Below are 61,057 nucleotides of genomic sequence, written 5' to 3'. Positions count from 1 at the left end.
TTCTATTTTTTTTTATTTTCCCCATTTTAAATATTTTCTCTGTACATTTCATATATTATTCTTGTAATTAATAAATGAAAATAAATAAACCATTTCAAACTACCTTTTTTTTCATCTTATATATTAGAATGTCCTAACTGCATTTTTAATCCACCATCTTTTATCTTCATTTCTAAATTGAATTTCATTTTTTTTCCAAATAATTGTCACAATTTAAAATTCATTATAAATCTAATATATAAATTATATATTCAAATATATTATGAATTTCAATTACAATATAATGATATATTAAAATTACTTACTTATAATTTTAATTTTAATTATATAAAAGTAAATGTTTATCATATATATAATGCAAAAACTAAAGCACTGATTTATAAATATAAATAGTACCCCTACAACTAAAATTTTTTTTATAGGTCACTGCCGGCAACTGTTATATATCTTAGGAAACAGTCTAAGCTATTTGCAGCATAAGGCAATATACAAAATTCTATTCCCAAAATTCACATTTCTGTCAGAATATGTTGATTCACACAAAAATTAGTTGTACAGAGCATGGATGGGAATTACACAAAGCAACACCCCTATGATACATGGACCCCCAAGAAAGATTTTCTGATTTATATATCTCACCATCACAGAAAAAGAGAAAAGAAACCCTTGTCCTCTTGATTTAAAAATATAAAATGAAAAAAAAAAAAAAAACAATAACCTAGGGACAATGAGTAAAAAAAATTTGTAAAAAATAATGAGAAAAATAGCCACACGGACATCCATGACCTTGATTTTGTACCCTACGGGCTCAATTTACAACAGGTGGGTGGGAACCCATACTGCAACTTCTAGCTTTTGTCAAAGTGAACCAACTTAGCAGTGGCTACCAACTTTGCTTTGCTTCTCGGACTTGGATCTTCTACAGGCCAGATGATCGAGTGATGAGAACCAGGACAAATGAAAGCTTGGTCCTTCAAGCTTTCTGCGGGTATTATATCACGAACTTGAATACCCCGTAAACGACATCATGTCATATTCGTAACACCGGAAATTCAGGCGATAGCACAAGCCGTCAAGGCATAAACAATAAGGCCATTCTTACTAATAAATAACTATATCCAAGCAAGAGAACCTCGGTCATTTGTTACTTGAGGACGGCCTCTAGTTGGTGTTGGTGGTCTGTTAGCATTCAACTCCTATATACGGTTTTTACCCAAAACAAGAAAATGTATGAATACCAAAAAAGTAAAGTGCAAAAATATAGCTCTAGTCCCATAATACTGTAAAATGATCAGCTCAAAATTCATTTTAGATGCGAACATATTCATTTAATAGGCGCAATATTACACAGCACTAAGAAATACCTGCATCCATGTATCCTCAATATGACGTTCTGGTGACGTATCTGGTGAAGAAATTGCAGGCGGTAATGGATGAATCAATTTAGGAACCACAACGAGATCTCTACCCAAAACTAATATTGCCCCAGCATTATTTGCCGTACCTATTGACACAATAAAGTGCCAAAATTTAGAAGGGAGAATTATCTGTGGAGGTGCAATGTAGAAGCTAGTAACAAATACCACAGTAGTTTGTAGCAGAGAAAAGTGTGATCAAATGTCCCTGGGCAAAACGCTCAAAGCCATCCATCACACATTCATGTGCACGAACAATCAGCTGAAGATCATTGTTGTTGCAAAATTCCATTACACGATCAGGCTGCAACAGTAAGACCGATTAAAGATGAGCATAATAGTACATATGCAAGTTTAACATATTAAAGTAACACTAGGACAAGCCTAAAAATTAAGAAAGCACAGACAACATCCAAGGCAAGTGCCTATAAGAGTAAAAATAACAGCCATCATAAAAAGTAATTCTTCAAATTAGATGAAATATCAAATGTTGGCATTAACAATAACGTAAGCAAATGGGAAGGGAATAAATGAGATTTGAGATGTGCAGTACAGCAAATCGAAATGATGGCACTAACAAAATGAAGTAATGAGTTTTGGAGTTTTTTCAACTTATTAAAGCATAGCTTCAAAAATAATTGTCTTAACAGATGCATGTTACAATTACAAAAGTTTCAGGGCATAAACACTGCACAATCGATTTGAAAAGTTACAAATAATGCTTCAAAATTCAGAGTCACTAATACATCAATATGAATTTCTCGAATAATAAAACAATTAATACATGAGCATTAAAAATTATCTAATTCAATCACATAAACCTGTATTGATCGAATTTAATATCATTATCCAAGAAACTAAAAAAATAATAAACAAAACAAAAAACCTGTATTGATCAGTATTAATACACAGATTGAATTAAAATGTCCTGATTTTGTAAAGATTTTATTCACTATCATCCAATCATACATTGTCATGTATGGTAAGATTGTTGACTTCATAATAATTACTTTAAAAGTCATATTTAGGATAAATTTTGATTGGATAACAACGTAAAATATTTAAAATGACAGCATATAAAAATTAAGCACTTGATATATTTATTGTCAAATTTAGAAATATCAAATCTTGAATCTATTTATATCATTCTCCAGGAAGCTAACAAACAAAATAATTACCAATTTACAAAATACCAAATAAAAATCACTCACCCCAAAAGTGACTAATCCTGGACCCCTAGCATTTGGTCGCAGTCCTTCAACACTGTCATTCTCTGTAGGATCAGACCTAGAGAAACATTTCATGCTGTCATTCTTCCAAAAGGACATGAAATAAATTGTCACAAACATGTTTGAGTATACAAATGCACAAACCATAATAGATCCATAAGCACAATTGATCCTGCTTCCATCGTAATTGGACGCTGAATATTCTCAATTTGTTCCACATGATTTATTGAACGACCAATACCCCCATGCATGCAAATAATTTTTTTCTCAATTAGGGCTGCTAGAGGAAGCCAATTAAACAGACGGTTTATACGGTGCCATGTCCAAATTCCGTCTCTCTCACCCTATCAGCAAATTACAAAGGTTGCCTGAGTGCCAAATAAGAATAGAAAATCTTGTCCACTATGAAATATGAAATTCCTTACCATCCTCTCAATGCACTCAATTCGGAAACCAAAAAGGGCATTAATATCTGCAGCTTCATGGTTTCCACGTATTAAATGTACATTGTTTGGATACTCAACCTGCAAAATCCAAATAACCCCATGCATAAACCTGATGCCATCAAACTTGACAATCAAAACAAAAAGATAACCTATTCATCCACATTACCTTCAGAGCAAGCAGAAGGCTAATAGTTTCCAGGCTGTGTTGGCCCCTATCAACATAATCTCCGAGGAATAGATAGTCGATATATCTGATAGTCATGTATACAAAATTAGCATCAAAGGAAATTAAATGCCTAACTCACTTGCAATAAAATACTAAAAATAGTCCATACAAAATATTGTGCTAGCCAGTCATGAGGGAGAGGAGAAAAAAACCTATTAATCATTTATTCTCTTGTTTGTAATCAGAAACTCTCCGATCAATATAAATAAATATAACAATTCATTTGCTTATATTGACTAAATCTAAGAACCAAACTAGTAATTAGTGGTATGCCCAGGGCCAGGACAAATCCCATTTAGAGAATAGAAAAATAATCTACAAAAACAATGGTACATCATACTATTTTGCAAAGGGAATACATGTATCATATAAATTGGTGCAAGCTAGCCAACTAGGTAGGTTACAATGCAAAGATATAAAAAATTGAAAATAGCATGAGATCACTATAAAATGCTGAGTTGGATAATCAATCACAAGAACTTGCACTCAAAGATAAAAGATCATAACAAGTGTATGAAAACTAATGAATTTAACTTCATAGTTACTAAAACTGGACCAGACCAGTAACTTTGACTGGATGAATAGAGAATCAGTCAGATCATTGGTTTGGACAGCCCCAAAAAACTGGTGCAGCAGAAAACTGGCCAAAAAACCAACCAAAGTGGTAAAAGGTGGGTAAGAACTGACACAGAAACTTATTTGAACAGGTCTTCTCAGAAAAAATAAATTGTTTATATTGTTTAAATAAATAAAGGCTCATATGATATCTACACATTTTGCTATTATTTAACAATTTATCAATAATTTTTCATCCTGTAGAACATGTAATATGATCCTTTTCTGCTAATTTAAAATTTCACTTATTATTTTTATAATTTTATACTAGTGCATAATATACAATATTAACAATATATATTTTATTATTACCACCAAGTAGACCCTCTACTTCAACCACAATGAACCAATGAACTGCAAATCAGCGCCTTTGGTCCAATGGTTGGTCTGATTTTAAAAACAACACATTGTACAGCTAGACTCCACAGATGTTCAAACCACATTATGAAAGCAAACCCACTGGCAATAAAATTAAAAGCAGGTTCTGTTTTTGACATCTTAATATATTATCAATCATGCTTAGACACATGCTTAGACACGCGCTGAGCCGCTGATAAATAACTATTGACCCAGAGGATATAGCTAGTGGCACACAGTAACTTCTTCATTCACATTTACATATAAAACAATCTGTGGTAACTAAGGAACTTACGCTATGTCACCAGCAGTTGATGGTGCACCATACTCTTCAAAGAGGCGCATGAGATCTCCAAATTGCCCATGCAAATCACCAAATATTTTAATTGGAGCCCTAAGCTGTAAGACACTCGGTTCACTTGAAAATATGCGTTCTGCACTATCACAAAGATCTGCAATTTCATTGCAGTCTAAGAAAAACTGTCGGCGAACGGGCGGTTTCCAGCCACGAGGCTTTAAAAGGTGAGCTACAACCTACAAAAAAAGGTCCGGAAACTCCTTAAGAAACAAGTTGAACATAGCTTAAAGACAACATGGTGGATGATTCAACATAACAGTTATGGAAAAACCAACATGGAGACATAAAAGAAAATCAGGATTCAACACAAGGGTGTGAAAGAGTAGGTAATGCCAACAAAGGAAGGTTAATGAACAAGGCTTATCAAATGTTCTGCACCTGACCCTACTCATGGCTCCCAGATTTGATAGGTCAAGCGGACAATTTTTAATAGTTCATTTTAAGTTAAACCAATTAGATATAGAGATATAGTGCACCTGATCCACTACCATTGCCTAATTATTAGATAAAATATGTATTACTTTTAATAAAATTTAATTTTGATCCACTAGTACTAGTAGTGTTAAAAGTTTCCACACTATCATCCAATCATGTGTTCAGTTTTCACTTCATTAAAAAGAGTTTGACCATGATAACCACTATTAGACAGGTCAAACTCTTTCAACAATGTGGCAACAACTATTGATAGTGGAAGAACATTAAGCATTTTCCTGATTGTACGAATATTCTACTCAATTACAACTAATTATAGAGACAAGTCACTACCTTCTTTGGGACACTATTGATAGACATCTGCCGGTCTAATAATTTTCTAGCAGCTGTTGCACTTTCAGGAGTCCCATAACTGACCCGCCTGCCTTCATTCTCAAACTGATCAATTGAAAGCTGTCTAACCATGCCACCTAATGCTCCACCAGTCTCTGCAGCAACAACCACCTGCAGAAAATTCCAGAAAATTGATATGGGGCTTGAACATTACTGATAGCATAAATTTTCCTTGGAAATAGAAAATGTATTACTCACAGCTCTGTGATGCAGCCTCACTCCACCAGGAGGAATGCTATTTGACCCAGCAGAATCAGGCTTAATCAAGGAAGATATCTGTTTCCCGCTAGGTGTTGCCTCAGCCCCACGGTCTCGGTCAGGCAATTCCACTTCGCCGTTCACTTGCCGTGCCTTAGCAGCAGCCAGTGTGGCACTGATAGCTTCAGCTTCCGCAGCTGATGCTTCAACTAGATACTCAACTCCTTTGCTCGTTCGCCTGTTCAAAATTCTTCAAATGAATGACAAAGCCAAAGTAACAAGAGAAGTGTTAACAACACACTCTCTAACAAACTTCCCCTAACACACCCTCTCCCATTGGTTGAAACTTGTTGAAAACCACAATTAGGAGAGTCATTAAATGAGAGATGAGACCCACAAAAATTTGCAATTTTCAATAAATTTCAATCAATAATAGTGTGTGTTGCTAGCATTTCTCAAGTAACAATTTAATACTTCACCCAAATAGATGATCAGATGATAAAAACCGCCATACCTAGTTCCCGGGAGCAAGGCATTTTCAGTGCTGATATCAGTATACATATCGCCATTTACAGGGGGGGCAACTGGATTTCCCAAAACTACTGAACCATCAGAAGCTGCTTCGGGCATGGTTTGCCTTGTCCTATCATCAATAAATCCATACCGTCCAGGTAGCCGTCCAGCTTGTACATTAGACGCAGCTGCTGCTGCTGCAGCATGTGAAGCAGCAGTTGTTGTTTCAGCAGCAGCAAGATCTTCAGCAACAAGTAGGTCATCCAGCAAGACACCTGCAGCAAACACGTAATACACCATGGTCAGTCATACACGTCAAGAAAAAAATTAGAACTCGTCACAATATAAAATACCAAAGCAAGCACAAGACCACATCTCAGCTTGCAAGATCAACAGGAATTGACTGGCCATCCATTCACACACACACACACATATATTTAAAGAAAAAAAGAATTCAGCAACTGTCTTAGTTGGAATTATCTCTTGTAACTGTTCACTCATAGCATGAGCCAATAGTAAACCTAGTTGAATAGTAATACACTAATACCCCAATGTTTCTCTTAAAACAGTCTAGATGTGCTCTTCTTCTCAACTCAAGTTTTTTTCTCAGAGCACCTAGCTAAACATGCATCTGATCAAAAGAATTGAAGCTAAGGTGATCATGTGATTTGAGCAATAATTCATAAGTTTCTATCTCCCAACTCTTATCCTAGCACCATTTAACAATTCATACTCTAATAGAAGACATTAGCACTCTATACCATCTGCTTTGAGTCCGAACAAAAATAAAGAAAAGTAACAAATTCAACAAAAATGAAACATGTAAATCAAATACAATGAAGTAACTAAATCGTCAACAGAAAGCAGCCTGACCTAGTGAACTACATTGATCAAACAATCATGCATCGTGAAGCAAAAAAAGAAGAAAAAAAAAACTCCATTTAGATGAATACAAGGAACATCAATTTTAAGACTTACCGCCACGTAAACCACCATAAATAAAAATTAAGTCGCCAATAGCAGCAGCCGCATGCCTACAACGCCGTGTCAACTCAACTGCAGCATCTCCACCTGCTGCATCAGCGCTGTATCTACCCGTTCTTGGACTGGTAACAACAGATTTGGTATCACACCAAACACCAGCAGCAGTGTCCAACACTATACAAACAAGCAAAAACAACAACAAAAAACTTCTAAATGCAGCATTAATTGGCATAACAATAAATCTTGTTTTCACATACGAAAAAAATGACCACTGGAAAAAAATAACTAAAAATTAGAGTGGCAACTAGGCACCAGCAAGCTACCCTATAAACAGTAGCTACAAGTACAACAGTAATGAAACTTCCAAAAGTATTTGTTATTGCTTATAACAGATCCAGATTTCCACAAGAATATTCTCTTTCTTGATTTCACCATAAGAAAAGTCATCCTTCTGTCAAAATGAAAATATATGTACAGGAGAGTAGAGGAAGAGTGACCAAGGTCATAAAGACCAATAAATAGTTTGTATGATTTAGCTTCTCAAAAGTGACAAATACACTTTAGAGGATAATAAAGTACAAAGTCTTAATAGTTGATGTAAAAATTAAAGGAATATATTTTAACAACTTCATTGTTTGTTTTACATGTGCATGTATTTTATTACAATCTAAGCCATTTCTCTTTCAGTCAACAGTTATACCTCTTCACCTTACCCAAGATCAAGCATGGCAAAGTTATACCTCTGCACTTTACCCAAGATCAAACACGGCAAAAATGAACCAGCCAAAATGCAAATTTTAAGCAACACTATAATCAAGCACCTGCAACACTCGATGAATCTTCAACCATCCGTCCTCCTCCAAGGGCCCCACCAGACACATGGAGCCTTGCATTAACAAATACCTGAAATCATTAAACAAGTATATTACAAATTTACAATCCTTGGAACATATGACCAACTAAGAAAAAAAAAATAAAACAAAATCATACCGCTGCATGCTGATATCTTGGAGATGGCGAGACACCAGGGGCAATGGCCCATTCCCAACGACCATCTCTATGCTTAGCAAGTCCATATGCACTTGACAATGGCTATAATACAAAGTTTGGGGAAAGGTTAGAAGTAAGCAATTCAATAGGATCACATAAAAGTATTTAACAGAAATTAAACAGAATCACATGAATCCATCAATTACTGTTTGTTGATAAGTATTGAAGATCAGAATATAATGTTCTGATTCTATTAATAATAGTGGTTAATAGGAACATAATGTTTGATTTAGAGGAAAAAAATATCCTCTACGTATGTGTAATGAACCAAGAAATATAAAGTTGACTTGGTGGTAAAGGGTGACGGGAAGGAGGGATGTGTTGTGGGTTCGAATGCCCCAGTTAACAAAAACTAACAAACTAACAACTAACATTTGCCCATCCAAAAAAAATGTGTAATTGACCTATATAAACACACATCTGCAGTGTATTCTGACACACAGCTTTCAGTCCATTATATCTTTTTTTTTCCTATTTTAACAATAAGAAGAATAACTATCAATAGATGAGGTCAAACATAAAATAGCCGTAACTATCAAGGACATCTGATAGGAGAGTTGCCAATATTGACTAGCAGGTGATAGCCTGCCTAAGCAATTAGAGATTTCGTAGAGTTGTTGAATTTTTCAATGGGCTACCACCAAAAGTATTATCTAGCTTGTCTATTTCAACTTAAACATCAATAAGAAAATATTCAATTATTTATCAGCAGATTTCATACCAATTCTATACATGGGTAAGTAAGATTTTCAAATTAAATGCACGAGTACCGAGATTAATTAAAAAAAATGTGTACCAAATGGAGAGGTAAAAATGGTGGAGAAAATGAAGATACAGACTTTGCTTGGTCAGGGGAGTGTGATCTACAGAGTGATTATCTTGCTACTTGTTGGATTTTGTGCTTTATTTTGAAAAAATGGTGGTAATGTGGTCATCGACTTTTCCTTCAAAGACATACCTCTATAAGGAAGCAAGTTGAAGCAATCACTTATCAAGAGTAAGTACAGTTTAAATCAGAATGGATGGAGATGTCAATCCGGTGATTACTTCTACTTGCGCTAATCCATGGATGTTTATATCTCTTATATTTCTTTCAAACCACTGATCACTCTTAATCTATGTGATGGCACCCATATAAAGTTTTATGATGATGCCTAGAAGGAAACTGTATCTGTCCCTTGATAATAGCCAACAAATAATCTCTATTCTAATCAAGCTGCTCCTTATATATTGGGATTTTAAAGGAGAAAAAACTTCAGTAATATGGGTAGGCAAGGTAAGTACTCATCATTTTTTTAATTCAGTTGAATCTACTTGCTTCTGTGCATTGATACAAGGGTTTGGACTCTGCACGTTTCTGGATTATTCTCTTTTTTATCCACCACCAATTTCTCACTTATTCCCCTAACTGTCTAAAATTTCTCCTAGACAAAACTTGCTGGAAGTCCAAAGTTCCCTCTATACTAAATTCTTTTGCTCAACAGCAGTTTCAATAGGATTTAGATATTATTTTCCACAGTTTTGCCAGCCTCACATTGCTCTCTCCCTTGATATGCATCACATTCAAGCCAAGCCCATAAACAGTGCATCACTTATTTATAAAATATTGAAAGGAAGCCACCATTCTTTGGATCAACCCAATTTGCACAAGAAATTGACTTTCCTGTAACCTGTTATGCTCCTAGTATCTCTGTTTTTTTTTCAACTCTTGACCATACCTCGTTTTCACCCCTAGTTTACTTGTCTTCTCTATCATAATATTTACTTATATAGCAACCAGGCAGACACGGACCTAATTATCATGATAGGTTGGAAAACAATCTTAAGCTACAGATGTAGGTTAAGAAAAAGGGATATTTAACTATTCTCATCACCATAGATAACTCTGGAATCTGGATAGGCCACCATACAGGCAAGCCACAAGGGCATAAAGAGGAAGAAGAGTAATTTCAATGACAAACTAAGGTAAACTTGTACTAGGAAACTCCTAGGCAAATCACATGATAGAATAAAAAGGTGAAAATTTCTGAATAGATAACTCACAACACTATTGGCATCCCTCCCTCCACAAAGCAGAAGAAGCCCATCAGAGCGTGCACTGGCAGTTGCATACCTACTCAAAAGTAAATGACAAAACAGCAACTCAACCCCAAATTATATGAAAATCTAAGTACAAAATGACAGACAACTTAAATAAAGACAAGGAAAGTTTGAGTTATTTGATAACATTATCGAGGTTCTTAAAAGTACACTCTTGAGCTCAGAAAAAACAGTAAAACACAGCAATAGTGAACCTATTTCATTTAAAAAATAGAATATTAATGCTAAGAAAGACTTTAGCAAAAAGTTTCATGATTGATAAAGTAAATTACAGAAGGAAAAAGCTCCTCTAGCTAGTTAGCCTCCAACTGAGCAACAAAGGGCATATTCATCCTTGCATCATTTAGTGGGTTAAGGCTTAAGATTACAATGTAATTTATTAAATTGAAGGTGGATACACCTTTATTATTTGCTAACTTAAATACAAACTCACTTTATAGGAGCCTTTTCCATTACACAATAATGAAGCATTTAACATTTCGTGCTTCTTCCAGAAATAAAGGTATGCAAAATTGAGGAATGGATCAAAATTGCGGATTTTAAAAAATGTTTGGACTAAAATCGCGGGAAAATAATTTGGGGGACTAAAATCACAGATCAGGAATTAAAGGGGGACTAAAATTGCCATTTGGCCAAATAAATTTAACCCCAAAGCATATCAGTCTAAGGAACCAACATATCTACATCAATTCACAAGCATATCAATCTAACAAACCAACATGTCTACATAAATTCACAAAGTGGAAACAGAGGACTTAAATCTATTCAACTCAATTACAATCACTTAGAGGTAGCCACCAGAACCTAGTTCATGACATCAAAGGCTACGGAACAGGAGAGGTACAATACACACACACACACACACAAAAGTCAAGAAAGGTAAATTTCATGGAGACAGTACATGCATGGAGGTGGACCCTCTCCTTCTGGCTCCAACTTGCGCCATTCATAAGGCTTGGCGGCTGTGTCCAAGGCCCATACATCAGCCAAAGGTCTCTTTCCTGGAAAGCAGGGATAAAACAAGTTAACATCCAATAAATTTACATTCAAAGCAAACATGAAAAATGTAAATGGGAGCATTCAGGTAGTTACCATCATTGCCTCCGATTGCCATGAGATACCTCTGCCCCACCAAAGCCATAACATGTCCATAGCGTGGTCCCGGTCCAGGGCCAGGAACACCAACTCTAAAGACATTAAAAACCCACTGGATCAGATAAGCGGCATTCAAGAGGAAAAGAAAACATAGGTTACTGTTCTAACCTATGCCATCGTGGCCGTTGCTGTGTGAGATCAAGAACATGAAGGTCCTCTGCAGACAAACCAGCAGGGCCAATGCCACCCTGTTTTACGGTGCAAATACTCCACTAAGAATTAAGGTATTCTTTTAAAGGGAAAAAATTAACCGATACTAAGATAACTTGAGAAATAACCTCTCCACACTACCTGAATAACTACCATGGTACCCACAGCAGTTGCCACATGTGCAGCCCTTGGGGTTGGAGGCTCGCCAATGGGAGTTATCCTGCATTACATTTCCTTATAAGCAATGAAGCAAAGTACACAAGGTTATACAAGCATAATTTAAACCTTAACAAAGGCTGGAAAGAGCCTAGTTCTGAGCTTACCTAGACCATTTATTACTTATGACATCATAACAGTGGACATCAGCAGTGGCACCAGCTAAACCTGCAGAGCAAATGAAATATACCAATCATGACAAATTTCTACCATAAATACTAACGAATCCAATCAATATCAGTTCTTATACATGGGGGGGAGGGGGTGTACAAAATCTAAACAAAAGATTGTTCATCTTGAAGCATCCCTCACATGATAGCAGATGATGCAAAACCCCATTCAATTAGAAATGATTGCACCTAATCCAGTTTTCACTACAGTGTTTAGTTTCTGACATGGGCATGCACCAGAAATAATGAACATGAGCATCATCCTACTTGAACTTCAAACATTACACAATCATTGTATGGAGCTTCAAATGACATTCAAAAGTAGACAGTAAATTATGATATAGAGCAAGGCATGTCCACCATGAGGAAATGTGAACTATATTGCTTGAATAAAACAATAGTACTTGGGCCTAGATGAGAAATCAAACATTCTTAATCTGCTTGTTTTTTATTTTTCTTCTTTGATCAGTAGTATACCAAATAACAGATATTTTCAAAGAAAAAATAATCACACGACAAACAGCAACAACCAACCATCAACCATGTGAAACCAACCATGTATGGCCCATAATTTAGGTCAATTTACTATTGATAATACTTTAAGCTGCAATTTATGAGAAACCAGATATTCAGGAAATAAGAAAGCCAAATATGCAAACAACCATCTCTTGACAGATACGACAGGTTCTTTTTTTGAATCCCAAGTTTTCATGGACTCAAAGGAATGTTTTCATGATACATCACAATCAGCATCTCAAACAAAAAAACTTACCAATATATATATGCGAGTCATACAACAGCAAAGAAAGCAATAGGAAGAAAGGAAATAAAAAAGTTCAGACAAACGAAGCCTAGATACTAAATGCAACACAGACACAATATGACATGGATAAAGGAATACATAAATTTTGTAAAAATTCAAGATATAATAAATGGGTAAGATATGTTAACATGAATTAAAAAAACAATACTTCACATAAATGCAGAATATTTGTATAGAGATGTTGATCTTTTCTCATTAATACATGACTATATCTCATTAATACATGACTATATCAGTGGATGATGATCTTAATTTACAATAAAAAATACTTGTGATCATTACCAAAAAAAATTATAGTTACATATCTTCCCCTTGAACATATCTCTCCCTTCACAAGAATTTACATATTTTTCCTTAACCTGTTGGAGTGTGACAGAAAGCATCATTTATCCTATTCAAAAGTAGTCTTAGCTATATATAATTGCCTATAGCTTTACAGATACAGAGGCATATCCCAAGCATATATCAGTCAACAAAATTTAAAAATAAAAAATAAATAATAAATAAAAGAAAATTGAAGGTTGCTCCTTGGATACAAAACTAGGATATTCGTATTGCATATGTGTATTATTACACCAATAACTTTACCCTTTTTGAAGTATCTGAGCTTCAAAGCTTCAGACAAACACAATATTCCATAATCCAAAGCAAAGGAATGGGGTTCATTGGCCCAACCCAGCCTATGGGTGAGGCATAGGTGATAATGGAAATAGAATTCTGGCACACAAATGAACATAGAGGCAGTGATGAAGTAAATATATTGAAACAGAATGGATCAGAATAAGAAGTGAATGAAAATAACAGAAAGAACTACTAAATCCACTGATCAGACGCAAAGACAGCCAATTCAATGAAAAGTTTCCTAGTACTGTTTTTTCCCTCAACTTCCTGCCCCTAAAATGGGGGGGCAGAAAGCCATGCAAATGGAAATGTTTTAAATTAAACTCTATACAAACCATAAAAAAGGGAAACATTGTTACAAAACAGCAAGATTGGTAAAAATTCCACATATTCTCAACCCGTAGGGTTGCATTGTGTTCCCAGGACGAAGTATCCAACAAAACAAGGTTTTAGAGAACCAAAGTTTCTAGGACCAAAGACCAAAAAAATCATCCTAAAAAAACAACGCAATAGAAGCCTTTGTATTTGAACATCTAAAATAACTACACAAATATATAGTTGCGCAGCTAAATTTAATTCAGCTCTAAATTTCGAGATTCTAATCAAGCTACACTCAGCAAAAACACGAAAAGGAAAGTAAAATACATACGTATGCCAGCATTTCCGGCGGATGAAGGAGTCCCTGAGGCCGCGGAATTCCCTTCAAGGGCAGTGGCACCGCCGAACAAAATCAGCCTCGGACCAATGTACCCCGACGTCCCCTCCTCTCCGACCGCCGCCACCGCCGTCAACGTGTGGCCGCACCGCGGCCCGGGCCCGTCCTCCTTCTTCTCCAAAATCGCATTTACCACTGAGTATGTCGGCGCGAGCCTCGGACCAACCAGAGAATTGGGCTGGTGCACCTGAGCCGCCGTGGCCGGCGGCGGCTGTTGCTGCTGCTGCTGCTGTTGTTGAGGCGGCGACTGAGCCAGAGATCCGCCCCCCTCCGACAACGACGGCGACGGTGAGTCTCCTAGCTGGTCTCTCTCGGCATGGTTCTGCACCGGCGGATCGTGATCGGGCTCCGGCACCATCGAGGAATCAACGTCCATTTCTTAACCCTAAGATTCGAGCAATTCCCCTGAGATCGAAGCTAAAATTGCCTCGAAACCGCGTCCCGAACCAGCATTCCGATTCGGTTCAAAAAATTGCGATTGGAAACCCTAACTCGGATCCTCCGCTCCTCAAATTCAAATTAATATTTTCACAGCACGCAAACAAAAAAAAAGAGGGAAATTCGATTAGGTTTCTCGTTTCTCTCTTTCTGTGCAAAAATCAAAGAAATGAAAGAAAGAAAGAAAGAAGCGGTGAACGAAACGGGACGGAGGACACAATCCGAATTGAGTGAATTTTCTCACACACAGAATCACAACCCAAAGCAGAAAAATAAAATTAATAAAAAATTGGAAATAAAAAATAAAAAGAATTTATTTTCTTTCTTTCTCTGAGACAAAGGGATAGCGTCTGTCTTTCTCTCTCTACTTTTTTTTTCTGGCTTTCTAATCTTTTTTTAAAAAAAAAAAGGTAATTATATTATATAGTATTATTCTGAAGGGTATTTGTTTATTGATATTCAATATTCAATTATTATTCGTAATGAAGAGGAGGGTACAGTTAGTGACCGGAAAGTGCCGGTAGGGGTGCGCGTACGGAAGAAAATGGAAGCGGTGACAGAGCGGAGAACGGAGAAGGGTAACTGGTACAACCGGGGATTGGTTTAAGTATTAACGATGTTCACCGGCTCCTAGTTGTAAGGAAAGAAGGTTTGTATAAAAAAAAACAACTCAGCTAAGATCGTTATGTTTTTTTCAATCCTTTTTCATTTTTGCATTACTGTACCAATCAACATGGAAGGTAACACCACGCGCTGTATTTGGAAATAAATCAATATATAATTATTTGGGGATTTTTATTTTGGTTAAACATGTAAAATGGAAAATAAATAAATAAACAAATACATTACACTAACCTAGGTTTCATAAAATTATATAAATTCTTCGTGTTTTTTTAATATTTAGGGGGGCATTGATACAAGAAAAATTGTAAGCTTTACGGGATCTAATATTGGGAATTTTTGTTTTTCATGCGTGGTTTGTTTTTAAAGAATAACATTCTTAGAAAATAATGATTTCCGAAAGAAAAATTGACCATGTTGCCCACAAAAATAATATCTTCATGAGGAGGTGAGAATTTATTTTTTTAAAATTAAAAAATATGTTTTACTGTGATAAAAATATCACATTATTATTATTAAGTTATTTAATATGATAAACAATTAAATATTATGGTTAAAATATTATATTACTTTATTCCAAAAAAACTTATATGTGAATAGGTATGATTAATCAAATAAATTTAATTATTTATTGGAATTATGATTCACACCATTCATGATTACGAAGAATAATGATTCGTGGACATAAAAAAAATCATGTACAGTTAAAACTGATCAGTTTCCTATGAAAGATGTTTTCAATAGGGATGAAACTGGGTTGTTTTATAGGCTACAAGCTAATCATTCACTGGCAACAAAACAACTTGAAGGAAGAAAACAAGATAAAGAAAGGCTGACGGTAGTTATTTGTTGCAATGAAGATGACTCTGAAAAAATCCCTCTATGGATTATTGGGAAATATGCAAAGCCTCGTTGCTTCAAGAATGTCAACATGAATAACTTGGATTGTCAATATCGAGCTAACAAAAAAGCATGGATGACTAGTGTCTTTTTTGATTAATATGTTCGTTCATTTGACCAAATGATGCATGGTAGAAGAGTTCTACTTGTGGTGGATAATTGTCCAGCACATCCAAGAAATATTGAAGGGCTAAGAAACGTTGAGTTGTTCTTCTTGCCACCCAACATGACATCAAAGATTCAACCTTACGATGTTGGGATAATAAGAGCTTTCAAGATGTATTACCGTAAAAGGTTTTACCGCAAAATATTGGAAGGTTATGAGGTGGGACAATCTGATCCAGAGAAGATAAATGTCCTTGATGTTATCAATTTGGCAATCACAGCTTGGACGATAAATGTTCGAAAAGAAACAATAGCGAATTGCTTTCGACACTGTAAAATTCATTCAGCTAGTGACGTTGCAAGAAATTTGGATGAATCCACTTTTGATTAAGAAACTCAATACCTCGAGACTATGATCAATCGATGTGGCTATCGTAATAATTTGGATATCGACAATCTAATGAACTACCCAGATGAAAATGAAGCATGTTCAGAGGTTCAGAGTTTAGAAGATATTGTGGATACTATCATTGAGAACAATGCAGAGGATGACGGCGAAGATGATACGGTGTCTTTGGAGCCTGTTATGCGAAAGGAAGCACTTATGGCGTCAAACATTCTTCACAACTTTATGATACAATACAAAAATACAACACCGGAGCTATTGGATGCAATAAAAAAAGTTAGAGATGAGCTCCAAATAGACTTGATCTTTAAAGGAAAACAGCCAACTATTGAATCATATTTCAATAGAGTGTAATATATTTTTTCAGTTTATATAACTTATTAATTTATGATTTTCTTGAGATCGAAAATTATAAAGAGATCTCACGAAAAATTATTATCTTATTATTTTATCGAATTTTTTAATTTTTTATATTGGCCCAAGTCGAGACCGAATAAATTTATTATTTTAGAGTGTTTATTAATTTATCGAATATTAATTTAAAGAATTTCTACTCTACTATACAGTAATAACCTCTCTTTGATAAGAGAATCGGTGTGTAATGTATAAGGAGGCATTTGTATATGTTTATTCAAAATTTAAGAAGAGTTAGTATAGGTGTAGATTGTCTAAAAATTAAAAAGTATAGGAGTAGATAAAAGTTGAAAAAAAATGTGTAATTTGTAAAATCTCATGGAATAGTTATTGCAATTTATTTTAAAAAGAAAAAAATAATTTAATGATAAAATTAATTTGCATTCACTTTTCCCTATTATTATATATTATGAATTTTTTAATGTTTAAAAAATATTTATTTAGTTCTGCAAAAAATAGTATTTATAATTTATTTGCAAAGTAATCAAATTTTAACGTGTTTATTTACATTACCAGCTGAATTGCATCCTCGGGAATCATTATTTACGCATATATTGTAATAAAAGTATTTTATAGTGAAAAAATGTATAAATAGTACTTATTTACAAAATAATCAAAAAATTTTCTTTAAAAAACGTGCTCATAAACTACATTGACTAAATATGTAGAATTCAAATTTAAATATATAAGCATTGAAGTAGGATTGCTAGTAATAAATTACAAAGGTCTTTATAGTCATGAAGTATTTTTAAATAAAAAATATTTTAATTAGTTGGCATCTGTTAATTTCTTTATTTATATCTATAAGAATTAAAAATGATATTATAAATTTAATATAACTTATATATTTTGTTCAATCAATTAGCTTAAATCTTTTAGCTTATTTGTGAATTCTAATAATAGTATTCAACTATTTATTTTTGTTACAACATTATATTAGCGTTGACTTTTGTTTTAATGATTTTTTATTTTGCCTATAAATATTAATTTATTAATTTTATTAGAAATATTAATTTAAAAATTCAAACTTACAACTTATTCTCATTTCTTTTTTCATTCTTTTCCAACCATACTGAATCAACCGGTAACCTTATATCTCCTACTTTTGTTTTAATGATAAAAAAAAACATTAAAGGGAAAGTTTATCAGGTAGATGTTCAAAAAATAAAGTATTATCAGTTAGACAAAAAGAATGTAGAATAGTATGACATACTAATTAATTTTGGGGGACCGAAATCATCACTGATTCTTTTTTTTTTCATTCCATCGCATTGCTTGAAAAGGAAGATAAATGTTGAGTTCAAAATTTGACTGTACTTAAAAAAAATAAAAAGTAAAAATAACAACGACATGTGAACTCTTTTTTCTTTTCATACGAAACAAAAGGTATAAACATTTTATATCCCTTTATTGTACTTTCTGTTTGAGACCATATTGTGTGAAGTTTGAGGTGAATCACAACGAAAAAGGCAGAAAATTATTGGAAATGAAAATAATAAGAGAGAAAATATGGATGAATACGATAATGGTTAGACACTTAAACATAATTAAAAAAACCAATTTTATTAATATCGGTATTGAGATTTTCTTTCGCAAACCCGCTCAAAAACTCACGTATATCACCTAACGTATTATCTCATTATTAAAGCGGATAAGTTCTGAAAACAATTTCCTGCTTTTTTTTTTTTTTTTGCAAACTCGCTCAAAAATTCACGTAAATCATCTAACATATTAATATTATTATTAAAAAAATATGTATTGATTAGTGTCTCATTCATATTAAAAGAGCGTGTTAATAATGGATATATTATCGAAAATCTATGTAGTAAATGAGCCCCGAAGCACGCAACCCTTAACTGTATCATTAATTAAAAAGTAGTCAAATAGAACAAAAATAGAAAATATATATATACATATATTTGATAAATCACACTATTTTTAATCCTATAAATTTTATAATTTTCAACATGAAATGTTCTTATAAAATAAGTTTACATTAATATGAATTACTTAAATAATTCATTAAAGTATATATATAAATGTTTTTACCTTAATGTACATATAAATATGATTAATGTCATAATTAAGGTTTGTTTTAAATGATATAAAATTATTTTAAGTTACACCGTTTTATAATTATTCTGATAATAAGTTCATAAAAAATGTGTAAAGTTAAGAATCATTCTTAATAGATTTTTAATATAGCAAATTAGTAATCATTGTTTATTTAAAGTTATATTGCACATTTAATTCTTAATATTTGTCATTTGTAGATCTCAAGGGTAAAAGAAATGTACAGATATAGCAGGGAAATAAAATATATACAAATCCGTTGTCTTCAACTTTTAGGAGGAATTTGTTTTATGGATATGATTATATTCTAGGAATAACCAAGAATGTTATTCTCATTTTAAAGATGTTTGGTAAATACTTATAATTTCTAAAAATGTTTCTAAACTTATTTTAATTTAAAAATAAAATATCAAAGAAATAGATAAATGACATATAATAAATGAAAATGGGGAATTATTTAAAATATCACATGGGAATATAAGATCATCACCCCTCTGAGCCTAAATTTTACATTATTATTTTTCTAAGATTGTAGGTGAAGATAATGGTTACGTTGGGAAGAAAGAGAAACTTGTTCTAGATTTTAGAGTTCATTGCTCCAATGTTGTTAGTGGATAACAACAACAATTTCATCTTGAAATTTTATGTATTTGAGATAATTTCATGAAATGTTATAGTTTTTTAGTAATTTTAATTATGTATGTTTTTTTTATAATTTGGTATTTTTAATTTGAAAATTATAATCTTGTTAAATTAAGAGATTTTAGTGTTTTAAAACTTTTGAATTTGTATTTGAATCATTAAAATTTCTTTGGTTGATTTTTAATTTTTTAAATTTTATTATTTTATATTTTTTTATTATAATTTTTTTTTGAGTCAATCCATCAACCCATGGTGGGTCAAGCCAAGTTGATAATATGATTAGTTCAACTTCTGATGGGTCAATCTGTGTGGATGGCACCCCTCATTTTGACACCAAAAGATATGTAATATGAATTCTTGGGAATACATTATGTCTAGGAATATGTTTTTATTATCTTCCAACAAACATGAAATTACATATTTTTGAAAATCCAATAAGATTTTGTGAAACTTTGGTTTGTAGATCCTCAGGTTACTAAATCTGCAATCTTGCAAGAAGTGTATCTTTTTCATATAAAACTATTACTATATGATAAATACACATTTTTCCATTGGTTAAAATAACTATTCATAAATTAAAAGACCTTCTTCATCTATATGTTTTTGCTAGTTTTGATTACTAAAATTTCTCATTAATTGTTTTTAAGAAAAAAAAAACTTTTGATAATAAATATTGTAGTTAGCGTAAGTTAAAAACAAGTGATTCACAAATTTAATTAAAATGATCAGTAATTCAAAAGAATAATGGTCCATGTATCACATGAATAATCTGACCCGTTAAACATATAAAAGTATAATCTTTTTGATAAAATAAATTGTTTAACTATTCAAAATATTTACCAATTTTATAATTAATCTGAAATTTTTGATTGACCATCTTTAATTAGTTTTTCTTTCAATTATTAGTTTTACCTAAGAGATTAAACTCCAAACGTTAACAAATTCACACTCAATTTCACTCGGACTTGTTTATATATTTATTATATATATCATAAATATAAAAATAATTTATTTTTTTAATGAAAACAAGTATTTTTATTAAATAAAAAAAATGAAAGCGGATCACTCATGCTCCACAATGTGCCGTAACGTCAAGGCAAATTTATGTATGTTAATCCCTCACCATATGACAATGGCCAAATGGAATATTTACATGCATACTTTAATGACATGAAAGTCATGTCGAGTGAAAAGCTATCCTGTTCCTAAGGACATTAATGCTCTTAAATTGAATGACATGCTTAGGTGAGTACTCACATTCTTTCTCGTTATGGAAAAGCCCCTTTATTGATAATAATAAAAAAAGCCCTTTGTCAAATATACTACAATAGTATCACATTTCATGACTCAATCCTTTTGCTTAGCTCACTTCCCATGTCGTCATGTCAAATGCCAATTATTGACAGCTGGGTATAGAATCTCCTTGCATTTTGTGGCTGTGCATGTCGTTCTACACAAGGTTCATTCGTTAAACAATGTGGTATTATATATATATATATATATATATATATATATATATATATATATATATATATATATATATATATATATAATTGGTAGATTATTAAATTTCTTAAACATGTTGATAGTAGAGATTTGATTTTCTGGTTATATCTATGAAAAAGATTTTGTTTGAAATAGACAAAGTTTCCATCAATGATCTCTATACTTAAAATATTAGTCTTATGACTTCTAATTATAAAAAGGGTTTTAATGTATAATATATTTTATTAGGGGAGTCAGAAATTTAATACATGAATCAACGTCAACAATGATGTATAATTAAGATAAATACTAATCAATATCTCCTGAAAATATTGATTAAGAAAGAAAATTTAGAAGAAAAAAAATCAAATGAAAGCATAAAAACATGTACTTCTATTATTTTTAAATGTACTCTCGTATCTTTTAAAAAAAATATATAATATAATCTCTACTAAAACCTTTCCCTTTCCTAAACTGAAGTTACTGATTATCAACAACTTATAATTAAAATTAATATTTCTCATATAACTTAATTTATCTAGCAAATAAAAAATAATTTTAAACCTACCATATAATAAGAAAAGCTAAAGCAATTAACGTATTTGAAGTTGTATCAAAAAATTATATAACTAAAAGAAATTAAATATAATTATCCTGATTATAAGAGTAACAATTGTTACTTTGTGTTGACTTGGGAGAGCGGGGCACAAACATGTAGTGTTACAAGATGTTAAAGAGAATTTTGGAAATTGAGGGGGGAGGACAAATGTTGACTTGTTTTTGTAAAAAAAAATGTTGAATTTGTAAAAATGTTTTTTATAGAAGGAAGGAAATACGAGTACCTTTTTTAACACCTGATAACGTATATCTAAAACAAAATATAGTGTTTTTGTTAGAGGAACAAAATATAGTGTTAAAACTAGTTAGACAATAAATATCAATTATTACAAATAAGTAAATACAGTATATCATTAGAATAACTTGAAATTTTCAAATACACAATGTCAGTCCACTTTTACAATTCTATTCGCGTAAAAGTTTGATTTTGATTCTTAGAACTTGATGAAATGTTCGTCTGATAATCACAAGCTCAAATAAACTTAATAACTGTGGAATACCGGAGCGTGATTATTTTGTACGATTTGTTAGTTAATTATTCGAACTTTGAAATATGGTGGGGAATTTATGTTTGGCGCATTAAGCAAGAAGGTGAGCATGTATTATTTCAGCTCATCATTTTCATTGTTTTCATGTGAGGTGGAATCTCAGAGACAAGGCCACATGGACCAAAATGACTGCCAGATTGGTATTGTATCCTCTTCTTATTGTTTTAATTTAATCAATCACCACTTGTTTTTTTAATCTATAGGGTTTATGAATATGATCACGTAGAAGAAAAAGGTCAATCTACATTATGTGGCTGCGTGAATCATTAACTTATAATCAAAAGTAACACGTCAAAGAAGCTCTCAAACTTGTAATTTATTTTACACGATAAACTTTTTTTTTATAATTTTACATGGGGATAAAATTAGAAATTTATTCTTTTATAATATCACTTATCCACATCAGCAATTAAAAAAAAGTTAACGCAAAAAAGAAAAGATTAAATAATGTTCTCTTTTCTTTATCCAGTTACAAGCCAAATAAATCATATTATTTGTATTTAATAAAATATTAAATTGATAAAAAATATACAAAACTTCAAATTTTCATCATTTTACCTATTAGAAGCACATATAGTAAAATGAGTATTTGTATGAGAAGAGAAAATCTAGATCATCCAATTATATATGACGGAAAAGGAACTAATACCCCTTCCCCTAAAATGCTAACTACTATTTGCAATCTCACTTATTTATCATGCTTCAAACACCATTATCTTTTATTAAGATAGTTGACATAAAAAAAAAGATAAATAATCATTTTTATCCCTCGACGTATAATTCACTGACAAATGCGACCTTGAAATATGAAAATACAAAATCTAATTCCTGAAAGTGTAAAAAGTGCGACAAATATATCTGGTCATTAACTTATGTCCGTCATCGTTAATAAAATAGTGTACGTGACACGGAGGGACAAATTCGTCACTTGTCAACGTAAATTGCCAGCATAGAGACATGTTTGATATAATTTTTTTTTTACTTTTCGTCTTTCTATTTTGTTGACAAATGCATATGTGAAAGATGAAAATATAAAATTTAGTCCTTGAAAGTATAAAAAGTGTAACAAATATATTCGGACGTTAATAATAAATTATTATTATTATTATTATTATGTGTTTGCAATTTATTACTCTTATTCGTTTAGTACTTATGCAATATATTTTTTAAATTTCATTTTAATATTTTTTTTTTATTATTTTGATTTATTTATCAAACCTTAATCTTTGCTATTTAAAAAAACTTTATCTTATATCTTATAATTTTATTAAATTTCTCACTTTTAATCTTTAAAATTATTTCATATCTCAATTCCAACTTAAGTACTCTTATACTTAGATTGAAAATAGCATGCCCAGAGTCTTGAGTAGAAAAAACACAATCAGCCGTGTGACCAAATTTATTTATTTATTTGTTTTAAAAAAAGAATTTAATCAACTTTTTTTTTTTTAAAAAGTCTCACAAAATTTAAACTAGATAAAGGTAAAGTGGAATTATTACTCTTTTTTCTTAATCAATAAAATGTGTGTGTGTATATATATATATATATATATATATATATACTTCAAATATGAAAGAATCTCTTGGATAAATCTTATTTGATTCCATTCGAAACAACACTTATTATATATAATATATAATATGAATGAAATGAAAACATTTACTAACAAATAAGGAACTCAAATAAATTTAAATGAAAAATACAATAATTTTCAAACTAATACGGAGGTTAACTTCAAAGCAAAAAAAAAAAAAACTAATACAGAGATTTATTCTTTACCTTTGGGACATAGAGTTGTATCTCTCGCTAATTTAGTGGATGTAGCAACCTTGTATTCCATTTGACATACTTCGTCAAAGTACATAATAAATTTTAATAATTAATTGAAGAAACAAAAAATTTCAAGAAATAAAAGACTTTTATTTTTTCAAATGGCAACTCAAATTTTTTATATCATAAAACTAAAGAAATTTATTTTATTTTGGAAAATAAGTAGTTATATTGATTAATTAAAAAAATAATTAACAATTTGATAGATGAATAAATAGATAGATAATCAAAGTATAAGAGCTCAAATCTTAAACTGTATTTTACTTTTTTTTAATTCATTTTTTCCTAGTTTCTCTCCTATACAATTCATTATTAACGTTTGAATATATTTGTAGCATTTTTTTTTTCTTTCAAAGACTATATTTTGTATTTTCATCTTTCAAGGACGCATTTATCGACAATCCACGTTGACTATCATTTCAATGACAAATTTGTCTTTCAGTATTACAAACTATTTTATTAATGATAACAGACGAAAATTAACAATCGAATATATTTATTATATTTTTTACACTTTTAAAAACTAAATTTTATATTTTTATTTTTCAAAGATGCATTTTAAGCGAATTACACATTGAAAAACAAAAGTAATTATTTAAAAAAAAAGTTTTTGCATAGTTTATCTTATGCTTGATTCTTCTGCATATCACGCAACCTTCAATGTCGTCTCAATGATTGGCTGCACTACATTTAACACTTCTTTTAAAAATAAAATAAAAACTGTTTTCAGGTTTTCGCTTCTCTCTCTCAATTACAATCTGAGCAATTAATCATTACGACGTTTCATATGAAATACGACGTTTCCTCTCCATATACCAATTCCTGATGCGAATTGAAAGAATGAGTGAATAATTATATAACACTATATATATATATATATATATATATATATATATATATATATATATATATATATCTTGACTAATAATCCTAGTACCTAATTTTCCTGTCCTAAGACATCATTTTCAACCCATTCATAAGAACAATAACTCACCGTTGTGAATACAATATTTTCCCAAACATTTTTTTTCCTGTTACGGGGCGAGCTTCCGTAAAATTGCTCACATCATCTATTTCCGAAATGCCTCAAAAACTAAAATTATTTATCGTTAACCTCATATAAACAACGTACATATGGGTAACACATAAGCTGTTCTACAAAAACCAGAACGTATGGCCTTACCCAGCCTTCATAGGACCTGTATTTGCTGCTTTCTGAAAGAATCTTGCAACTGGCATCCCATCAGCATCCTCGTTTCCTGCTCTCCAAGAACGATTTTTTGTCCTCTGTGGCTTTTTATGGTGGTGCTTATGAGATGCCTTAGGCTTCTTAACAGTAGTAATATTCTTTGGAGCAAGTCCATTAGCCATGTCAAATGAATTGAGATCATCCAATACATGTTCAAGATTTGGTGCAAGTTCACTCTTGTCATCTGAAGACTCTTCAGTACCAGATGAATCTGATGCATCCAAGTCAACCAAGTCATGTCCCGCAGGTTCTTCCAAAGCTTGTTCCTCATCTGATGCTCCGGGAGGCTTTTGATAGTGAGGCAGCTTCCCATCAGTGTAATCTTTCAACATCAGACGGGCAGCCCTGGTTTCATCAGGGAGTCCACTAGAGGCAACATACCCTCGAGAAGTACAATATGCTCTCAAAAGTTCAGACGCTAAAGGAGGGCGCGATTGGGACTCATATGACTTAGGTTTAGGAAGCCTTATCTTATAAATCTCCTCGATGACATGTCTTGGGACTCTATCAGCTACAACTTGGACAGATTCTCTGTGTTCAGACAACCTATCAATAGGTAACACCCCACAAGCAATCATCTCATATCTTGAGCTTGAGAAGGATGGAAAAACTAATCCAGGACAATCACAGAGGATCAGCTCATCCGAGATAATTAATGTCTGAAAGTGCTTTGTTTTCCCTGGGGTAGAGGTGACACCAGTGCGTTTTTGACCAACCAGAGCATTAATAGTTGAACTTTTCCCCACGTTAGGATATCCAACAAATCCCACAATTACATTACTCGATGATGAACTACCAGCAGTATTTTCAGCAGGGGATTTAATATTAGATGGTCCTGCATCAGAGGAGCCTGAATTTCTTCTCCTGTCAACTATCTCTTCTGCCTCTGATTGCAAGCGGGCCAAAAGTTCATCCCTTCCATATATCTTTGTGTCTGGGCTATTAGTTCTCCCCATGTTATCATCCTCCCATGATGAACCAAGTTTTTTGCCTTCCAAGGCAGCAGTAGCAGCTTTAGCCGACCAGAAGATGAAGAGAATATCATGAGCACGAAAATATTCTGCCCATTTCTCTCTGCAGCAAAAGAGAAGAAAGACAGGACAAATAATAAGGCAAGATGCAACACCAAGGGCAATGATTTGATACAGTATAAAACTCATTGGAATAGGACATCCAAACCTGATAGAAACAGGTAAAAGATCTGCCTTATTAACCAAAAGCAATGTGCGTTTATGCTCATCAACCTCCCGTGCATAAGCCTATAGCAAAGTACAATTGGTGCAAAACAGATCACGCTTGGCACACAGAATTGTGATTCTTAAAAAAAAGGATAAGAAAGGTCCAAAAGCAGGCTACACAGATTATGGACAGTACAAAGTCTGGTCAAATCTGTCTTACTAATTCTTGTTACACTTTTTACTGAGATTAAAGTAAGTTACTATGTCTTAAAGAATAGAGGTAGAGACACTGAAAGGATGCTTTGACTGTTATAAGCTTCATGGCATTAAAGCTGCCACAAAAGAGTATCCAGTCCAAAGTCTTCCACTATATCCGATCCTTACAATCAGTTAGATTTGCCACAAACCTAGCCATCTTTAGTGTTGTTAAGTTAGCATTTTGCCACCAATTCCTTATGGAAGAAAGAAAGTCTCACCTCAAGGTCTGGACAACGATAGAACAACGGATCTCGTGAATCAACAACCATAACAAGCTGATAAAAAAAAGTGAGAGGATCATCAACTTTTAAGTTTTCATGCACTTAAGAAAAGAACACAGAAAAAATCAGATTAAAAAACTACATTATGAACATTTCTAAATACATATAAAACCACTAGAAATAAAAACAAAATATCAATTATCCAAATGTTTTCATAATATATAGGTCTTTCTAAATTACAGGAAATACTGATAGGAAGAAAAGAATGAATGTACATATGAGGAAGAATAAAAACCAGATTATTATCCAAGATCCCAAGTTCCCTACTAGAGCTTCTCTTTCTTCTTTTGGGGGGAAGTTGAAGAGTGAGATTGTTTTTAGTGTCACTTTTTAGTTTGAAGCTCATGATGCCCCAACCTGTTTAGCCTTTTTTCCGTTCTTTTTGTTTCAATAAGAAGCCAAATTAAAGAAAAGGGCAGCTAGAAATCTAATAAATGTAATCAATAAAGCTAACCAGGAAACAATAACAAAAGATCACACAGTACTGTGGAACTCCTGTATCTATTAACATGCTAATAACAACCATCTTAAATCGAACAAGGAAGCTACATTATATTTGAACATTACAAATACTGTATATTTTAGAGTTTAAATATTTTTTAATCTATTAGTAATGGCATCCTTTTAAATCAATCTCTCTTTTCCTATAATGACAACTACATTAGGGAAGTGGGATTGAACTCACCAGCAGAAAAAAGGACCATGAAAGAATAAAAGCGTATTTGCTTCAACAACACAAATGGTATACAGTCTATACCATACTGAGAAATATTGCATGGATAAGCAGATGCAGCTGTTTGGCATTGGCAATCTTATATTCATAAAAAGGGGAACCATACCCATCTTAACTGAGTTCAAACCTAATAACTAGGTCATTATCATACAGAGTAACATAACATAATCAGATTAACACAAAACGATTCCAAAACTAATAGCAATAACTTACCTCAAAAAAATCAAAATTCTTTATAAACCCATAAAACTTCAAAAAGATGATACCAACATACCAGATCACTGCGCTCAACAACCCGCCAGAGCTGTCTCCAGATGTCAAGATTCTTCTCAAACGGAGTAAGAACAAGCTTCTTATTCTCCTCGAGCCTGAAACATCACCACAGAACCAACATTAACAAAAAAAAAGCATCTACAAATCCGTTAATCCTATAAACATTCAATTAATCCTTCAATCAACATCAGCCACATTATAATTGACAAAAATTACATTCATTTTTTTTATCGGCAAATGTTAGTTTTGTTAGCAGAGGGGATGGAACCAGTGACCTTTCCCCCTTCCCTTCTCATTTAATCATCAAACCCACCTTATATTTCCACGAAAATTACATTCATAGTCCCCGAACATGAACTTAATCGTCTAACTAGAAGCTTCATTCACGGACCTTAACCCTAACCCTATTTTCCAATTTCCCATCATATAGTTCTCTAAATTAGATTTCAAGCCTACAATCCAAACAAACACGGATACTAACCTCGCCAAGCTGCGGCGCCAAGTCAAGAAAGCTTGTGTTTCGCTGGCGTTCAGCTCGTCGGCGGACATGTCGGGAGTCCATGGCGGGCGGCGAGGAACGCGGAGGCTGCTGGCGTGGAGCGCCTCCTCTTGCTTCTGCTGCTTCCTCGCTTCTTCCGGCGTCGTCGCTTCACCGGGCACAAAATCTGGATCGCTACTCTCAAATAACAACAACAAAAACAACAAATATTACAGAACAATTGCAGAAAGAAGAGCGCGGGCACGTGAATGCGAATAAGAGAAAGAAGGCTCACAGGCTGATTAGGGTGGTTGATGCGGCGGCGAGTTCGGGGATGGGTTCGAGGGATTGCTCGACGACGGCGTCGATGTCGGAGACTTCGGTGAAGGATTCGAGAAACTTCTTCTTGTAGAAGTGAGACTTGTCCTTGCTCTGTTGGATCATTTGGTTGTGCTGCCTCACCAGGGCTCGACCTAGCCCTGTTTTCTGACTCTCGTTCTGCTTCTTTCCCATTGCCTTCTGCACACAGTGTTCGTCCTCGTCGTTCCTGTTTCTGTTTTCCTTTGTTTTGCTTCTTCTCGTTTGTATCTGCCTGCTATGCTACCATACTTGGTTTCGTTTTTAGGGTTATGGACTGTTAGCTCATTACATGCCATTTCATTTTTTATGTTTATTGTTATTTTTTATTTCTTAATTACAAAACCGAAACCTTAAGATTGTTATGGGTAATTTTTAGTTTCGAGCTTCGAATTTTTTTTAAATAATAATTAATTTTTAGTTTTAGTTTTTTTAAGTTCTTATAATTTTTAAATTTATCTCTTTTAGTTCTTATAATTAATAAATGTTAAAGTTTACATTTTAATTTTCAAAATGTTCTTGCCGTTAAAATTATTTAATTAAAAGAGTTAAAAAAATTTAACGACATGAACTTTTTGAGAATTAAAATATAAATTTCAGGGACTAAAAAAATTATTTATTAAACTTGAGAGACTAAAAAATTTACTTATTAACATATGAACTAAAAGAGATAAGTTTAAAAATTATAAGGACTAAATAGGTAATTAAACTTTTTTTAAAAGAACAAAATGCATAAACACTCCCTCAAGTTTAGACATATATTACATGTGCATTCTCTCTACGCAAGCATCCATTATTTTGGGATTCCATTTACAATTGTATTCTTTCTCTAGTAATGGTGTTAATCTCATTTACCCGAAATAGTCATGTGTTAGTCACATGGTCCTTGAGAATTTTTATGACAAAAATACCTATGTCTTATCCTCACCAATAGTTTAAATCATACATTTTAGGAGTTTTTCATGCCTTTGTTGGTTTTTGTTTGGTTCATGTTGGCTAAATTAATTTTTTCATACCCTTGTTTGATTTCTTCATGCATTCGTCAATTATTGATTGTGGGTCATGGGTTTCATTTGCTTTTCATCATGCCTTAAAGGTTTCTATTGTGGGTTTTGGGTGTTGTTTTCTGATGTTGGGTGTTGCTATTGTTGTTCATTATTTCCCAAATTTAAAATGTTATATCATTGTGTTTTTGTTTAAGGTTTTCGTTTGTTGCGTGTAAGGTGTTCGACAAAATGTCTCATTCAAGGGTTGCATATTCTAACAGTGTTAATGGGGTATAAAATGTAGCAGAACCGTAGCCAATCTGAATCTTTATTTATATGTATAAGGCCATAGGTTTGATTGGATTGAAATTTTTTTGATGATTATGATAAGTTAAAGATGGAGATGGAATGCATGAAGACAAATATGGAAGGCGTGTAGATGAATGTGGAAGACGTGAAGATGAATGTGGAACACATGAAGATGGATATGGAACACATTAAACGAGAATTTGCACGAATGGAGACAAAATTGATAATTTTAGAAGGAAATTGTGAATGGTTGAAAGGAAATCTTGCAACATTCATTGTGTTAATTGTAATTGTTCTTGCTAATTTAGTTATGGTTAGTATCTTTAAGTAAGTATTTTTAGGTGGTTGCTTATTTAAAATGAATGGATATTGTATTGTTTATTTTAGGTTGTTACAAAGTTAGTTTTTATTAATGATGTTAGTTAGTGAGACCTAGTAATGTTTAAAATGAATTATTTCCATGTGAATGCAATTTTATATTTTATTTCTCTCATTCTTCATTCTTCATTCTCATTCCCAAAATTAAGGATTCAATAGGTACACGAATCATTCTTCATTCTTATTCTTCATGTTATATTCAAAATACTAAAAATCAATTCATAACGAATCATAAAATTGGACTATATAAAGACAGTCAACTCATAAGAAAGTATTTCATTTGTCTTGATTTCATTCATAACATAATAATAAAGACAATCATAAATAAACCATGCTCTCAATTGGCTTACTATTGTGTATCTTCAAAATAAAGTTGTCCCAAAAAATTAAAAACAATGCACTGTTTAATATCTAGTAACAATAGGCTTGTTTTTCACAAAACAACCCCTACACATGAAGTTGTTTGGCAAAAGACATGCCTATACTTAAAAAGAGTCTCCCCATAAACAAACATCACAATATATCAAACATATTCTAATTTCTATTAAGTCTTTTGGCTCTTGGTTTTTGTCTTTTTCTCTTCTTTGAACCTTCAGCTGGGTTACTATTGCCTTCTTGGTTGGAAGGCTGAGTTGTCCCCTACGCATTTCTTTGTGATTCCTGTTAGTGAAATTAAAAATTGGGTTAGTTTGCAAATAATTTACAGCTTGGTTAAAGGAACACTAGAACTGGTTTAAGAATACCTGAAAGGTAACTCTAGATTGTTGGGTTAGAGGAACACTAGAATTTGTTGGTTCAATTCCAACAGTTGTTGCAGCTTCAAAATTTGTTACCTTACAAAAAAAATAAGAAAAGTTATTATTAGTAACACATAAGTAATATAAAGTTTTAATAAAAAGTGTAAATTTACAAAATGCACAAAATTTACAGGTTCAATAACAGTCGGTGCAGGTTCAATAACAAAAGGTTCAAGCCAAAACTCATCTTTATTTTTGGTTGCATACAAATGAATATAACTACTATTTGGATTCTCGACATAAATTGACATAACATCATAATCATTAGCCAAATGACGATAATTACCATTAGCACATCGAACCCACATAATGAAAGGATTGCAAGGAGGCAAACTCAATTCAGCTACAAAATTGTAAATGTCATCAATCACATCATAAAAGCCATACTTATCAAAATCCACATTGTTGATGTAAAATGTTTGCCCTCTTAATTCCACAAAATGGACCAGAAAATCTGCATTCCTAGATTTGTACCCAATTATGGATCGTCTTCTATTTTGTTTCATGCATGCCGACAACCAAATAATAAAATAATCAAACAATGGGTCTATAACATACCACTACAGAGACAAGTAATCAAAACAACAATAGTAAACCCAACAGTGGTCCCAAACAACAAAAAAGTTGTCCCATGAACATCAGTAAATCCAAAAATAACAGTGGTCCCCAACAATAATAGTTGTCTCAAACAACAACAGTGATCCACAACAATAGTAAAACTCACTTAAATCACATTTACCAAATTAAAAAAAGCTGAACTCTAGGGTTTAAATACAAGCATGAAACACACACCTTAACAAATTCAAACTTTCAATCTTGCACAATTCAGGTCGAACTACAACTAAACCAACATTGACTAACTCGAACCACCGACCAAACACAATGTCGAATCTAATGTAGTCGAACACCACCATGGAGATTTTAGTGGAAAAATCTACTTTTAACCCAAGCAAACACATACAATGGTCGTTGAAATCCTAGCAGACAAAGATGGTGGCCATCGAATCCGAGAGAGAACTTAAACCCTAGCAGAACACATTTTGGGGGTTTTAGAACATGTGAGGGAGCAACAAAATGAGGGGTTTTAGAACTATGAAGGGTAATTTTGATCTTTCACAAACACACTAACAACATTAACTAACAGATTCAGTTAGCGGGTGCAAAAAAAAATGCATTTTAAGAGAGGGAATGCTCATGTAGTATGTTCAAACTTGAGTATTTGTGTAATTTGCTCAAAAAATTAACAATTTTTAGAATACGATTAGTTTCAAATAAACTCATTTTGAAAGTTTCATATCATATTAAAATTAGTTTAAGAGTATTTTATGTAATGGTAATGATGATATTGTCAGTAGCAACGACAACAATAAAGATATCAATTGTGATTGCGGTGGTGGTGGCATTGGAGGTGGTAGTCAATGATGGCAACGTTGGTGGTGGTGGTGACAGAGGTGGTATTAGTGGTGGCGGTGGTGACAATAATGTTGGTGGCAACGGTGGTGGGGGATGGTGGTTGTGGTGACGGGGGTGGTAATTGTAGTGGTGGTGATGGAGGTGTTATTGTTGGTAGTAATGGTGGTGGCAACAATGACAGTGTCGATGACACTAATGGTGGTGGTGGTAACAATGTCGGTGGTGATATGGTGACAATGACGGTGGTGTTAATAGTGACACCAAGTAGTGGCAGAGCGATGGTGGTAGCAACGTTGGTGATGTTGGTTTCGATGATGGTGGTGATAGTGGTGCTAGTGGTGGTAGTGACCAAGATGATATAGGTGATGGTCGCGGTGACAATGGAAATGGTGGTGATACCGGTTATGACAGCACAAAGTGTCATTATCAAATGTGATAAATGTGTATTTTTCTTAGACTAAAAACTAAATTCGCAAAACTTTTTTCTTGGTTTAGAAAATGAGTGTAAAAATGTTTCAAAATTTATTTAAAACTATTTTAGCTTCATTTTTGTCAAAAATATTTTATTTTGAAATTCAAAACCCAAAAACTTGCAACCACACCAAATGGGTCCATTTGGGGTAGTTTTTAGTTTTGAGTATCAATTTTTTTTTAAATAACAACCTAAACATTCTAAAAATAAGTCAATGTAATAAAAGTAAGATAACATCAACATGTATTGGTATTAACAAAGCATGTATTTCAAATAAACATATTACAATTGCAATGTAGAACATTTCAAAGAGGTCCGTCATTATGAAATAAACATTTCAAAGATCTATAATTCTTTAGTTATTCATCCATGTCTAATTATAATAATAAAAATATAATTTAGATATTAATGAGATTTAGCTAAATTATTCATCCGTGCGAATTAAATGTAAATTTCTACTTACATTTATAAGAAAAAATATTCATTTCTATGTATTAGATTTATATATAATTTATATTTATTAAATACTAATGAGTATATTGATCTAATGATTTTTTATATTATTAAATATATAATGATTATGTAAATTTTAACTTTAAGTTAACAAAAATATTTAGTAAAAAGGTTTGAAAAAATAGATGATGCACTAACATTATAAAATGATTATTCAATCATAAATCACTATTTATAATCAAAGCAATTCATTCCTGTTATATGGAAGATAAATCTAAATGTATGTGAAAAAGAATATATATATATATATATATATATATATATATATATATATATATATATATATATAGAGAGAGAGAGAGAGAGAGAGAGAGAGATAGATAGAATAAATTTTTTGTGATTTAAAATTTAATGGGTAATTTAAGGATAAGATCATATCTCATTTAATTTTTTTATTTAATCATATCTCAACAGATAATACCAATATTTCAAAGATAATTTAATATACAATTTATATTATAACAATGAAAAATGAGAAACTTTTATTGTTTCAATTTTGTATTCAAAAAATATTTTCCTTTATAATAATTAAGAATAGTCATGTTTCATTTTAAATTGGCTTGGATATAATACAATATTCAATTAAATTTGAGATGTTATGTTTTTTACTTGGGGAGAAGAATGTGCATAGCTGATGTGCCATTATTTTCTCCTATTTCTTAACCCTTTTTGCACCATTTTAAGTACTGATTAGTCTTAATTGTCAAATTAATTAGGCAATTTTATTATTTGGGCCCATTTAGTTAATTTGATGTTTTTAATCTAATTTCAGGAATTAATGAAGCATTGGACTTAAATCCAGAATTGGGCTTGGACTTGAAGAGGACAAACTATTTTATTCTACAAAATTTTATCTTATGTAGACTTTATCTTATCTAGATATTATTTAGATTTGATCTCATCTAGATATTATTTCATCTAGATCTTATCTTATCTTATCTAGATTTTATTTTATTTTATTTATGTGCTTGGATTTAAAACAGATTTGTAACCTTTGGGGTTGGAAAAACTATATAACAACACCAAGGTTCTAGTTTAGGCTCTCACTCTCTCTCTTCTCTCTCTCCTGTTTTCATTTTTTAGTTTTAGGCTTTTCTTAGACACTTTTTCGTTTTGCAATTCCAGTTTTGACTTTTCGTTTTAGCAATAAAATTTCGTTCTTCAATCTATAATTTCGTTCTCTATTGATTAATGGAAGGCTAAGTCTCCGGCGTTGCTTTCTCTTGAGGATCAAACACAGTTCTCTTTGAAGTTCTATTATTATTGTTAAATTCTGTTCAGTTTTTCTTCTTCACTAATTACTCTGAATTTGTTGCTATTAATTCATGCATGCTTAGTGCTTGATTAATTGTCTCTGTGCTTAATTACATTCATGCTTAATGATCGTTTATGATTAATTGGTGTATGTGTTGCTTAATCACATAATGAATGCCTTATGTTAAATTTCGCTTAGTAATTTAATTTAGGGTTGGTTTAAGTGGTTGAACTGATAAAGGATAAACTCTCGTAACCTAAGATAAGAGACTTGCTTGTGAATCAAGGGGAAACAACGTGTTTTAATTTTGATGTTTTCTAATTCAATTTTACTCGTTGTTTAATTTACAAAAAAAAACAACCCCCCCCCCCAAATTCGTTACTATTTTCCTACTATCTGTTATGAATGTTTGGTTGATCATTGCTCGTTGGGAGACAACCTAGGGTCATTTTCTAGTTACTGCATTTTAATGTTTATTTGATTCGGGTACTATTTTCCTTTAAAATAATTAAGAATAGTTATGTTTCATTTTAAATTGGCTTGGATATAATACAATATTCAATTAAATTTGAGATGTTATGTTTTTTACTTGGGGAGAAGAATGTGCATAGCTCTTCGACTCCAACAATTTGGTAATGGTCAATTGACATGCAATAATTTTGGGCCTTTTCCACTTCAATCAATTACAATAAAAAGCATTGTTTATTAAGGCTACTACGTTTTGGCTCTTTCCTATGCATTTTTCGATGGAGGCAAAAAGGAGATAGAAATGAGAAGATGCCTAATGGTGCTACTGCGTATGATGATGACTCCCATAAGTTCATGCAATGACGTATCTACTTCACTGGAGAAACATGGTTTAGAATTTGTGAGGATCCTGAGCACAATGTCGTGGTGGTTGCTTCCAATGATAATTTATCAAAGAAATTTCCAAGTGTTTTGGTTATTTGGATTGATAAGTGATAATTTATCATTACAAATTATATCTTACATTTTGTGTGCCTTATATAAGAAAATAGAAGAGTGAACTCTTTTTCATCTTTCATTGTTCTTTGAACATGTCTTTGTCGTATTGTTATCTTTCGCATGATAGTAGGTTCATTTGGGTTTTGTTCAGTTTTTTAGTTTTGACTTCTCACATTGAATGCAAGTTATTCTTTTTTCATTTCTCCCGTGATTTATTCATATTATTGAAGTTAAGCCATTAATATGAGTTTCTAAGAAAGGAAGGAAAAATAAGAATCAATATTGTGCAAAACCTATCTAGTAGACAAAAGCTTTGATTATGAGAAGGAACAAGTATTGACAAAGCAAGAATGAATGACATAGTAAGTTGGTAATATATATATCTTTATTATTGTATATATTTGTATTTTTAATTTGTTGTCAGTTGCCGCTCTCTACACGCCTTTTTAATCTACAATGAAATGGTTCTTTATAAGATACTTATTAGTTAATAACCATATTTTATGCAAGATTGAATGTAATTGTGAGCCATTATTTCATTATTTCAAGTTCCTGCAACTATAAGTTGTACACTGCTCGAACAAGTGTACCTTATCTTAGGTGTGCAATTCAGTTTGAAAGATAATATACACTTCTGCATAGGGTTCCCTAAAGGAGGTTGGTTTGTTATGGTGAGATTGGGGAAATGATTTATCTTATCACTAGGTCTTTGCCTTTTACATTCACATGGAGTGACATGGACAAAGAATTGGAAGTGATTTTGGGTGGATTATTTTTCTATAACATGAGTCTTATATATGAAAACCAACAATGAAGCTAACATCGATGTTGCTGGTGTTAGTATTTTTTTTTTTGGTGAGAGAAAATGAAAATTATTTGTGAATCGCAATAGATACAATTAAGGGATATTAATATTTCTAAAAAAATTAAATGGTGTTCAACAAAGTTGTAAGTAGTCTATGGCCTGGAATTAATGATGATTAATTATCTAATTTTAATCTTACATTTTAGAACAATATATCTTTTTTATTTGTATATAGTTACCTATTATCTATTTTGAAATTGAAATTTAGGAGCTATTTGTGTCTTTGTTTCTTTTTTATTTGTTTTCAAACTTCAAAATTCAATTGGTACCCTAGGATTATAAATTTTGGGGTAGTATTTAAGAACAATTCCTTAACAATTAATATAGCAATATATTGTTATATTGCAATCTTTAATAAATATGATAAAATGATATTTTTTAATAAATAATAAACTGAATTCTACATTTTATTTAACACTCATATAAATTACTTAAATAATTCGTCTATCAAACCCATACGAGTCAATAATCTAGTGTGTTCTAATATAAGTTATGTACCAAGCATTAATAGATGGATAAAAAAATCATGTTTAATAGTTCAAAAATTACTTCAATTGAATCAATTAATCCATAGTCACGGAAGATATACAATTATATTTGTGTAAAAAGTTATATACCTACCTACCTACCTATGTCTATATGCAATAAACATAACATTTTTCCATGCTCTCTATATAACATGTTGTGGCAAGTTTGGAACTGCTAATCAAATACTTTGTCACCCAAATAGGCATCACAAGGCCAAAATTAGTAAGTCAAAAGACAATGGTTAGTCTTTCATTGTACCACAAAATATACCGGGCTTAGAGCGTCTCCAATGGGTAAAATTTAAGCACATAATATACTGATAAATGTAATTTTATCAAGACTTGCTTATAACTCTACTATTCACTAAAAGTTCAGTAACAAGTGCTCCTCTCCGATGCTTAACTTATCCAATTAGAGAAATGTTTCAAGTAGTAACATCACTACCATTTACTTCTCTACCAATCATGTTTGTCTTCTTTAACATTCTTCCTTGATCAAGATGGATAACAGTTTAACTATTCAAGGATAAGTTGTTATGATTTTCATTTGATTAAGATAAAAGATTGTTTATCTAAAATAAAAAGAGCAACAAAATTCTGGAACAATATGAGGCTTTTTATGTGTTCAAGAATCTAAATTATCATGAACAGGGTCATTCATGATGTATGGTGTGTGAAATAACTTACCAAAATCAAACACATAATTTACTGTGTTTAGCCAATCCTTCATATAAACTATAAAGAAAAAAAGATTTAATGTTTAATAAAAACATAGTTGTAGGTTTCATTTTTTAACAAGTGCAAAGAAAAAACACTATATATATATAATTCAAAAATTGTTTTTCAAAAGTGGAAAAATTATACTCAATACACCTCAAATTCAAAAGTACATGTAAAGTAAATTACTACAAATTAAACATTGACCTTCTAATCATAAAAAATAACAACTGATAACTGTTAATTATGAGTATATTTTGAGGTTAAATTATATAGAAACTTGTAATTTTTCTCTCCTAATTTTTTTTATTTTTGAGCAAATAATGGTTAAATTAACATCATTTAAGTTTTTGTACAAAAAATATTAAAAGTGATGAATTTATGATGCTTATGAGTAAAATCAAGCGCAAAAAAAAACAAGATAATTCAGGAATATAGGAATAATTAAGGAAAACAGACTAATTAATGAAAGCAGGGATGATTAAGGAAAGCATACTAATTCAAAAAAGTAAAGACGGGCTTAGCGCGAGAAGCCTGCTTAGCTAAGATAATTTGCACCTATAAAAGAATAAGAGAAAAGAAGAAAAAAACTCACAAAATTCCAAGAGAATACAATTCTTTATGGAAGACAAATTTTAGAAAAAAGAGAAGCAAGCATTCAAAGTCATTTCTTCCCTCCATTTCCTCTCTTATCTTCTTCCCCTTTACTAAATATTTTCCTTTTGTAATTGTAAAGCCTCCATGACAATGAGAGGCTAAACCCCCTTTGTTGGGAACTTGGCAATCAACTACCCTTGATGTAAATTTCTCTTCCTATCTATTTAATAATATTACATTTACATTATCCTTTCTTGTGTTTAATATTATTTCTTGTGGCTTGATCACCCATTTGCATGATAGGTTTTAGAGGTAGAGTTGGGAAACATTATTTTCTAATAGAAATGGGAAAGAGTATCTAAATAAAGTCATCACTAGGGATAGATTGATATTTGTTTAGCCTGTTATATATCTCTATTTTTAATACAATTTACTATTTTAGCTCTGCAAAGGGATTTGGAAGAGAAAATAGATAAATTAGACTCTTTCATGCGGGGGATCAAAGTTAGAGTATACTAGTAGATGCAGGTGTAAATTGGAACAATTATAAATAGAGAAAAATCCTTAACATTACATCAAAGGGTAGCTCTGGTAGGCTAAGATCCCAACATTTTCATATTCTAAATTTAACTTCTATAATATTGACATTTCTCCTTTTTTCTGTTTTCAATTAATTAATTCACTTTTATAATTGCTTTTCTCTCTTGTTTGATTTAATAAAATATTCATCTACCTAAGTACAAACAAAATCCATGTGGATTTGATACTCAGACTTTTGCCTTAACTTTACTACTTGGGACAAATTGGTGCACTTGTCAATCCATCAACAATAAAAAAAATGCAAAGTTGAAACATGAAAGCAAGGATATGAAAAAATATCCTATTCAAATCCCAATTTCTTGCTTGTGACATAATCATTGTACCTTCCTGCATTTGGAACAATTTCTTCACTCATATAATGTTGAAAATCTTCTCATAAAATTCTTGCATTGCTGCATACATCACTAGAAAAATTGTACAATTGCTTAGAAAATTAACAAAAAGGTTCACTGTTTGTTCTGAAAGTTATACCCGAAAATACTTGAGCTAAATATGAAACCCCCCGAATATCAAACAAAAAGAAAAGACCTTTAAGCATGGACTAAACATTGTTGTTCTTTTTCAAAAACAAATTATCATCTAAATATATTATTTAAAATTATAAAGGGGCCTACAAAACCATTACCCTAAGCTCCATTCAGCTTGTTGTACCAACTTAATGAACTTAACCAAGTTGTGCCTATCTTCAAAATAATATTGAATTTCCAATTTCCCCAAATTTCACATAAAATGAGAGTGAGATTTCTTTATTCATTTTTTTTTGTGAATTGCTTTCGTACAAACCTAGTGAAGGGAGATGGTGAGGTAAGGGAAAGTGAGAATTTTCCAAATTACAAAAGAAGATTCAACAATCCCTGTTGAAGAATATCCAAAAAACAACTTGATCAGAGAGGATTTGTAAAATAGCAAAAAAGAAAGGTAGGTTGGATTCAATAGATATATTAATTAGAAAGATATCAAAGGAGAAACATACATTCGCTTAACACAAAACCCCAATCTACAGATAAACATACATTCTCCTTCGTATCTTCACCATCCAAAAAAGAACATGAAAGAAATACTGGGATAAGAGAAACATATTCAATTAAGGTCGTTAGGGTTTAAAAGCACCCATAGGATTCAAAAATTTGACAACGAAGATAAAGAAATTATTCAAAAGTAAAATGATGGAGAGAGAAAAATATGAAGAAGAAAGAGAATGAGGATAATGAAGAAGAGAAAGAGATTAAGAAGAACATCAATTGATTGCTTGATCACAAAGTATTGCCTATTGAGATACTCTCAATTAATTAAATTAAAGTGTGAAACTAAAAAAGTTTGTGCCAGTCGAAACATTCTAGGGAAACATTGTGATTCTCCCAATCAGTAATTGAATCAAAGTGTGAAACTGAAAAAACTTGTGCCAATCAAATATTCTAGCCTTCTAGGGAAATTGTAAGGCATGACCGAATGACCAAATTTAATGAATCCCACTAATAAAGCCTCAATAATAAGCAAAAGAAGATTCCATAATGCATACATTGATAATTACAAAATTACCCTACATTTTAGTGGAAGAATAAAATTGACGATTATATCCCAGACCTACTGACTTTGATATATATATATAAATAAGATAAAAGATAATTGAGCAACCTAAAGACTCCCAATCACTTCCTGCTTTAGTGTGGTAAAATAGTAGTTTTATTCCTTTTAATTAGATTTTGTCACTATTGTCATTGCTAAGTTCCAAAAGTTTGGAACTCCTATTATTTTCTTTTCCAATAGTCTTTGTCTTGTGAATCTATCATTGTTTGCTCGTAACAGAACACTTCATTGGTTTATGAGTGTAAACAATCATGTGATTGATGAACCCCATATGCAACTTTTAAATAAGTCTCCTTAATCCTAAAACTTTTTCTTAGAGAAACAAATGCAAAGAAAACCAATGATTTTATGGTAAAATAATATATGTATTTATCTATTTGAAAAGCAAACCACAGTTTCAAATAAACATTCATCTTCTTTTCTTATGTTACTTTCTTTCTGCTATTTATCTCTTATTCTTGGAGTATTTGATCTAAAAAAAGTTTGTTCATCCAAGCATGTACAAGTTCATTCCTAAGCAACATAGAGGAAAATAATAAAAGAGTTGTCAAGCCTGATGACAAAAAATTTTATGTCAAAAGATGTAACCAAACATGATATGTACCATCTCAAATAAATATTTCTATCTGCAATATACTTGGATCTAATAAATATTCTCTAGTTTTCACCATTTTTTTCTAACAAGAGACATAAAACTTGCCCAAACCCTTGTCATTTCCATGGTCTACTTCTCCACATGTCTCAATTTTTCTTATTCATTGTATACTAATGTTTATAGAGAAACAATTGACATTGTACACTCCACACGGTTCTACTACAACTTTTAGTGTAAATCTTGCTACAACAACTTCCCATGTAAATCCTATTGGTTCTCTCTTTTATTCCCCCTGGTTGGTAGACAAGGTAGTGATATACATATTCATGCTTATTATAGTTGATCGTGTGTTTTGATTAAGATGAAGGGACATCCCATGTGCCCTGTTTTCATGTTATATCTTGTTTGGTACAAATATGGCATAGGCCAACTCAATATGGTTATGTACCAAAAAAAGTCATTCTCCAACCTTTATCGTATGACAGTAGTAGGGTAACTCTAATTCCTTAGTCATTTAATAAGTTTATTTAGTTTCTTACTTTATTTTTTTCTTTCATGACTTCTATTAAATTGAAGTTTCCAATTGCTTCAGATTTAATGGAATTTACATATTCTTTTATGGAGTGTGGGGTTGGGATGCAATTTACTATTGTTATTGGATTCAATAGTTCTTCCTCCTAGGAAAAATTCAATGATGAATAAGTGTATGTGTTTGTATATTCATAAATTCATATGATAGTTTTGCAAGTTGGTTAAGGTTCTCTATTTGCTTCTAGAGATAAAATACAAAGGATTTATGCTAAAAAACAAGAATTGAATAGGAAAAGCCCTTCCATGATTTCTAGTAACTTACAACCTACAAATAAAATTTTTTGTAGGTTACTAGAAATCATGGAAATTCTTTGTAGGTTACTATAGATCATGGAAGGGCTTTTCCCATTCAATTCTTGTTATTTTTAGCACATGTCCTTTGTATTCTATTTGCAGAATCAAATAGAGAACTCTAACCAACTTACAAAAGTATCATATGCATTTATGAACATACAAACACATACACTTATTCATCATTGAAGTTTCCCTATGAGGAAAAGCTATATATTAAATCCAATAACAATAACAAACCGCGCCCCAACCCTGCTCTCCATAAAACAATATGTAAATGCCATTAAATCTGAAGCAATTGGAAACTTTAGTTTAATAGAAATCATGGAAGAAAAAAATGAAGTAATAAACTAAATAAACTTATTAAATGGCTAAGGAATTAGGGTTACCCCTACAACTGTTATAGGATAAAGATTGGAGAATGATTTCCTTTGATACACAAAACCATATTGAGTTAGCCTATGCCATATTTGTATCAAACAAGATATAACATGAAAAAAAGACATGTGGGCAGTCCCTTCATCATAATTAAAGCATATAATCATCTATAATATGCATGAATATGTGTATCACTACCTAGCTTCCCAACCAAGGGGAATAAAAAAGAGAGCCAATATGATTTACATTGGAAATTGTGGTAGCAAGATTTACAATGAAAGTTGTAGTAGACCCAAAATTATGATAAGCCTAGTTGAAAATGATATAAAATATTAATTGTTTCCCTATAAACATTAGTATACAATGAGTAAAAAAAACTGAGACCAATGGAGAAGTAGACCACGGAGATGACAAGGGTTTGGGCAAGTTTTGTGTCTCATGTTGTTAGAAAAAGAAAATTTGGTGAAAACTAGAGAATATTTATTAGGTCCAAGTAGATTGCTAATAGAAATATTTAGTTGAGATGATACATATCATGTTTGGTTATATTTTTTGGCACAAACTTTTTATCATCGGGCTTGACAAATCTTGCAACTCATTTGTTCTTTTTCTCCATCTTGCTTAAGAAGGAACTCGGTACTTGCTTTGATGAACAAACTTTTTTATATCAAATATCCCAGGAATGAGAGATAAATAGCAGAAAGAAAGCAACACATAAGAAAAAAGGTGAATGTTTATTTGAAATCATGGCTTGCTTTTGCAATACATAAATACATGTATTATTTCAGCATAAAATCATTGGCTTTCATTGCATTTTATTTCTCTATGGAAAATTTTTAGGATTAAGGAGACTACTTTGAAAGTTGCATATGCGGTACATCAATCACATGATCATCTCCACCCCCAAATTGATGAAGTGCTCTGCTAAAAGCAAATAAGGATGAATTCACAAGACAAAGACCATTGGAAAAGAAAATAATAGGAGTTCCAAACTTTTGGAACTCAGCAATGACAACAATGAAAAATTTGATCAAATGAAATAAAATACTATTTTACCACACTAAAACAAGAAGTAATTGGGAGTCTCTAGGTTGCTCAACTATCTCTTATTCATTATATAATAATAAAACCAATAAAGTAAATCAAGAAATCAATGGCAAAAATAAAGCCTAATTACTAGCTAACAAAAGAAAATGTAATTATCATTTACCATGTATTCTAACATGAGATGATTATGTTGATGAATCTAAATTGGTATTATGACAAAGGTTAGGGAACATAAAAATGGAACCTTCTAGAGGAACAAAATTTCTTTAATTCTTAGCGTGTCTACTAAGAAGAAAAAAACGAATATAAATGCATGAATTGTTAAGTATTAATGACCAAATATAATACTAGAATAAATATTGTAGCTAAATGTTGAGTCAATGTGACTTGTGATAGTGAAGTAATTTATACCTTCATCTCTTTTCAAATCCATAAAATGGTTTCTCAGTTATCATGCATTTTGATTTCAAATCTAGACTACTTAGTTATACAAGTTACTAAGAAAGTCAAGTTACAATATAATGTTAACATACACCAAAAAGAATGAAGAAAATAAACTGCAATCTAAATTTGATATTTACATACATTGTAATAAATATGTAGTTTCAGAGTCCAAATGTGTGCTCCAAAGGAAATAGTCAATCAAACTTGTGAAAGATAAGAGTCAATTAGTAAACTAGATTTAAAGCTATTGTTAATAGCAATATTAATTATATAATAATCTTGATACATGACAATACCATAGCCAAACTTGAAACTGGCTAGAAAATTCAACTTTACTGAACTTGTCAAGAGCAATTACCAAAGTGAGAGTGGTGAAGCCATGTGACTAACAAAGTAAGAAGCTAGGTTTCAAAAGAATGATGAGACCACAACAAGAGTCCCATAGCCATAATAAAAAGAGTAAAACACCATAAAAAAGAGTTAGACCATAATTACTCCAAGATGCCTATTAGTCTACCGTAACAATTCACAGGGCACCCAATTGCATGTCTATAAACTTCCCCTAACACAGGCTACAATCCCCAAACAAAATCCCTCTCATCAAATATCAAATAACAAAGTTAAAATTTGAGCATAAGAGAAGAAGAAAAGAAAGTTGAATACCCTTGAAGAAATGGCCCATCCAGTTCTCGCCAATGTCAAAGTAGAAAACTTGAAAAGAAAAAGAAATGCAATAAAGATATGGAGAGGGAGAGGCGTAAATAAGTGTTAAGAGAGAACCTACTTGTATAGAAAGATAGAGATAAAAGGTAATGCCAGATGAGGGACACTTGATGAGAAAGAGACGACAATGAGATTGTGTTGTCCTGTTGTGCCACACATAGAAAATCATTTCATAAAAAGATGATAGACTTTAACATGGTTTTGAAAAATGGATTAGACTGAATGATTCAAATGGAAAACTGGTGAATTGATCTGGTGACCGATCTGATATAAGTGAAAAATCAGACATAAAAAAATCATTCAAGAATCTTCGAAACTTATAAAGTCTAGCAGTTTAACGATTTGATCTGGTTTCTAAAAATCTATCACTAAGGATTTAGATTAGATTGAGAAGAAGAGAATGTCTTCTCAACTAGCTACAATGAGACAATACAATCACTCCTCCTCTTTGTTGCCTTCAATAATGAATTAAAAGAGATACCACTTTTGTAGGGATGATGCAAATACAAGGAACAAAGGAAGATAAACTTGCGAAGTTTGATGGTGCATGTGTTTTGGTGATTCTATAGTGTGAGTAGGGTTTTGCTTCTTAACTTTTTAATTGGGATTTAGGTTATGAGCCTTTATTCTTCATGTCTTTGTAGTTAGAATTCTAAGACATACATGTTTAATTTGCAAGTCATTTTTATTCATTGATAAGTTTCTTTTATTCATTTGGTTTTGCAAATTTGTAATTGTTTAAGAAAATCACTTAACCTAATAATTTGAAAAATATTTATGTTATTAACAATATTTTAAAAATTACATGATAACTGGTAAAATATGTAATTAATAAATAGAAATTAATAATATTATATTATATTTTGTTTTTTTGTTTCATGTTAGTATATTACTTAATATAAATTATTTTAAATATATAATTTAATCATTAGTAGTTCAATCACAATTGAACCATCAAACCTTAAACCAACACCTTGGTTGGTTCAATCATCGATTTGATTTTAAAAACATTGGATTTTAGGGTTCCAAATTTTAATTTTAGTCTAGTAGCACAAGTTCATGATTTTTCCGATTCCAATTGTTTTATTTTATTCTTTAAAGGGCACACTATTAGGTGTTGGGTATGCTAAAATTTAAAGGCAAGATTTCCACAACCTGACCTAACTCATCAACAATTAAGAAAACATAGTTTATACCTTGTGAACGATTTTAAACTATGGCTTGATATAAATAAGCAACGGTTACATATAAAAAATTAATAAAAGGGTAAAAACAAATATATTATTGTCAACAATTATAAAATTGTTGTCTATTCTATTAATAGGCAACAATTTTCTAATTGTTGGAGTCATTGGTGTTGCCTAAATTGAGGCATGGGTCAACAATGGTGAAAACATGATCAGAGACTTTCCACAGTTCATCTCCAACGTGCACATTGTGCCACCCAAAACCCTCTCCCTCCAATGGCTAAACAATCAAGGCTTTGCCATCTCCACCATACTAGACTTTCAAGGGTTGAACAAGTTTCTTGAGCTTCATGACATATACTATCTCGATGTAGTGAAAGTCTTCTTTGCATGTGTTTGTGCAAAAAAATGACTTTTGATTGTTGGATGATGGAGATAAGGTGAACGACAACATTGGTCATTTGGCCCAGTACTCTTGTATATTGTATTAGTTGTCTAATCTTTTGTAATATAATGAAGCATCTAGTAAGGTAATTCGTTAACATAGGTTTTGTTGTAACCATAACAATTTTCTATTTTTCTATTGTAACTATTTTTGATTAAACAGATAGTTGTTGTCTCCTTTATAAAGAACTTTGTGTTTTGGGTTTAATGAGCTTGAGAGCGCTTTGAACTCCTTCATTGTAAATTTTGTTATTCGCAATAAACTTAACAATTTGTGTGATATCTCTCTTTGCCCTCTATTATTTGAACTTCCCTATTGGAATAGAATTTCTCAAATCTTTTCTAACAACTTGTTATTTAGAGCTTTGGTTCAAGATCAGTTTCGTCTATGTTTCATGGTAGATCAAATCATTAGTGATAAACTATTCTATTTGTTACCTATCGGTGTTGTGTCTTAAAGATTCTATCAAGAAGATGGTCACACAATAAAGATTTAGAAATTCACAAGGAAGAAAAGCTTCAACCTTTGGTGCATCAAGATGCGAGCCTTGTTGAAAGAACATGGCATCTTGGCTCCTCTCTCTGATCAATTGTGAAGATTGACACGTCAATGTTTAAGTTACAAGACGAAAAGACACATTTGCCAATTCTCTTATCTTTGTCTAATAAGGTTCTTTATGAAGTTTATGAATAACTAAGTGATGTTGGGCTTTGGCTCAAATTGGATAAACTTTTCATGACGAAATCAGTTTGCAACAAGATATTTCTAAAACGATGTTTGTTTCGGCTTCGAGTAAGGGAAGGTACGCCACTAATGAAACATTTTGATGACCTAAACTTTGTTTTGATAAAGCTACATGTCATTGATGTCATGATGGAAGACGAAGATCTAACAATGACTCTGTTAGCATCTCTCCATCCCTCCTATGAGATTTTTATGAGCCCTCTTAGTATAAACAAGGACTTCACTACACTTGAAGAAGGAATGTCCAATCTCTATTCTAGAGAGCTTCAAACATAGGCGTTTGGGAATGGTGATGAAGCCTTTACGTCTGGATTATTTGTGACTAATTCTACTAAAGGGCAGAAGAAGAAGAAAAACAAAGTTGATCCTAAGGACAAATGCAATTACTGCAAAGAATCAGGTCTTTGGAAGTGAGACTGTCAAAAGAAAGCAAAGAAATATTTTGTTGCTGCTCTTGTTCAGAATGACTCCTCACCGGAAAACGATTTGGTCATGTCTATTAGTGAACAAGTACAACAACATTCTGAACAATGGGTACAAGACTCAGGTTGTTCTTATCATATATGTGTCCACAAACATTGGTTTGTGACATATGAGAAGAATTCAGGTGGTAATGTTGTAGCATCCCATTTTTTTTTGTAAACTAATTTAAAAATGATTGTTAATTATAAATAAATAGAGTTTTAGAAAAATGATGAGGTTTTTATAATTAAATAAATAAGGAGAAATAACTTTATTAATTAAAATAATGGTTTGAGAGAAAATAAAAAAGGTATTTTATTTATTCATTTGATAAGGAATAAAAAAGAGTTTCTTTTTATAAAATAATAAAAATAAATAAATAGAATAAATGATAGGTTGTGAGTACCCTAGCTATAAATATATACATGTTAGGTCAGTTTTCAGACTGACGATAGTTTCTACGCTTCCTCTTCCTCTTAATTTCGTTTTCTCTTTTCCCTTCCCAAAAAACTCTCTCTTTTTCCTGCATACCACCAAAACTATCTCAGAAAAATGATGATCTCGGACACATTCACCATGTCGGAGCTCAGAGAAATACCTTTTGCATCGTAGACTTTCCTTTTCCTGTAGAAACCCAGATCTGTCTCAGTAAAACTATGATCTTGGACTAGTTGATTGTTGGATTGTTGTGCAAGTTTTATATGTGGTTTGTAATTCATTTCTGCATATTTTCACCATTGGGATTTGCAAAATAACATCTTTGGATAGAGAAATAGTCATCACACGTATACAGTGGAATGGAGGCTTCAATCCCTTCTCCTTCTCTCTAACGTTTGGGAACCCCATCAGAGCAGTCAGAAGAAAAACTTGAGGAATCTCAGGAAACCGCTAGAGATACTGCTATTGTTGTCACAATACACACGTGAGCCCGCTTAGAGGTAAGGGATGAGTTTATCGTAATTGGGGTTAGAATGAAGATGGGTAGGGATTCTTAAAAGATCAAATTGGGGTTTATTTTTGAATGTTTATTGTATTGAAATTTTTCTTGTATGATTATGTGAAATTGTTTGAGGGCTTTTACTCCCCGTGGATTGAGAAATATTTTTGTATAATTTGTTTGTGTTTTGAATAAGATTAGCGTAATAAATATTTATATTGACATTATGAAATTATGATTGAAATTGTATATATGTGATAAATTGAATATATGATGAATTGTAGAATAATATATTACTTTGAGATTATAATATTGTAATGGAGATTGAGTATAAGTGCAAAGTTGAATGTGTTAAATTGCGAGATACACGTAAACATGAGATGATTGATTGTGGCATAATGAGATATTAAATTGTGGGCATGATATTTGGTTGTGAATAAGTGTGTGTGTTTAACAGTTGATGTGACAATACTTGTGTTGTGAGTTGTGAATTATACAATAACCCGACCAATGTTTATATTGAGAAAAGTGTTTATGCGCAGTGTTAAAGAGAAAGTGTAGGTTCCTAGTTAGGAACCAGTGTTAAATTGTAGCGTAATGTGTTAAACATGTTTGAAACACGAGTGTGAGGTCATGGGCATTGTATAATTCATAAGTAGTGTTTGCTTGCAAAAATTGTTTTAGGGATTGGACCTAAATCAGGAAGGTGAGACCCTGACGGATTCTTCGGAGTCTAGGCCTTGGGGGTAAAGACACTCGGTTTAAGTGCTCCTTTAAGCCTATGTTGATCCCATATGGTTGGATCATTCTCACAAAACAGAGTGACCTTGACTGATCACCTTATGATTTTACTTAGTGAGAGTGACTTGACATACCCATTATGTGGTGTGTCTGTTATGTACTCTTAAGCGTCCTAGGGTGGTTTTTTACTAACATGGTACCACATTGCATGTAGGCTTGAGTCTTAGTATAATTTTTGTATAACACTTGCTAATTGTTTATTATGAAATTGATGATTGTTATTGTGTCATGACTTGAGTGTGTGATTCATGTGTAATGTGATTAGTGATTGAAAAATGAATTTTAAAGATAAAGTGCTGAAGTGACGTGGGTTGTATTAAGTTGAGTTATGTTATAAATATTTCCATAATTTATTTTGATTATATCTTGTTTATTTGTTTTGTTAATTTTTTTTGTGTGATAACTCACTCCCTGTGTGCTATTTGTGTTTGGATCCAGTGATGATCTCGAACCTTGTGTTCGTGGAAGCAGATGACTAGATGGATGACTTTAAAGAACCTCGTGCCAGAGGACATTGGGACACAATGCTCTGATAGGATGTGACATTGGGGATGAGTTTTTTTTTATTTTAATTGCATAATGTTATTTTTTTATTTTACCTTACTGATTTAACAAAACATTTTTTGTAAACTTTGACGGTCTTGTTTTGAGCCAAATATGTTTTTAATAAGTCTTATATGGTAATAGTGAAGTGAATATGAACCTTTTATCCACGTGAATTTTTTTATCAATATTTTTATATATTTTATTTATTTATATGTATGTCGGGGTAGAGAGTGTCACAAATGTCCTCATGGGTAACGATGTTCCTACTAAGTATGTCGGTATAGGTTTTGTACAAATCAGAATGCATGATGGTGTTGTTAGAACCTTAACTGAAGTTCATCACATTCCAAAGCTTTAAAAAAATCTTGTATATGTGGATGTCATGGATTCAAAAGGTTTTTCTTGCTAGGTTGAAGGTGGAGTTATACAAATTAGAGGGAAAGAGAAGTATGTGGTAATGCAAGGAACCAAACAAGAAAATTTGTACATCCATCATGGGTCCAGTGTGATAGGTTTTGTCTCTAATGTTTCACAATCTAGTAGCCATATGTCCAATGATAATTCCCTATGGCATATGCGTCATGGCCACATGTTATCTCGTGAGACAGTCGGTATAACATGTTATCATATGAATCGCTCACCATCCATTGCTATAGACTTTAAGACCCCTGTTGATGTATGGTCTAACAAGCTTGTTGAATACTCAATGCTAAATGTGTTTGGATGTTCGACATACTATCATGTAAGTGAAGGTAAGATGGAGTCCAAAGCCAAGAAGGGATTCTTTATGGGATATGGAGATGGAGTCAAAGGATTATAAGTCTGGTCTTCATCTGAAAGAAAGGCCATTCTGAGTAGAGATGTCATCTTTGACAAACTCTCTATGTTGCATTCAAAATTCAATGAAGATTTGGGCAAGGCTAACGATGTCATTAAGCAGGTGGATTTTGATAGCTCTACAATAAAAAAACATAAGCAATTAGGATCTTCAAATGCACCTTCAACATCAAAACACAACACCAGTTAAGGGGATTGACTGGACGAGTCAAAACCATTCAAAGAAGCTAAAAACCACAACACCCAGAAAGACATAAAGGCAAATCAAAGCTCTTGAAAGATATGATTTTGAGATAGTGTCTTATGCGCTATAGGTAGCAAAAGACATTGATTCATTCAAACCTTCCATTTATCAAGAAGCAATTTCTTGTTCTAAAGTTGAGGAGTGGACAAAGGGTATGATTGAAGAAATGGAATCCCTTCAGAAGAACCAGACATGGGATTTAGTTCATCTACTTGAAGGCAAAACGAGTAATGAGGTGCAAGTGGATCTTCAAGAAGAAATTTGGATCATCCATTGAAGAAGTCATCTTTTATAAAGCATGGCTAATGGCTAAAGGCTATAGTTAGAAGGAAGGAGTGGACTACAATGAGATATTCTCTCCAGTAGTTTGACACACCTCCATACGTGTTTTGTTGGCCCTAGTGGCAACTCTAGATATGGAGTTAGAGAAACCCGATGTCAAAACTGCCTTTCTCCATGGAAGACTAAAGGAAGACATTATGATGCAACAACCTAAAGGTTTTGAGGTGGAAGGAAAGGAAAATTTTGTTTGTAGATTGAAGAGGTCTCTTTATGGGATGAAATAATCACCAAGGCAATGGTATAAAAGATTCGATGAGTTTGTTGTCTCTCATGGGTACATTAGAAGTTCCAATGACTCATGTGTTTATCATAGCAAGGTGAAGGATGGTTCCCACATCAATCTTCTGTTCTATGTGGACGACATGCTTATAGCATCTCAAAAATTGTTGGCAATTCAGAAGTTGAAGTCAATACTCAGTAGTGAATTTGAGATGAAGGACATGAGAGTTTCTAAAAAGATTATGGGCATGGAGATTAAGAGTGATCGAGTCTAAAAGAAGTTTTTCCTGTGTTAGAAGGAATACATTCAGAAAGTGTTAAATCATTTTGGGATGGCATCCGCAAAACCAGTATGCATTACTCTGACAATGTCCATTCATTTATTTGAACTCAATACTATTCAATCAGAACTAGAGAAATAATACATGTCTCATGTTCCTTATGGTATGCACCAAACCGGACCTAACATTAGCAGTTAATGTTGTGAGTAAGTATATGGTTAATCCTGAAAAGGAACATTGGCAAGCTATGAAAGATATATTCAGGTAACATGTCTTATGCTTTCATTGGTAACTATGATTCTGACTATGTTGTAGATTTGGATGCAATGAGATTTGTGATTGGGTACGTGTTCACGATTGGAAACTCTCTTATCATTTCAAAGACAACACTTCAGCCCACAATGACTTTATCCACTACATAGGCAGGGTACATGGCTCTGGCAGAAGCAACAAAGGAAGGGATCTAGCTAAAGGGTTAGATTAGCAATCTTGGGTTTCCACATGTAAAGGCTATCATTTTCTGTGATAATTTGAGTGCAATCTATTTAACGAAGGATCAAGTCCATCATAAGAGGACTCAACACATTGACATCATATACCACTTCATCTATTTTGAGAATAGGTTCAAAGTTTAGAAAGTTGATACAAGAGAGAATCCAGCTGATATGCTCATGATCACGAAGCCTATTCCAAGAAACAAGTTCATGCATTGTCTGAATCTAAATAACTTAGATTGTTGGAGATGAACTAAGTTACTTGTAATTCGAAATTTTATTGAACCAAGGTGGAGATTGTTGATTGTTAGATGATGGATGATAAAAATAAGGTGGATAGCAACATTAATCATTTGGCTCAATACTCTTGCCTTTTATTTTGGTCATTCAATCTTCTGTAATCTGGTGGAGCATCCAATCACGTAACAAGGAGTGTCTAGTCGGGTGGTTCATTAACATATGTTGTGTTGTAATTATAATTGTTTTATGTTGTAACTATTTTTAGTTAGACAATTAGCTGCAGTATCCTTTATAAGGAGCTTTGTATTTTGGATTTAGTGAGTGTGAGCACTTTGAACCCCTTCATTGTAAATTTTGTTATTCGCAATAAACTTAACAATTGGTGTGATATCTCTCTTCTCATTCTATCATCTAAATTTTTCTAAGTGGATATAATTTATCGAATCTTTCTTAACAACGACGTTCTAAAGTCTCAAGTGAAGGACACACAAATTTCAATGACCTATGTCGCGTGGGGCAAGGTTGTTGGAATATCATCACAAGGTTTGGTGATATTTGGGGAAAACATTACAACTCCTAAAGGGTTTCATAAGATCAAGGTCTATAGAGAATCCTTGAAGAATCCCATGGCCAAAATTAACAAATTTATTATACATAATAATTTGTAATTAGAGAATAATATAAAAACATTTATATGGTCAATAATTGTGTTATTTATACAAAAAGTAATAAATTAATTGAATTGAATTATTATTGTGATATACTTGCTTTTTCTTTTTCTTTTTTACAAAAAATAACAGATACTCTCTTTTTCTAATTTTCTCAATTCTAAAATTTTCAAAATTAATATTTTTAAATAGTATGTGGATACTCATCATCATCATCATTATCATCATCATCATTATCATCATCATCATCACTTGCGATTATTGAGGAACCTATATTTCTAATGTTTACTTAATTTGGAGAAAATTCAATAACTTAAATAAATTTAAAACTTATGTGCAAATTAAAATTTTAGTGGCACTAAAGCTAATAATGCTGAAAAGGATATTTAATAAAAATCAAAATTTATTGTGATGTGTGTTAAAGAATAACTACATGAATGACTAATTAATTTAAGTTGATGATTTTTTCCTGAGTGATTTAATTTGATTAACTAGTAACCAGTGAATTGGATTCGGTTCAAACTATATTCTTTTTCTTTTATTAACATGGTGTTACATTGATAAATAATTTCATCCTTATATATGTTGTTAGGGTTCAATTTAGCTTCATATGTAAAAAATATATACATATATATATGACGAGATATGTCAATTTCTTAAATAAGGATCTCACTACCTTGAGAAATTAATCCTTGGACTCCACTAAGGAATTTTCTAGTTCACCCAAAAATATTTTCTTTCTTTTCTTCATTGAGTTTTTTTTTCAAATGTTAAATACACCTTCCTAAATTTTTAAATGTTCCTTTTTTTTATTTCTGATAATATTTTGTTGCCAAACTTAGCCCCTTCTGGAAAATAGTTTCTGGAAGCTATTTTAGCAAGGAATCTATGATCAAGCTTAAACATTAGCTCTTCTCCTGCATGAGTCGTTGAAGATCCATTTACAAATAAAGTTTGGTGGCCTCTGATTTTTTTTATCGACAAATATTAATGGTTAATTATTAATATTTTTGTTAGCAGGAGAATCAAACCCATAACCTTTCCATTCTTCCCTTCTTCTTTTATTATCAAACTAATCTTATAACTTCTCCGTACATGATTTGTAACTCATTTAGCATATATGTTGCTGATAAGCATCGATCAATTTAATAACCTCAGTATTAGTTCATGCTATGAACCCTTTAAACATTCTAAATAAAGTAGATTAATGATAGAAAATAGCGTTTGTAATGTATTGATTCTGTGTGATACGTCTCATCTCATCTACATTGTATTCTACTTTAGTTGTCTTCCCTCTATTAATTAATGAGCCACATAGCAACAAACAAAGGTAAAGAAAAAGTGCCTAATTTTTAAGAAACCAAAAAGACAATATGAAAGAGCTTCAAACTTGGTATAATGTCTTCTCTAGCTGTTTTTTATAGTAAGTTTCATCCATGGAAACTTGCATATATTTTGTTGTTTTACAAATTCTCAAACACTTGGACAGGTCTTTGCATCATTTTTTTCCCGAGTCAAAGATCACAGGTGTCTTTCAGCCAGCTGAATCAAAGATTAATTTCACTCGTGATGCATTGTTGTCAATGATCCAAGAAAATTTTACCTACAGTAGGAATTAAACACAAATTCTCTTATTAAATAAATTGTTCTCATTCAGAATTTAACAAAATCTTATATATTTGAATCAATCCTTTCGGTTCTTTGCATCAAATAATAACACACGGGTCAGCCAAGAATACTCCCACATGTTCCCCATCTATTATGCAAATACATGGGGTTACTTAAAAATCACAAACAATAGATATTAGTCACGCCATTAAACATGCTTACAAACTCGGGAAAAAATGGTCCATATATAAGAACATGTTTTAGATTTAATAATTATAAAAATTATTGAATATTGAAGATTCATTCAGATAGCAATTTCATCAAGTTGTCCTCTTCAACAAAAACGTACCTCCGAAATACACCCTGACCAGAAGATGGCAAGTATTGATATTGGGTTTTGAGGCATGGCTAGTGGATTCTATTGCTTGGTGTGCCTTGGTGGTGACGTGGTGCAGTTTGTGATGACCATGGTTGGTCCAGTGGTGTTGTAAATGGATCTTCAACTACTTATGCAGGAGAAGGGCTAATGTTTGAGCTTGATCATGGATTTTCCTTGCTAAAATACCTTCCGGAATTTAGATTGCAGAATGTTAAATGCATCCCGGAAACTAATTTCAGAAAATAGGTACATTTGGCAAAAAAAATCAGAATTAGAAAAGGAACTACATTTAATAATTATAAGCTTAAATCAGAGGGTATATTTAACATTTGCCTTCTTTTAATTATGGGCTTAAATACATTTTTTGATTCCTATAATTTAACATTTTTTTTTATTTTCATCTTTGTAATTTTTGTTTTGTTTTAGTTCTTTGTAAAATATATTTATTTTATTTTTCGTCCTTAAAATACTTTAGTTAGTATTTTTTTACTATTCAAAACATTTTTTATTATTCAAAGTATTATTTAAAATATTTTAAGGACGAAAAACAAAACAAACATTTTAAAAAGACTAAAACGAAAAAAAAAATTACAAGAACGAAAATAAAAAAAACACTAAATTACATAAACAAAAAATGTATTTAAGCCTTAATTATCAAAATAGTTTTATCCTCCTCTCAAGCCACATATTCAATACACATACAGATTTTGTGGCAAACTTTAAGAAGCCAATGAAAGAAACAAGTAAAGGCACTTGCAGCCTACTAAAATGTACACACTCTTCACGTAATGTTATGAATAAAAAATTGGTAAGCAATAAATGTCCAGCAACAAGTAAATGAGAAGGCAAAGAGAAATAGTCACAAAAATTACAAACACCATACGAAACAAACAAAATAATCCAGAGGAAGATTTTTTTGCTGCTGTTAAAAGAATTTGTTATACTGGCCAGTGAGAGAGTCCCTTAGATTTGAGTACAAGCCATAGAGAGAGTACTGCCGCAGGTTTTCCACTTCAAACCATGAATTAAGCACTCTGAGATGCCTGTCTGTACCAGAAAATGCAAGCTGAATTCCAAGACTACAATCTACTGCACCTCCTCTGCCCTTGCAAGATGATGTTCTGATTGCACAATCTTGTTTGTTGAGGCATATGAAGTTCGATTTTTCCTTGCACGAAGAACAACCGTCTCTCTTCCAGTAAAAGTTCTGCAGCCTACCCCTCTGAAACTCTAGCACCTAATCAAATGAAAAGTCCAACCAAGCCTTTCAATAACGAACCAAAAACTCAACTCTTCAGGTCCATGATTTACAACTCTTACCAGTGTAAAACTTGTTACGGTATATGTGCTGTTTGCAACAAATGCGAGAGGGGAACGTGCAGCATATTTCCTCCCCGCAAATGCCACCATATATCCACCATAAGAATCCTACATATCATGATGAAAATGAAAATTGGAAGTTAGTTATAATGATGACACCACTCATGCAATTTTTCTGTTTTAGCTTCTTGAGGTTCTCATATTCACTTTCAGGGAACTAAACTTTCTCTAATTCATGTATGCGAAAAAAGAAAAAAAAGTTGCTCAGTTGCTCTGATTTACTATTTTTTTTTTTTTTTGCAGACATGTTTTATCTTAATTTTTTGAACATAGGGAAGCAGATGGTTTAAAGGATCCCAGTGCAAGTCACCATGACCTGAGATTCTCATTTCTATCCTATTAGAGCAGAAGCGTTGAAGCACCATGGCTTCTTAGAAGTTGTGAGGGATAAAACTAAGCAATAAACCATATTCTTTGGAAACAACAAAAAATTGATGGTTTGCTTTGTGGTTATAAACAAATGTTTTGAGCATATCCTCCAATACTCAAATTCAGTCAAGGGAATCTGTATTAGGAACTTGTGAATTAGAATGCTCTAAGAAAAACAAAAGCCATTTTATTACTAACTCAAGCATGCATTATAGGTCTTTCAAGTTTCAAATTTCTTAGAGAAAATAGTCCATGTATTGAAAGTATAGAGAAATTTTATACTGTCATTCAATAACAAATTGTCATGAATGGTAAGTTTGTTGACTTTGATAATAATTACCTTAAGTTATACCTACCATAATTTCTAATTGATAGTGTGAAAAAACTTACATTGACAATACATAGAAATTAAACTCTAAACCATGTCCCTTTTCCAAAAATAGCAGCCTCCTTGATACACTTCACAGTTCAGATTATGCCGCCTAATTATTTCAATTTATGGTTATTGGTTTTATGTCTTTATGCGTGTGAACAAGCCTAACATTGATCACATTCAACAAAGATCTAAACAAAATCGCTATACTAGTAGTTGAGAAGGATTGTTAGCTTCGCTATCTTAACGTTGACTTTTATATTCAATATTGAGTATCAGATGTACATTTTGACCATATGTTAATAAACTTGTCATGTCAAACAGGTTTGACTGAACTCTGCATATAATAGTAAAACCAGTGATTGCAAGTTACAGCTTTAGCTAATGATGTCACCGTGATGTAAGCATCAAACTAAACAGTAGCAAAAAAGATGAAAGCAGCATTCAAAAGTATTTTGGTTGGTTAAAAGTCTGCAATCAAGTTTAATAACCAAAGAGGAGTGGCTTAATTTCAACAGTGAAGAGATAGATACAGCAGAACTTGAGAGTATTTAAGTCAGTACGAAGTGTGCAGTCAAGTTTAATTGTAACACCAATAAGGAGTGGTTTAAGTCTATTAAGCTTAACACAAAGATAACTGATAGGTCAACACTATAAGACAATACATTGTGGTTTAACTTGTAATTGAAGATTATTACAAGCCTATAAGGCACTGAGTAGCAGGGAAAATATTTAATTAGCAATGCAGAGGGCATAATATAAGCAGTCTCCCTAGTACCTTGGCATGCATGATGAAACTTAAGATGGTTGCAAAAGTAGAAACTTTGCTTCATTGAGTGGGATGTCAAAACTAGTGGAATATTGGAAAAATAAATGAAAGCGACAGTTTAGAACCATAACCTCGGCATTGAACTAGATGTAAAGAATATAGGCCAGGTTTGGCCATTGTACATAACTTCTTTAATGGAGGTTGCAGGATAGGGTGTGTATTGTATGGTAGGTATTAAGCAATATTTGATACCTCAACATGGTTATGTATATATTATGCTTTTAGTAGGTTGGTGCAGCAGTCTCAGAGTACTATAGTGATAAATAACCTCTCATATCTCATTTAAAACACTTTAAAACTGAATTTATGACATTCAACAACCTCGATATCCGTACCTTCATTACTAAGCACTTATGCTGCTTAATTTCTTGCCATAATGAGCACATAAATTTAGGTTCATTAGTTAGTTCCACATGTCCAACGAGAAAGTCATAGGATAGCTATAAAATGTGTCAAAATTTATTTCTACTTCTAACATTTTCCCAGCCCAAATCCATTTTATCCAGCACAAATAGTACTATAACAAGAAAGATGAACCCTCACCATCATAATCACAAGAAAGATGAATTAGCAGTTAGAAAACAATCGCTAAGTCATCTACAGTAACTATAACAACCCAGAGATAGCACCATGTCAATATCAAATATAGAAGTACCCCACATACCAACCAATGAACAGAAACCACAATCCCATTATCCCCATATTCTACAATGACAATAGTATACCAACATATAAATATAAGACATCCCTTGTTCATACAAGTGTATCATCCACATTTTCTATAACAATATCTTCTCTTTCTATCTCTCTCTCTATCACACCAACTAACTATTTTTGTACAAAACTTTATACCAATATAACTTCTCCAAATATAATCAACATCTAACAGATTACTGATTCATTCAAGAATAACACATCACATTTTCTCTCCATCCATCACTGACATCAACCATTTTATCCAAAACACTGTCTTCTCTTCCTCTCTCTCTTTTATACATTTCTTTTGTACAAAATTAATACTATTTCTTCAAAATATATTCAACAAGTCGCCTCAAAGTTCTAAACTTTTCTTATCCTTAACACTGTCTTCTCTCTCTCTCTCTCTCTTACATTTCTTTTGTACAAAACTAATACTATTTCTCTAAATATAACCAACAAGTCACCTCAAAGTTCCAAACTTTCCAACACAGCAGAGTCAAACATCCATGTCAAAGCAAGATTTCAGCCCCCACAACCAAGAAAAACAAAACGAACAACATCACTTTCAATCAGCCAAGGCCAAAGAAAAAAAGAAAAAGAAAAGATGAAAGAGGTAACAGTGTAACTTACAGGGAAGAAACTAGAGGTGTTGATGGTGAGGAGAGAGATCTCATCAACCCGGGGACGGAAGAGAGCAAGCTGTGAGTTGGAGAAAGAGAGAGAGAGGCGTCGGTCACAGGGAGAGAGCTGAAGGGACTGGTTCTGGTTGTAGAAGAAAGAGTCTCTGGAACTGAAGGCAATGCCAAAAGTGAAGCCATCGGATCTCTGAATCCTGGCATCAGCACAAGGCTGGTACACATTGTTGGTGTTGGTAGCAGCTGCAGCTACAGATAACAGCAGCAGCATCAACCACAGTGCCCTTTTGAGTGCCATTGTTGTGTTTGGATTTGATGATGATGATGGTGTGGTGGGAGATGCCAGGCTTTGTTTGTTTATTCCAACTTTGAATCTACTGGCTACTACTAATGGGGTGTGGTTTTTATCCTAAGGTGTGTTGTAAAGTTACAAACTTTGTGGAGTGCGAATTGTGGCGGTGTTATAAGAGGAAAAGGATAATTAGGGGAGTGTATTGGATTAAGATTTCAAAGGATTTTAAAAGATTTTTTTATGATTAAAAGGTCTTGTGGTATTCAATCAAGACTTTTATAAAATATAAACAAATCTTGTGGTATTCAATTAAGACAATAAAGATTTTTTTTTTCAGGGTAACAAAATCTGTTGGTATTCAATTGAGATTTCTTACCACTTTTAAAATGTCTTTTGGTATTCAAAAGTAAATAGATTTTGATGGATTCTTTTGTGGAATGGATTTTGAGAGACTTTTTAGTTAGAAATACACATAAAATACTCCTCCAACAATCTCACCCAAACCCTTGAGACTTTTCATAATCTTCCAAAGACTTTTTCTTCTCGTGCCGAACAAGACACAAACCACTACCAGGTTCATTCTCTTACAACTTTTCAATCAATTTTACCTATTTTTTTAATGGCAATCGATAGTCAATATTGTTCATACTATATGTATATTACGCAAATCAAAAGAAAAGGGTGCTGTATATGCTTCAAGATTTCGTATTCATATTGTTTTCAACGTCCAGGCAATGAATATGCATCAAAAGAATGGCAATTGATATGCATCAAGATTTCATATTGCTTTTTTTCTAGTACTGTATATGCAAATCAAAATAAAAAACTCTTTTTTTTTCTGTTTCTTCAACTTGTTTTTTTACAACGTCCATTATTATTATTATTATTTTCTTGTGTTATTATTAAAATGTTAATTATTAATGTGTTATTATTATTTTTTT

The 61,057-nt window shown here is 32.1% G+C and overlaps 3 protein-coding genes and 1 pseudogene across 4 annotated transcripts; 1 reads left to right on the top strand and 3 right to left on the bottom strand.

Annotated features, from left to right (window-relative positions):
- Nucleotides 1–487: 487 nt before the first annotated feature.
- Nucleotides 488–14,985, bottom strand: LOC100816091 (serine/threonine-protein phosphatase BSL3). 2 transcript variants are annotated; one of them, XM_006590994.4, is made up of 21 exons: nt 14,101–14,985; nt 11,945–12,005; nt 11,763–11,841; nt 11,580–11,659; nt 11,409–11,503; nt 11,218–11,317; nt 10,260–10,329; nt 8,157–8,258; nt 7,988–8,069; nt 7,161–7,340; nt 6,184–6,457; nt 5,670–5,919; nt 5,412–5,582; nt 4,584–4,822; nt 3,257–3,341; nt 3,070–3,168; nt 2,789–2,988; nt 2,627–2,702; nt 1,584–1,719; nt 1,365–1,504; nt 488–1,196 (listed from the first exon to the last, which is right to left on the bottom strand). In XM_006590994.4, the coding sequence occupies exons 1-21, from the start codon at nt 14,540–14,542 to the stop codon at nt 1,113–1,115; spliced, it is 3,045 nt and encodes a 1,014-aa protein (XP_006591057.1). In that variant the 5' UTR covers nt 14,543–14,985; the 3' UTR covers nt 488–1,112. The 2 variants fall into 2 exon arrangements, with proteins under 2 accessions (XP_006591057.1, XP_003538088.1); XM_003538040.5 differs by having other exon boundaries at nt 5,670–5,907; nt 14,101–14,984.
- Nucleotides 14,986–16,201: 1,216 nt separating this feature from the next.
- Nucleotides 16,202–16,990, top strand: LOC100815557 (uncharacterized; annotated as a pseudogene).
- An 8,198-nt stretch (nt 16,991–25,188) lies between these two features.
- LOC100815023 (GTPase LSG1-2) lies at nt 25,189–29,357 on the bottom strand. Its single transcript, XM_003538039.5, has 6 exons — nt 28,993–29,357; nt 28,701–28,892; nt 28,221–28,314; nt 27,151–27,207; nt 26,676–26,755; nt 25,189–26,570 (listed from the first exon to the last, which is right to left on the bottom strand). Exons 1-6 carry the CDS (start codon nt 29,208–29,210, stop codon nt 25,427–25,429), a joined length of 1,785 nt encoding a protein of 594 aa, XP_003538087.1. The 5' UTR covers nt 29,211–29,357; the 3' UTR covers nt 25,189–25,426.
- Nucleotides 29,358–56,270: 26,913 nt separating this feature from the next.
- LOC100814491 (uncharacterized) lies at nt 56,271–60,328 on the bottom strand. Its single transcript, XM_003538038.5, has 3 exons — nt 59,820–60,328; nt 56,860–56,967; nt 56,271–56,776 (listed from the first exon to the last, which is right to left on the bottom strand). Exons 1-3 carry the CDS (start codon nt 60,120–60,122, stop codon nt 56,465–56,467), a joined length of 723 nt encoding a protein of 240 aa, XP_003538086.1. The 5' UTR covers nt 60,123–60,328; the 3' UTR covers nt 56,271–56,464.
- Nucleotides 60,329–61,057: the final 729 nt, after the last annotated feature.

Source organism: Glycine max, chromosome 11, assembly GCF_000004515.6.
Source record: "Glycine max cultivar Williams 82 chromosome 11, Glycine_max_v4.0, whole genome shotgun sequence".
Classification (NCBI taxonomy): domain Eukaryota; kingdom Viridiplantae; phylum Streptophyta; class Magnoliopsida; order Fabales; family Fabaceae; genus Glycine; species Glycine max.
The sequence above is the reverse complement of the archived record's forward strand: the minus strand, read 5'-3'. Positions and strand labels throughout refer to the sequence as shown.

Coding starts and splice junctions, on each gene's coding strand:
- LOC100816091 (XM_006590994.4), bottom strand. CDS start 14,542: ATGGACGTTGATTCCTCGATGGTGCCGGAGCCCGATCACGATCCGCCG. Junction 12,006..14,100: donor CGCCGGAAATGCTGGCATAC/GTATGTATTTTA, acceptor TTTGCTCTGCAG/GTTTAGCTGGTGCCACTGCT. Junction 7,341..7,987: donor AGATTCATCGAGTGTTGCAG/GTGCTTGATTAT, acceptor TTGTTTGTATAG/TGTTGGACACTGCTGCTGGT.
- LOC100814491 (XM_003538038.5), bottom strand. CDS start 60,122: ATGGCACTCAAAAGGGCACTGTGGTTGATGCTGCTGCTGTTATCTGTA. Junction 56,968..59,819: donor ACACCTCTAGTTTCTTCCCT/GTAAGTTACACT, acceptor CATGATATGTAG/GATTCTTATGGTGGATATAT. Junction 56,777..56,859: donor CCGTAACAAGTTTTACACTG/GTAAGAGTTGTA, acceptor TCATTTGATTAG/GTGCTAGAGTTTCAGAGGGG.
- LOC100815023 (XM_003538039.5), bottom strand. CDS start 29,210: ATGGGAAAGAAGCAGAACGAGAGTCAGAAAACAGGGCTAGGTCGAGCC. Junction 28,315..28,700: donor TGGCGCCGCAGCTTGGCGAG/GTTAGTATCCGT, acceptor GTGATGTTTCAG/GCTCGAGGAGAATAAGAAGC. Junction 26,571..26,675: donor CTTTTACCTGTTTCTATCAG/GTTTGGATGTCC, acceptor CTTTTGCTGCAG/AGAGAAATGGGCAGAATATT.